This window comes from Nymphaea colorata, chromosome 5 (genome assembly GCF_008831285.2).
Source record: "Nymphaea colorata isolate Beijing-Zhang1983 chromosome 5, ASM883128v2, whole genome shotgun sequence".
NCBI lineage: Eukaryota > Viridiplantae > Streptophyta > Magnoliopsida > Nymphaeales > Nymphaeaceae > Nymphaea > Nymphaea colorata.
In genome coordinates this window covers 26,543,833-26,615,454 of record NC_045142.1, presented here as the reverse complement: position 1 = coordinate 26,615,454, position 71,622 = coordinate 26,543,833, and the positions used below count along the sequence as shown (strand labels likewise).

Here is a 71,622-nt window from a genome sequence, read left to right as displayed (position 1 = left end):
TTCGTACGTGTGTCTCCTCCTCCGCGGTCATTTGATTATTTCTCTCTTCCTGGATGGAGGCGTGTTGCTTGATCTTATCTCCTATTGACATTTGCATCAATCTCTGGTGAGTAAGCAACAATAGATCTCAACGATTTCAGCCTCCACTGCATCCTCTGTTTTCCTGAGTCGTGCTTTTCTACCCACTAACTAGTTTTGGTAATGAAAATAGGGCTTGGGCTCCACACAATTAGGACACTCGCAGGCTTCACCAACAAGCCTAAGATATCTTGACCGGATTCTTCTGGTACAAGCAAGCCAATACGACTTAAGATTAAAAATCTCACGTAAAATCGTTTTCGTTTTTCAAGTTGCCACCGTATGAATGTGTAGTTTGTGGATGTTGCTTGCACGTTTACAATTTTAATGGTGCGAATCTAATGTGTGCTTTTTGTGGCTAGTTCATCCTTCAGTTGGTTCTTTGGGCATTATTTCAATCTAATGTGTGTCTTGTAAGTCTCTGATTCTTTCCCTACACCATTATGCCCCAATCCATCCTTTTCATCTTTCTGTTTGTCCCAATTTAGTCTTCATTGAAGCTTCTCTTTCTGCATCTGCTCCAGTCTCTTGGTTGTCTTGCACTGATTAATTAAATGAACTGGTTTTGAATTATGGTGCGCATCTCTCTTTCTAGTAATTGCCGTCTTTGCCCTCTTAAAATGATTTTTGCTGAGCCTAATAGATCTTTTCATCCTTCTGTATTATCGGATTTGCAACATATTATTACATCGTTTTGGTCCTTCATCTTCTTCATTACTTCTGTCATTGAAATCTCTGTCGTAATTCTTATGTCTCTATTGGTTACTCAGCCACATCTATTTCTAGCAATCGATAGAACATCTGCCGTGCTTATTGCTGCTTACTCTTTAAAAGATCAAAGAACTAGAGTTTTCTTCTTTATCAATTCACAAGCAGCCATTGCAGATGTCGAATATCTCCTGCAATAATGGATTCCCTATCTCCGTCAAGTTGGTCAAATGGAGACAAAAATTAAGTTTCCAGAAGGGAAATCTTTCGTAAACATATCAGCCACTGTTATAGGTTACCGGTCATGGTGAAAGGAAGCTTGTAAATCTTATTGAATGCATTATTACTTTGAGAAGACAGGAAATTTGCTGCCAACCGCTGCTCCAAGTTTTGTGAGTAGAGGTACAAGATGGAGATGGAGGCTTTGGCACACTCATGCTCCTCCATTTTTAGCCTTGCTCATTCATTTTTATATTGGACATATGAGTTATGATTGCCATAAGAGTTACATGTAAGTCTTTTAATGTACGATTGTGGTCATAGTATGTGTAGACATGCATGTACCATATGAAATAAAAAAATGACTTGAGGTTGTGGAAGGAGGGAACCTGCATGAGGTACCCATGTGGTAGCTAATGCAAGGTATCTTAACAAATAGTGTATGGGGCGGTTTCAAGAATCGGGTTACGGGCAGTGGCCGAGCCAAAAATTTTTGGCTGTGGGGCACTAGTACATAGTATGTGGAAATGTTTTCAAATTAAAATATATGTTATTTTAAACATAAAACAAAATAATCATAGTCATGAACAAACTTACAATTGGTCCCAACAATCAAATCATATTATAGTTATGGACAAAATTACAATTGGCCAATGACATCAAAAAAGTCAATTAAATGACTATAGTTATGAACAAATTTACAATTAGCATAAAAAAATACATCAAATGACTGTAGTTGTAAACAAATTTAGAATTGGCCTCAAAAGCAAGTCAAAAAACTGTAGTAATGAACAAAATTACATGTAGCCTCGTCTGTCTTTCATATTTTGAAAACGATGCATGATTTCTTCATCATTGATACTGTTAAATGTGTTTCTCTCAATGCAAGTGTCTAAAACATCATTAACCTATTCATCTCCCATCTTGTTACCAAGCCCAGTTTTGATAATGTTCATCGTTGAAAATGCTCTCTCAACACTTGCAGTTGCAATTGGTAAAGTTAGTGCCCAATTTAATTAACAAATACACCAGAGGAAATGTTATGTGTTTTCCAGTTGTTACCATCATTTCAGATAGCTCAGTCAAAGATTGCAAATTTGAAAACTCTTAAGTGGTTTTCATGTCTTCAACATACACATCTAATTGACTTTCAAGTCTATAGAAGTCTGCTCCATTGAAGTCTTTAGGATAGAACTCGGCAAGACGAATCAACTTATGTTTGTCAAAAGCATAAACGTTATTATTTCGACTTAAACATACCACTGAAAGAAGAAACTTTGTATTTGCCTCATTGAAACGATTGTTCAACTCTTGAAGTTGCATATCAATAACAACATAAAATACTTCAACACGATAATGATAAAAAAAATGTAATCCTTTCATGTATATGTCTGGGTTGTTTTTGAAGTGTATAGATCTCTGAACTAGGCATAGATAGTCAGATATATCAAATTTATTGCAAAATATAGAAATTTCACTCATAAAAGAGTCCCAACCATTATCTCTCAAATCTTGAAGGCATGTTTTTGATACAATAACTAAATTCATAGCATTTACAATATCTTGATCTTTTCATTGAATTGCTTGTGAAAGTGTGTCAATTATCCATAAAACTTTATACATCAAATGCAAGCCAAATATAAATTCAAAATTTTGCAATGTATGTATCAATTCAAGTGCCTCCTATTTTCCTTTACTTATATTTTCGGCAATAAAATCTAATGCCTTAATCATAGAAGGATACATGTTGACTAAATTGACTAAAGCATTATAATGAGAACTCCAACGAGTATCACCAGGTCGTTTGAGACTCATGTCTTGATTTAGTTCTCGTCCTATTTGAAGTTCACTTAACTCAAGTGCTTCATCAATTCTTATGCATTCTGCTTCCTGAATAAGCTCAGTCCTTTTGCAAGAAGTAGAGAAAAATTTTGACAATCTAGATAATATTCCAAAAAAGAGCCCAGTTATTGGATGATGTTCAGCAACAACAACTAGTGCCAATTGGAGTTGATGTGCAAAACAATAAATATAATATGCAGACTCATTCTCATTTAATGTCAGAGTCTTTAGTCTATTAAATGTTATTTTCATATTGCTTGCTTCATCATAACCTTGTCAACGCAAACTTACTATGCTCAATCCATGCTTGCAAAATGTTTTTTCTACCGCTGCTTTTAATGATATGACACTTGTCTCAAAAACATGTACAAAGGCAAAAAGTCGCTCAACTACTTGACTATCTTCATTAACAAATCGTAATATAATAGCCATTTGTTTTTTAGTCAATATATCTCGAGAATCATCAAGCAATAGGAAAAAAAAGTACCTCCAAGCTCCTTCATAATAGCATTTGTAGTTTCTATTGCACATGCTCTTGCAATATCTTTTTGTATATCGGGAGATGTCAGCTTGTTATTCTCTGGAGCATTCTTCAATACAACTTTATCAATTTGGTTACTAATCTTTGCAAACGATTTCAATATCTCGATAAAATTTCCTCTATTGAAAGAGGGTTTACTTTCATCCATTGTAACAAAAGACGCGTTTTTTTGAAAAAAAACGCGTATAATACACAAAAAATAAGTCAGTCGTATAAAACGGCAATTAGACGCATCTTTTAAAAAAAATGCTAGAAAATAAAAAACGTGAAAACACGTGTTTTTTTCGTATTTTTTTATTAATTTTTATTTTTAATAATTTTTAGGATTTATTAAATGTTTTAATTTTTAAAGAAATTGGCTGAGATTTTCTCGAGATATATAACTTCATCGTATTATACTTGAGAAATTCCTCGCCGTATAATGTCCATACACGATATATGTGACAATTCATCATGCCCTCAAGATGGTGATCCTTGCCATAACAGTATTCTTATTACATTGATAGATGCTCAAAGAAGAGTTTGATATTCATTCTTTTGTTGGTCGCTTTGCTTCTGAAGCATTGTATTGATGCATGAGGCTAGTACACAACAAATATGATGTTGTGACATGAGATAACTGAGATAAGCCAAAAGCTTGCACTTATGGTGATATTTTAACCAATGATGCAATTGTTAAAAGACGTCTATTCTTGATATAAAGTATTAATGTTCTTTATATACTAATTATTTTTTTATTTTATTTTTAATTAATAGGCATGGATAAGTTTGTGGTGAGAATGCCTATATTTGATAAACATTTTTCAAAATGAGAAGAAATCAAATCAAGTAAAGAAGGATAATCAAGTGAGAAGCAAAATGACATAGAATTTGACGAAGCAGAGTTGCCTGTAGATCCTGCGCTTCATCCTCCTATGTCAACTTATCATCCAAATGTTCGGGAAAGTATTCTCAGAGCTTTTCTTCTGTGAGACCCTTGTCAGCCTCGTAATTGTGATTTTCAGCCCAACCATCAAAGCCAAAAGTTTAATCCAAAATGGTTTGATGAGTATAAGAATTGGTTGGAATAGAGTCCAAGCAAAAATAGAGCATATTGTCAATATTGCTACATTTTCAGGCCAGAACATACTGACAGATTCGTTACAGAGGCATTTGTATCTGATGGATTTAACAATTGGAAAGAGAAGAAGAGATTTGATTTACATAGTGGGGGCCCTAACAATCATCATAATGTAGCACGACTGAAGTGTACAAGCCTAATGCAACAAAGAAAGTATATTAATGCAATGCTTCAGAAGCAAAGTGACCAACAAAAGAATGAATATCAAACTCATTTTTGAGCATCTGTCAATGTAATAAGAATACTGTTAAGGCAAAGATTACCATTTTGAGGTCATGATGAAAGTGAACCCTCTTTCAATAGAGGAAATTTTATCGAGATATTGAAATCGTTTGTAAAGATTAGTAACCAAATTGATAAAGTTGTATTGAAGAATGCTCCAGAGAATAACAACCTGACATCTCTCGATATGCAAAAAGATATTGCAAGAGCATGTGCAATATAAACTACAAATGCTATTATGAAGGAGTTTAGAGGTACGTTTTTTTCTCTATTGCTTGATGATTCTCGAGATATGTTGACTAAAAAACAAATGACTATTGTATTACGATTTGTTAATGAAAAGGGTCAAGTAGTTGAGCGATTTCTTGCCTTTGTACATGTTTTTGAGACAATTGCCATATCATTAAAAGCAGTGGTAGAAGAAACATTTTGCAAGCATGGATTGAGCACAACAAGTTTGCGTGGACAAGGTTATGATGAAACAAACAATATGAAAAGAGCATTTAATAGACTAAAGATTGATATTAAATGAGAATGAGTCTGCATATTATATTCATTGTTTTGCACATCAACTCCAATTGGCACTAGTTGTTGTTGCTGAACATCATCAAATAACTGGGTTTTTTTTTGAAATATTATCCAGATTGTCAAATTTTTTCTCTACTTCTTGCAAAAGGTTTGAGCTTATTCGATAAACATAATGCATGAGAATTGCTGAAGCACTTGAGGTAAGTGAACTTCAAACAAGATAAGAATTAAATCAAGACATGAGTCTCAAATGACCTGGTGATACTCGTTGGAGTTCTCATTATGATGCTTCAGTCAATTTAGTCAACATGTATCATTTTGTGATTAAGGCATTAGATTTTATTGCAGAAAATATAAGTAAAGAAAAATGGGAGGCACTTGAATTGATACATACATTGCAGAATTTTGAATTTATATTTGACTTGCATTTGATGTATAAAGTTTTGGGGATAGCTGACACACTTTCACAAGCACTCCAACGAAAATATCAAAATATTGTAAATGTTATGAATTTAGTTATTGTATCAAAAACATGCCTTCAAGATTTGGGAGACAATGGTTGAGTCTCTTTTATAGGTGAAATTTATATATTTTGCAATAAATTTGATATACCAATGCTTGATTTAGAGGAGATATATACACTTTAAGGACGACCCAGATGTGTACATGAAAGGATTACATTTTTTTATCATTATCGTGTTGAAGTATTTTATGTTGTTATTGATATGCAACTTCAAGAGTTGAACAGTCGTTTCAATGAGACAAATACAGAGCTTCTTCTTTCAGTGGCATGTTTAAGTCCAAAGAATAGCTTTTATGTTTTTGACAAACATAAGTTGATTCGTTTTGCCGAGTTCTATCCTAAAGACTTCAATGAAGCAAACTTGTATAGACTTGAAAGTCAATTAGATGTGTATGTTGAAGACATGAAAACCACTGAAGGGTTTTCAAATTTGAAATCTTTGACTGAGCTATCTGAAATGATGGTAACAATTAGAAAACACATAATATTTCCTCTGGTGTATTTGTTAATTAAATTGACACTAACTTTACTAGTTCAACTGCAAGTGTTGAGAGAGCATTTTCAGCTATGAAGGTTATCAAAACTAGACTTCGTAACAAGATGAGAGATGAATGAGTTAATGATGCTCTAGTCACTTACAATTAAGAGAAGCACATTTGACAGTATCAGTAATGAAGCAATCATGCATCGTTTTCAGAGTATGAGAAACAAACGAGGCCACATGTAATTTTGTTTATGACTATAGTTTTTTGACTTGCTTTTGAAGCCAATTCTAAATTTGTTTACAGCTATAGTCATTTGATTTATTTTTTGATGCTAATTGTAAATTTGTTCATAATTATAGTCATTTAATTGACTTTTTTATGTCATTAGCCAATTATAATTTTGTCCATAACTATAATGATATGATTTGCATGTTGGGACTAATTGTAAGTTTGTTCATGACTATGATTATTTGCTTTATTTTTAAGATAACATATATTTTAATTTGAAAATTTTTTCACATACTATATATTAGTGTCCCACAGCCAAAAATTTCTGGCTCCGCCATTGGATTTATCCTGCTCCAATGACATTCTAGAGGTGGATAGACCATGATACAAGGAATTTTCAAGGTAGAATATTTGATAGGTTTGTGCACACAAGGGACTGATGCGAAGGCTGAGACAAACATATCTATCTCATCTGTTGATGGCCCAAGGCCTGCATGGTTCTATATATACACAAGAGTACATTAATATATGACTTTATGAGCCCAACAATATGATTTTTTATTTTTAAAGTGTTAAACAATCTCATCGGCAAATCCAAGATTCATGGCATTTTTTTGTTTCTACATTTTTAGACATTTATGACTTTATAATGCATTTATATAATTAAAAATTTGCCAAAAAATCATTTTAAATTTGGCGTTTTGGAAGGAACTTTGATATTTTACATTTCAACACTTAGAGTTTGAAGATAATTCTCAACAAATACACTTTTACTTCTCTCTTCTTATGTAACAACACCTCATCTCTCTTGTTGAAGGCCTAAGTTTTGTGTTTAATCAGAGTGTTGGTGATGAATTTGAGCAGTTGGATGAAATAAAGAGCATATGAGGAAGAGTATGCTAACCAGAAGGCTGCCTAGCTGTATGAGATAAAATTACTTGCTCTCTTTCTATTCACTTTCCAAATTGACTTTCTTCAAAATAAATGTGGCAGGCCTAAAAAACGTAGAGACTGTTTGATAACCAATATGAAAGAATGTTGTTTTCTCTATATTTTTCCATTGAAGCATAAAAATCCCAATGTTTATGCTCAAACTCTTACTCAAGTATATTTGGGGTTACCGGTGCAAGGTTGAATAACTTTTATTAGAAATTCTAGCCTGCAGAAAATGAAGGATTGTAATAGGTGAAAAGAGAATCATTATATGTAACTCATATTTTTGTTCTGGTATAGAAACTTAATTTGACAATTATTTGTCTTTTATTTGCTATGCTTTTTGCCTCATAGTTGTGTCTTTCCAGTTTAGGAAAAGAGAGTTTCTACCTTTGAGATGTATTTCATTTGATGTCATGACCTTTTTGAAAAAAAAAAGTTTTCAATTTAAAAATATTTTAAAAGTACATTCTCACACAATGATATGCCTTCATTTTATTCTTATTACCTCCCGAGTAAACAGATAAAGTTTTAAGTTTTTGTTGTCAATCAATGGAATATGTTAAGTTTTTGTTGTCAAGCAAGGGAATATGACAACTCGCACAATCCTGAGTATGAATAGTGAGGAAGAACCCTATGAGGTTGATAAACTCAAGGTTAGGAAATGCAATTGACTCTAGTGATTAAGCATCTGCAAGGATTTAGCAAGAAATATCTGAGAGGGAAGCTACAGTGCCTTGTAAAATGTTGACAGGTAGCAAAATGAGAGTTGAGAGATGGGCTCGGGGCGTGTGTAGTTGCTCCTCTGAGTCGGTAATCAAAAGTACCGGGTATGCATATAGATGATTTATGTCTATCCTGCGAAGATGACGACTTATGAACTTTGTCTTGTGGAAAGCCCGTAAGGTGAAGCGGTGGGGACACGTGACAAAGCTACACTTAACCACCAAAGCGATGGAGTCTCGTAGTAGCCTTTGGGGTGGTGAGGTATTCCCTCAAAGGTGAAGGTGTCAGCCTGAAAAACAAAATCAAAAGGCAAAAAGCCAAATGCAAAAGAAAAAAGGGAAAAAAAAGAAAAAAAGCAAGAAAAATAGAGAAAAAAGCCAAAGATACCTTTCAAGAAATGAAAGGCATGAAGTTTGAACTTTTAGAAATTGAATGCGAGAATTTTTTTGCAGATGTGCAATTTTGGGGTCAATTTCTATTCCTCTTTTTGATTTTCTATGACGGAATGATTCCTTAATGTTTATATTTTGGAAATTGAGAGATATCCATTCTAGAGATTCAACAACATTGATGTGAAATGAATCATGATACTTGTATGGTATTATAGGTAAATGAAGGCCATATTATTTGCATGGCACAAACACTCAAATAAATTGATGATATGATTTTTGAAATATTTCAAATTACAGGCTTGACATCTCTTGTAATGTTTCTTGGATTTTTGGGCATAGGAGAAACCAACCCAATCCCCCTTCGCTCTTGAATAGGCTGCCTCTTTTTATTACCAAGCCATTAGTATGTTAATGGAATAGATGAAACCTTTCAAACCTAGCATACCCAAGCTGGGTGTGATGAATTCCCCATCATCTCCTATGTCATAATACAGGCACATCATTCAAGATAGAAAATTAAGCCAAAACCATTATTATGTCGTGACTAGGTATCTTCAACATGCTTTTCAACGATGCACCCCAGACTAACTTAGGCTTTAGTCTGTCATGGAAGACCACTGATCCCTTTCTAGAAATGTCTAAAGGAGAATGGTGGTCATATTTTTAATTAAAGAAAAAAACTCTTTCTTAAAGCATAAAGTGAAAAATCCGTGCATAACTGTATCAGTACAGAGATATCTTAGAAATGTTTGAGGGAAATTGACTACCATGGAGACATATTTTTTGCTAAATACTATTGAATACAATGGCATGACGTTCACTTATGGTTGTACTTTTTATCTGCTTGATTATTTAAAAAAATTCTTTTGCATGTTGTAGATACAGTGTTATTTATGCTGCAGCTAACCGAACAACCCATGTTTCTTGAACTGTAAGCTCAGTGCAGGTTGGATAATTGTGGTAAGGAGTCTACCATTGCTTTTCTTTTTCTGCTGTGCTAAATCATTTTCCTAATCTGTTTTGCAGATATAGCTTTCCTGGCAACCATGTAAATGTAACTGCATTTACATATTCTCTAAAACTGACTCTCAGTTTGGCTATTTGTTGCTGCATTTTGCATGCTATTGTTCTGTGTCTCATCACCTTTGCATTGTCCTTATTATCCCTTCCAAGACATCTCTTATGTTTGCATGAACCAAATGTTCAAGGCCATGAGACAACTTGAAAGACTAAAAGAGAACTGGGGACTGGAGAATTTGCCAACTCATGATGTTACAGAGATATTTCATTAGCTGCTTCTTGGTGCTTTTAATGGCTTGACTTCATTGAGTTGAAATTATTATGGAAATGTTCTTTTATGCACGGTCCTATTTTTGTGTTTTGCAGTTCATTAGATGATCTGAAAGTTCAAATGATGAGTGATCTTTGCCACCATATTCATGGGGAGTTGGACATGCTGCATTTTTCTGGTCCCCTGAGAGAGCTCTCACAATTTCTCCTGCAGTTGAACCCCTGGCAGTCCAATAACCTTAGACATTCTTACGCATTTCAACATATTGGCCATGCTAATTATTTTTTCGACACCACTGGGATACATACTAATCTAGGGTTGGACATTTGGCTTACATCGGACTGGAAGGAGTCCAAGGGGATAGCAGAACGGCCATGCTGATATCTAGGATCTCAGCTCTACTCTTTAGATTTTTTGAGCATGCAGGCTATAACTGCAGCTAAGTCAGCAGAAGGCATCAGATTAATTGCAGAAATCCTGAGGGAACAACTGCCTAGATTCTCTGAAATCATCAAATATTGATTTTCAAACTAGGAATTTCTGTTAGCAGGGTAATATTCTGACTAGCAGAGGTGTTATTCTTCAAGTAGACCCTGAGTTTCGACAATCCACTGGGCCACCACAGGATCTTAAGAAAACAGCCTTGATATTTATGCTTTCATTCTTGCCTAAACCCATGAATTTCCACGTGTGCTAATGTGTGGTTTTTTCAGTACACTTGGCTTGTCCATTATTTATCTGTAAGACATGATTCCTGGACGCTCTAGAACACATCAACTCCACAATCAAAATAGTTTTCAACTTGGCCAATCCCTTCTCATAAACCTTATGTGTTTCCTTCTATGATATTGATTGCTTGTTTAATTGATATTCAGTTTTTCTCCTCTCTTCAAAATACGAGAACATGTTTGTGCCATTTTAATTTCATTCATAATGTTGGCAACAATAATGTTCCAGAACTGATAACCATCTAAATATCGTATTTTCTCTTTGCAGGTTCCTATGTGCCAATACGGACAAATTGATGCATGGCGAGGAGCTGCATGACTTGGAGGATGGGATTCAAAATGTCTTAGGAAGTGCAAAAGATTTTAATAAGCCTGTAGTTAGATGGAGAAGTTTGGCAGTTCGTCAATTGAAACTTGTGCTGGCTACCTTGTTTTTCATGGAGAAACTGACTTGGGAAATCAATTACACTTCTTGGTACATCTTCTTGGACTTTCTTATTGTTTTATTTGGATTGTCAGCAATTTCTTCATGTTTCTTTCAAGCAATGGAAAATATTGTTAAGCAGACAAAGTCAGTGGTTGTTGTAGACCCTTATTCAAAGCTGAGTTGATTAAACAGTCAAAGATATGGAACCACACCATAGCTGATATTACTCTCCTGGCTTTTGGGACAAACTTTCCTCAGATATCACTGGCTATAATAGATGTTTTCCAGAACCTTGGTTGCAAATATGCTGGAGGTGGTATGCCTCTTGTTGTTTCCTGAACCAGTTTATTATGAATGTAAATGTTTGGGTATGATTTTGATGTTTCTGTTTAACTGTATCAAAATCTTATCCAAATCCTATTTCCATGGGTTCAGTAATCTACAATTCTACATCTGAATTGTTATATTTTTTACTTGTTTCACATCTCTCTTTCCCATTTCATTTTCAGATCGGAATGTCTTTTGTTTTCAGTATCCTAAGGACATTAGCAACTAAATTTATTCTTGTGTTTAATTGAGGCTTTTGCATCCCTTGTTGGTCCAACAGTGTTAGCTCCAACCCGAAACAGTCTTATTAGTAATAGAATAGGATGCAAGAATAAGGTGGGTTGGGTCTTAGGAGCAGGCGACCCATTTTTTCCCACGTACAAAAGGGGACTAACACTGTATTAGGAGGTTACAAAATTAATGAAATGGACCTCTCTCGTGCTGAGAGAGTTTTTGGCCCTAATTCAGAGGTGAATTAGGTTAAGGTGTTGTGTGTGATTTTCTTTATCGCAGCTCAGTTAGCCGGCAACTAACATTGGTATCTGAGCAGATGACCACCAAAGAAGCATTGGCTGCGGTGGAAGCTCTATGCAAGCAGGCAGAGGCAGATCGTCATGCAATCGCTGGGAGATTGGAAGGAGTTGAAAAGAGCAGCAAAGAACTGGGACAATGACTCAGCGATATCGAGAGAGAGATGTGATCCAGACAATAGGAAATGATGATGCTCTTGTGGGAAGTTATTAATAGGACGGTCGGCGAGACTGGAAGATCACGCCGTGGATAACCAGAATCTTCCATGCCTCATCATGCACCACCAAAAACAGGTATGCAACCTCTCAACGGTGCGTTTGTAGGCTCGCCGACGGGCCAGGGAAAGACGATGGGATATATGAAGTTTCCTAGGATGGAATTTCCCAAATTTAGTGGAGAGGATCCCATCCGTTGGCCTTTAGAGCGGAACAGTATCTCACTGCCAAAAAATTGCGCCAGACCAGTGGGTCTTGCGTGCTGCTGTTCACTGGGAAGGACCAGCGATACATTGATACAAATGGATCATCACGCAGCAAGGGAAGCCACCATCACCATGGTGGGTTTTTGTGGAGGTGCTCAAGGTAAGATTTGGATCCTCAGCTTACTTAGGTTATAATATTGGATTGTCTAGAACAGATCAGGGAACAACGCAGGAAGGGACTGTGCTTTCAATGAGACGAGAAATGGGGCCCATGACATGCTTGTAAAACTCTACATATGTACTTAGTAGATGAGGATACTTTTCAGGAGGAAGAAGAGAGCATAGAACAGGGGACTGTTGACAAAATAGAAGAATTAAGTCCAGAAATATCTCTTCATGCCCTAGAAGGAGACCACATTCCCCAAATGATGAGAGTAGATGGCTGAGTAAAGGGAAGGGCTGTCAGCATATTGGTGGACACGGGATCGACACATAACTTTGTTGGGGGAAGACTGCCAAGGTATGTGGCTGTAAAATAATTGAACAATTAGAATTTAAAGTGGTGGTTGGCAACGGCAGCTCCATGTGGTGTAAAGGACACTGCCCAAAGGAGGAGGTCGAGATCCAAGGGTCACGTTTCATGGTGGAATTGTTTTCCCTAGCTATGGGTGGAACTGATTTGGTTTTAGGAATTCAATGGTCGAAGCAGCTGGGAAAGGTTTGGTGAGATTTCACCTCCATGACAATGACCTTTAAGGCGGTAGGTGGAGAAAAATGCATACAGGCCCAGCCGACTACAATCTTGACGGGACAAGGGGACACACAGATGATGAAGGTTGGAAAAGGAGAGGGAGGGCTGCTTCTTCCCTTAATGTCTACTGAACCTAGCAGTCCACAGCAACAGATCACTTCCAAGTTAGAAGCCCCCTCCTTCTTACGTGCTGTTTTGGCTGAATATGCTGGTGTCTTTGAGTATCCAAAAGGGTTACCCCTAAGTTGTGAATTTGACCATCATATTGAGTTAGAATCTGGATCGAGACCAGTCAATTTGAAGCCTTATAGATACAACCACATTCAGGAGGGAGAGATTGAAAAAATTGATAAAAAGTATGTTGTCGAAAGGAGTGGTCCAGCCCAGCCGAAGCCCTTATTCTTCTCCAGCATTGTTGGTCCGAAAAAAGGATGGAACATGGAGATTTTTGTGTAGATTACAGGGCACTTAATGCAGTCACCATCAAAAACCAATATCCTATACCAGTTATAGAGGAATTTTGGACGAGTTACAAGGGGCAGAAGTATATTCCAAGCTAGACCTTTGGGCGGGGTATCATCAAATCAGGATGGCCAAGGAGGACGTTCCCAAGACAGCTTTCCAAACCCATGAAGGCTATTACGAATTTAAGGTAACGCCCTTCAGGTTAACAAATGCACCAACCACCTTTCAAGCCCTAATGAACCACATTTTCCATCCTTTCCTAAGGAGATTCGTGTTGGTATTTTTCGATGATATGTTGATTTGCAGCAAGAATAAGGAAGAACCTATAAAAATATGTTTTTATAGGTTTCTCTAATTTATAATTGTTCTCCTTATATGCATGTTTATCTGCTGATCTTATTAGTTTGTATTTTCCACCAACTCTTGCCCATCCGCTTGTAGAGATGTATGACAATCTTACAATAGTTATCTTTGAATTGTCAGATCAGTTAGGCACATGAAATCTCTCTCTCTCTCTCTCCATGTGTGTTCAACCATTAAAGAATTTAACAATGAATGTCACATGCCTCATCCCCCAACAACTTTGCATGAATGCATAAGTGCTTATTTTGTACATCATGTTTTGTTTTTGTTAGAATATGTTGCTGTGGGAACCGGATCCATTCCTGGACCCGGTTCTATGGGGCGCGGGTACCGAGGTGGGCTCGGTACCCTAGGCGGCTTCTCCTCTCTCCCTCTTTATATTGTCACTTGTGTTTAGTGTTGAATTAAGTGAAATATAATTTTATCTCTCCTAGGGTTGCGGTGAGCCCCTAGGTCAGAGCCTCCCCGTGGTTTTTCACCTCTTTCTGAGGTTTTCCACATAGATTGTGTGTTCGTTCTCCACTCTCTCTCTTTGTGGTTCGTGTTTCTACATGGTATCAGAGCAAGCGGAGTTGGAGAAGCGTTTTTTCCGAGGATCGTCAAGTTTTTTCGTCGCCCGACGCCGTTGAAGTTCCGGCGCCGCTGCTGCCCTTGTGACGTCGCCCTGCTCTGCCGCCGCTGTCCTTTGTTCCGCCGCCGCCGTCCTCTGTTCCGGCGCCGCTGCTGCCCTTGTGACGTCGCCCTGCTCTGCCGCCGCCGTCCTTTGTTCCGCCGCCGCCGTCCTCTGTTCCGCCGTCCTCTGTTGCGCCTCCGCGGTCCTCCGTTCGGCCCGTTCTTTGTTTCTGCCACCGTGGGTGGCCTCTGTGTTGCGCCGTCGCCTGCTTTCCGTTGCCGCTGCCTCATTCCCGCCGTCGTCGCCGCTGCCTCCTTCCCGTCGCCGTTGCCTCATTCCCGCTGCTGTGCCTCTTGTTGCTGTGTGCTTGTTTGTGATGGCAGAAGCGATGGGGACTCAAAAAGATGCCGTTCTTGACACGGGCAGCGCCTCCAAGACTGAGAACGTGCCGATCCAGGTCACCTCCATCCGTCTGACCAAGGACAATTACCTATCTTGGTCTGCCGCTCTCGAGATTGGGATTACTAGCCGTGGGCGTCTCTCTTACATCACTGGCGACAAACCTGCGCCCATCAAATCTGATCCTCAATGGGCGACGTGGGCGTTAGAGGACAGCCAAGTGAAGGTGTGGATTATCAGCTCCGTGTCATCCGATATCCAGCCCCTCATTCTGCGGAAGCCGACCTCTTTTGATATGTGGACTGTGCTTGCAAAGATGTATGGTCGCAAGAAGATACATTTGCGCACCTATCAGATTAAACGCAGTATTTACTCTCTGACACATGGTGATTTGTCTGTTGCTGCCTTCTATGCTGCCCTGAAGACCAAATGGGAGGAGCTAGATTATCATGTGATTGATGAGTGGACGTGCGGTTCAGATCATTCCCTCTACTGGGAAAAGGAATGGATGGACCGTACGTTTCTGTTTTTGGGAGGCCTGCGGGATGAATTTGAGTCTATTCGTAGCCAGATTCTTAATGGTGATGAGATTCCGGGGATAGAGGAAGTATATGCTCGTGTTGAGTCTGAAGAACAACGTCGCCAGGTGATGCATCTTGACACCGGTCATGGCCCTTCTGCCTTTGTCAGCCGTGCCTCAGGGACTGGGCAGCGTCCTGCCCGACATTGCACTCATTGCCACAAGTTGGGGCATTCGGTGGATTTCTGTTGGGATCTTCATCCCGAGAAGAGACTGGTCAGAGGTCGTCCTCCCTCTGGCAAGCGTAGCCCTTCTGTGTCTGATTCCAGTCAGAGCAATTCTTCTAGTGGTGCAAAGTCCAAGTTGTTCCCTGCTCAACTCAAGGAGCTACAGGCGTACATCAGCCGTCTATCTACTACCCCTGAGGAGTCCTCCACGTCTGAAGGGGCTCAGCTAGCCCAAGCTCTCGTTGCCTCGACTGATCAAGGTAACCCTTCTCTTGGTGATTGGATTGTTGATAGTGGAGCCACTCACCACATGACAGGGGACTCTAAACTCTTTCAAGAATATCAACTTTCCTCTGGCAAGCAACGCGTGTCTATGGCGGATGGGTCTTCTATCTCTGTGGCTGGGAAAGGGAGCTTGTCCCTGTTGAACAAATACCGTCTCCACAATGCCCTGCATGTTCCAAATATTCCTGTGAACTTACTCTCTGTCAGCAGTATTACTAAAGAATTAAACTGTAATCTGATTTTCTCTGCTGATCATTGTTCCCTGCAGGACTTGGTGATGGGGAGGAAGATTGGGATTGGTTCGGTTACTGATGGGCTCTACAGGCTGCCGGTACAAGTTGCTTCAGCATTGATTTCTGCCACGAGTGGTCACTTGTCTGGTGTGAACGATAGATCTACTGTTCTGCGATGGCACGAGCGTCTTGGACATCTCCCCTTCCAGTTAATAAAGAAGTTGTTTCCTCATTTGTTTGCTTCTGTCTCCATTGACTCCTTCGCTTGTGAAGTGTGTCAATTGGCTAAACATGTCAGGGCTTCGTACCCTATTTCTTTGAATAAAACCACTCATTCGTTTGCCTTAGTTCATTCCGATGTTTGGGGTCCTTCTGGAGTACCCACGTGTGGTGGTTGTCACTATTTTTTGACGCTTATTGATGATTACTCTAGATGTACGTTCGTGTACTTGTTGCGAGAACGTAGTGAGGTTCCAGCAGTTGTGAAAAACTTTGTTGCCTTTGTTGAGACTCAATTCCATACTACTGTTCAAGCTTTCCGTACGGATAATGCAAGGGAATATGTCTCCCAATCCCTTGATGAATTCTTGAAAGGCAAGGGTATTGTTCATGAAACCTCTTGTAGTTATACCCCTCCTCAAAATGGTATAGCTGAACGTAAAAATCGTCATCTATTGAATGTTACCCGGGCCATTATGTTCCAACGTCATGTCCCGAAGCGGTATTGGGGTGATGCACTTCTCACTAGTGCACATCTCATTAACCGTATGCCTACTAGGGTGTTGGATGGTCAGTCTCCTTATTCTACCCTGTGGCCCACTCAGAATCCGTGGCCTCTTACTCCTCGTGTCTTTGGGTGCAGTTGTTTTGTGCATAATCATAGCCCTACTCTCAAAAAACTTGATCCCCGGTCTATTAAAGGAGTTTTCTTGGGGTACTCTTCCACTCAGAAGGGGTATAAATGTGTGGATCCCACTACTTCCAAAGTGTATGTTTCGAGGGATGTCACATTTCATGAACATGAGTCGTATTTTTCGGTGAATCCTCTTCAGGGGGAGTGTCTTGGGAACAAAGGGGAAGAGTATTCCTCTAATCAGCTAATTCAGTTTATGGAGTTTTTGGATTACAAGGTTAGTCCCAGTGTGATTGACACGGTCACGGTCAGTAATGAGAAGGGCAGCCATATGGAAGGGGTCACGGTGGATGCTCAGCCCATTGTTGCCCGGGATCACTTGTTTGGCCTGGTTTATGTCAGAAAGGAGAAAGCTACAGTGGAAGATGTTGGTGATGAGGATAGAACCAATCCCAATGCTGTGATCTCCCCGGATGACCCAAGTCCATCGAATGAAGAGCTCCCCATTGCTGTGCGCAAAGGCACCAGGTCATGTACTTCTCACCCTATTCAGAGATTTGTTTCTTATGCTAAGCTCAGTACAAATTACAAATGTTTTATCACAACCTTATCCAAAGTTGTTATTCCCAGGTCGGTGGATGATGTTAAGGATGATCCCAAGTGGTTACATGCTATGACAGAGGAGATGGGTGCGTTAGCTAAGAACAAAACATGGGAAGTTGTTGATATCCCTAAAGGGACACACTTAGTTGGCTCTAAGTGGGTTTACAACGTGAAGTACAAACCTGATGGATCGATATAAAGCTCGTTTGGTTGCAAAGGGGTTCAGCCAGAAGTATGGGATCGACTATCTTGAGACCTTTGCCCCTGTTGCAAAGTTGAAGACCGTGAGGGTTATTCTTGCTCTTGCTGTGCACAGGAAGTGGCGTATGGACCAGCTTGATGTTAAAAATGCGTTCTTGAACGGCCATCTGGAGGAAGAAGTCTATATGAGCATGCCTTCCGGGTATGTTCAAGAGGGAAAATGTTGTCACCTCAAGAAAGCTTTGTATGGCTTGAAGCAGTCGCCTAGAGCTTGGTTTGAGAGACTAAGGATCGTTATGAAGTCTACTGGGTACAAGCAAGGAAATGGAGATCATACCCTATTCATAAAGCAGAGAGATGGTCTGGTGAGTCTTCTCCTTGTCTACGTTGATGATATGATTGTCACTGGCAGTGATGAAGAAGAAAACAAAAAGATGAAGGAGAGATTAGCTAAAGAATTCGACCTCAAGGATCTGGGTAAGCTGAGATACTTTCTGGGGATAGAGATTGCTCGATCAGAGACATGGCTGGTTATGAATCAAAGGAAGTACACTCTTGACTTACTAAAGGAGACAGGCAAACTTGGTTGTAGGCCCTATCTTACTCCTATAGAGTCGGGAACTAAGATAAGTATCAAGACGGGCACTATTCTGGATGAGGAAGGAAAAGGGCGATATCAGAGGCTAGTAGGTAAGCTTATCTATCTTACTCTAACTCGCCCTGATATCACGTATGCGGTAAATGTGCTAAGTCAATTTATGCATGCTCCCACGGATTGTCACTGGAAGAGTGCAGAAAGAGTGTTGGGATATCTAAAGAATGACCCAGGAAAAGGACTGTTGTATACTCGACAAGACAAACTTACTATTGAGGGCTACTCAGATGCAGATTGGGCAGGTTGCACTGACACAAGGAGGTCTACTACAGGGTATTGTATCTTTCTTGGAGGTAACCTAGTTGTTTGGAGAAGTAAGAGGCAAGAAGTATGTTCGAGGTCTAGTGCTGAGGCTGAGTACAGGGCTGTTGCAATGGGGGTTACAGAGATGCTGTGGCTGAAGATTCTTTTGACTGATATTGGTGTGGAACTGGGAGATAAAATGAAGATGTACTGTGACAACAAGTCTGCGATTAATCTTGCCAATAATCCAGTTCTACATGACAGGACCAAACATGTGGAGATTGACCGTCATTTTATCCGGGAACGCATTGACTCAAAGGAGCTGATTCTGCCATATATGAAGTCTGAAGATCAAGTTGCAGACGTCCTAACTAAAGGGCTTTGTACTTCTTCATTCGAAAAGAATGTTAGCAAGCTTGGCATGTTTGACATGTATGCCAAGCTTGAGGGGGAGTGTTAGAATATGTTGCTGTGGGAACCGGATCCATTCCTGGACCCGGTTCTATGGGGCGCGGGTACCGAGGCGGGCTCGGTACCCTAGGCGGCTTCTCCTTTCTCCCTCTTTATATTGTCACTTGTGTTTAGTGTTGAATTAAGTGAAATATAATTTTCTCTCTCCTAGGGTTGCGGTGAGCCCCTAGGTCAGAGCCTCCCCGTGGTTTTTCACCTCTTTCTGAGGTTTTCCACGTAGATTGTGTGTTCGTTCTCCACTCTCTCTCTTTGTGGTTCGTGTTTCTACAGTTTTTATATATATATATATATATATATATATATATATATACATATAGTTTATGATCAAGCCGGCAAATTTAGAATCCAAGCAGTTGAGAATATATCCATCATGTAGTTGTGTTGGTTGAGTACTTTTAACTCACTTTTATCACTTCTTTGAGCATAGCCATCAGATCACATGAAAGGAAGTGTTTTTTTCCTGCCTACATTAGCATCTTTTGTGAAAATAATATTTCATTAGAATGTTTTTGTTTATGTGCGTGATAAGTATGTCGGAATGTTTTGTCTGTGTTTGAATGTTGAACTTTAGATTTAACCACTGTTAAATATTAGACACTGGAAGATCTTGTCTTTTCATGTCATTGATGAATTTACAATGGGCAATAGCTTTACAGATTACCACAATTATGGTGTGCCTTAAACTTTTTTCCCTCTGAAATATTTCACACTTTGATGCAGAATGTTGGCAGTCACTCGGGTTCAAGCTGTAACAAAATATGTTTTCCTTGTGCACATGTGAAAATCTAGTTATAAAGGAAAAGGAAGAGGTTGAAGAACAGGAGAAAGTGCAGTAAAGTAGAAGAGATCATATTTTCTCTATATGATGTTGTATGCACTAATAGAAGCAAATTCTTGTTCTTTCTCGGAATGATACGTTCCTCATACTATTCAAGTTTTTTGTCCGTGAAGTTGATTGCAACAGCTACCCCTTTCTTAGCTGCAAAGAGGAGACTTCCCTTAAGACTATGCTGAAGGCTGCTTTTATAATTTGCCATAAGCACAACTTTTCATTTTCCTGCTATTTTCTTTCTACTGTGAGCATCTTTGTCCCTTTGGCCCTGTTGAATTTTATTGGTATAGTATATTACCACTCTCATCATGACCAGTGACCACATTAACTATGCCGACACAGAGGATGCCAGATACTATGGCTGTTTGGCCGTCATCTTGACCAAAAGATAAACAACAGATATTATGAATCGCAGATGTGGACCAAATTACTGGCAAATTCAGTGGATATAGACTTGCCTTCTATCATTTTTTGTTATTTTATCAAGCCTTTTAAGATTTTTCTTAATTTATATATTATTTATTCTTTGAGAAGAGTAGATAATATTTATTTTACATCCCAACTGATTGAATCATTGAATCAAGCCAATTCACCGAGTGGGCACCCTAACCAATTCGGTTCAAAGTGAATTTTTTATAGCATTAAGTCTTTTGTCGACAGGAAATTAAGTGCTCATTGGCACACTTGATGCTGAAGACATAACATTGGCGACTCTGGACTTTGAGCTTGGTGTTCAGCATCTATGTTTTCACTTACCTCGGTTCTTAATAAGCTGGGGATTGGACAACTGTTCTTGTGAATTTGGCTTGGAACTTGACCAATGAATGTTAAACTTATTAATGCCGTTAGACTGATCTGTTCTCATGTCTTCTGTTTTTTCACTTGAGTAGGATTAAAAGTCTTCTTTATTGCCATGTATTTCTGTAACCTACTTTTGTAGCAATAATGTGTTGTACTAGAGTGTAATAATGGTAAATTTGTCTGTTGTTGCAAGTTTCCAGACTGAATTTAGGATGATGAGATGCTGGAAGTTGTACTTCCTAGGAGATAAGGGGATTCCCCTTGGAAGTTTAATTTACTTTATTTACAATTATGTAGTTTATATGCATAGTTGCTTTTCTACTAACTAGGTGTGCACATGTATAGATCCTGTTCATGAATGTTCATTCATGCCAGTGCAGCACAAAATTCACGGGCTGCACCACTGATTACATGTCATTGGTAAACATTTGTTTTCATGAAAATCCATTTATTTTATTTCTTCCTCTCTCTCTCTCTCTCTCTCACACACACACACGCCATAAATGAGGGCTGGCAAAAGAAAAAGGACTTGGAAAGCCCCTTTTTTGTCAGACCTGATCCCTTTCTCTCTCAAACCCTCGACCGCCCCAGGGTTCTGCACAACCTGCAACGATTTCCCTTTCTTGTTTTATTTTATTTTTTGTGAATATCAATTGACGACGGGTTAAGTCGTTGTAAGAAATTTTTCTCACGACGGCCTCTTCCATCGTCGAAGGGCAGGACCTTCTGCCGGCGAGACCTTAGTCGACGAGGCAGAGGTTGTCGCCATTGCTTGCGTCTCTGGCGACCCTGGTGGCAGGTAGAACCGTCGTCAAAAATCAGGACTGGTGTAGTGGTATATCATTATATTGATAAGATCTGGTAGCGAGGTCATTGTGTACTTCATATTGTTCCGCAAATGATGCAGCGAATAGAATTTTCGATCTTAAACTTAGTAATCAACTGAGCTTAAGATGAAGAAGAAACAAAATGAGAAGAAGAAGATTTAATTAATCAAAGTGAGTGAAAATAAGTAATAAATAAGACCAATAAATGAACATAATAGCAATTTTTCCAGAAGAGAGTCCCATCTGTGTATAGCTAATGATACACCATTAAGCAAACAGAATTAAATCTAGAAAAATTTAGATAATATTGATCATATATGCAGCGATAGTGCTATAATTTTCTTTCTAATAGGCACTAATTCTGAAAAATCTTATATATTATATGTATATGTGTGTGTGTGTGTGTGTGCGTGTGTGTGTGTGTGTGTTTTAAAATAACATGATTGTTCACTATTAAGCAAATGATTTAGGGACAACGATGCATGATGAATAAGCAAATAGTCGAGGTAATCCAATATGTGTAAATGAGTAAATTTTGAGCAACAGTTCGGCCAACCATCCACACAAGCCAACCTGCTCCTCTGCCACTACTTGCATGTTGTGAAAATGTATGTTCAGCTCCTGCAGCAAGGTAATTCGATCTCTTAACTCACACGCCTTATGCTTTAACTAGGTGGCGTTGAATATATCTTTCACTTTATAGGTGAGCAAGAAGAGTTTTTTGGACTACCACCCAAAATTTTACATAATAATTTTTTTTTAAAAAATCACTTTGGCCCCTAGAAAACTTTTGAAAATTATTGGTGGCCCTTGTGAAAATTTGTTAGAAATTTTACTTGGCATGTTGCTAGATTGTTGGGCCCCCAAAATAAAATCTTGGCTCCTCCCCTTGGACAGGTTGAAGACGCTGACACGTCTTGACAGATCCCATCTGAATGGAGGTTATGTCGGTGCAGAGAGGGAAAAAGTGGGGTATTAATTCTTGTTCAGCAGTATCATGGAAACATCATTTCTAGAGAGAGAGAGAGAAGATTTAATTATGCCAAGGGAGAAAAAATATCACATTTCCCCACTTGAGAGGCCATCCATCTCATAAATATAAAGGGGGGTGGGCTGGGCAGCGGGCAGCCAACAGCCCCAAGCTTGAAAGACGAAAGTACCAAGACATTACGCTTTAAACGCCAAGCAAGGCCAATCGAACCTGAGACGTGTTGGGACCCGCTTTACAACACATAAGCCGAGATAAAGAGAGAGAATTAGAAGTTACCTATCATGGAGAGAATAAATGAAGATCGATCACGCCTCTAGTTAGTTGGCTCTATCATTCACCATCTTCATTGCTTCTATGTCCCGAAAATATGTCAAACGCGTGGAGCTTTCATGGAATATAGAGGACGATGTTATTTATTCTATCCTCGCCTACCGCAATGGTCGTCTCTTCCATTTTATACTGATTAAGGTGGGGGAGAAGAGAATAAATTGTCAAACACCAATCTCAATTCCAATGAGTTTCTTCGCCGTCGGAGAAATTGAAAGAAAGCAACGGACATTTTGTACTGTCAAACCTTTTTCATTGTCTCAATCAAGCCTTTGTTCTCTTTCTTCCTCTTTCACAGGCGAAGGCCAAGTTTTTTATCAGGTCCTCTGGTTGTTGGGTCTCTGTCCATGCTTTGCATGGTGATTGGTGGAACATACGAAAACACCCTAAAATTTGTTCTGCACAAACAAAATGGCGGCATAATTTTATTTGTCCTTCATTTAATTAGAATATTCCATTGCCCCACCAATTACATTTTGAGACTTTGTCTATAGTACTTCATGCTACATCAAACTATACAGTATTTTGGTTTACTATATTCTTATGTCAAATGTTTAGTTTGCATGGATAGTAATACTTGAACGGGCCAGTGACCAGAATTTGATTAATAGACAGTTCAATAGAATAGCTTTTCTCGTGTGTCCTTTGATTTATAGATCGGATCTCATCAATATTGAAAGATTAATTGGCGACAGTTTAAGATATTAAGGGGCCATTGGAACAAAGGAACGGTTTGTGAGTGTTTGATGAATGTGTATAGATTCATGGAACACTAAAATTCAATGTTTCATGAATCTGCCTCGATTTTAGGTTAGATTCATAGGATACTCACCAGCTATTTATTTATCTAAACACCCTCTTACGGGTCTCATGAGTCGTGAAAATTGAGATATTAATGGCTTTCATGAGTCGAAAGAGTTGAAATAGATAGAGCAAACCATATAGCCTCTAGATCATGCATACAGGTTTCATATTATCATAAGAATCAGACTTTTGATTGTGTTTTTCCCATCTGAAAACTATTTGTTCTATTGTTCTACCATTGCAGGACGTTTGATTGCATTAAACAAGCATCTCACCATTAGGCCGACCCGGCCCGGGTCGGTGCCCCCAGGTTCCTTATCTCTGTGCTATTGAAATAATAAATATGGATACTTGTCAAATTGGTTGGAGTCTTGGAGACCTGAGCTTGTATATTTTCTGTCCTTATGGGAGTTTTCTACTTTCGGTCTGTGAGTCAATTGAAGAAGCTTCCTTGTCAGGGCCATAATTTGACAATTGATGTATATGATGTTTCCATGATACTAAAATTTTGCATATTATAACTTAAAAAAAAATCAGTTTATCTCCTATAAAACTTTTGAAAAATTGTTGGTGGCCCTTGTAAAAAAAAAAAAAAAACAGAAATTTTAATTTAGGATGTTACTAGATTCTTGGGCCCCGAAATAAAATCTTGGCTACGCCCTTGCTTGGAAGCCTCTTTGTGACATCTTTGTAAGTGAGTGAGTCCTATGAAAGTGAATGAGACCCAAAGAAGGCACGTTACATGAAAGGTACACCCCAACAATCAGGGGCGGGCTGACAGTCCAATCTCTAGATTTGGGTAGGGCCAAATTGAATTCAAATTCAAAAAATACATGGTGTAATTAAAAAATTATATTTTTTGCAATGTATTTTTTTTTCATTGGCCAAGATAAGATGAGGCCATGAAGCCCCCCCTCCCAAGAATGTTCTACGTTGACAACTGGGGCATCATTCTTTTTCTTCTTCTTTCAGAGGTGAAGGCTCAGTTCCTTATCAAGTCTTTGGTTGTTGGGTCTCTGTCCCGTGCTTTCGATAGTGATGGTTGGAACACACACAAACGCAGAAAAATTTGTTCTGCACAAACAAACGAGCGGCATTTTATATGTCCTTAATTTAAGTACAATATGTCATTGCCCCACCGCTTACAGTACCATGTATTGTTTGAGTTCGGACACAAGGACAAAAGTAAGACTCTGTCTAGAACACCTCGTACCATGACAAAATATACGGCACTTTTGTTTATTATATTTTTACGTAAAATTTTTAGTTTGGACGAATAGTCACGTTTGAACTCAGTGACCCGAGTTTGAAGAATAAACAGTTCAAAATAATAACTTTTCTCGTGTGTCCTTTTGAGTTATAGAACATAGAATCTCAACCACATTGAAAAATTAATTGGTGAACATTTTGAGATACTTAAAGGGTTGTTTTATGTTCCACTAATTTGTCCCATAATTGAGTCATGTAACACTCTGAACAAGTGTTCTATGAATCTTAAGAAACATTCACGTGTTGTTCTAATGTCAAACGGGCCCTTAAGGGCCGCCCTTGGTCCCTCCCTATAGTTGCTGTGATATAATAAATACGCACATTTGTCAAATTGTTTGGCAACCTGAGTTTGTATACTTTTTGTTCTTATCGAAGTTTTCTAATTATGGACTTTGAGTCAATTGAAGAAGCTTCCTTGACAAAGCCATAAATTGACACTTGAAATACATATCACACTACTTATTCCACAAAAGATTCTTGAACTTTTATAGTAAACATACTTTATCTTAAAAAAAAAAAGAGCTACTTTTGTCCTTTCATTATTTATTAAAGACATCTTAATTTCGCGTGACACCATTCAATAGTTGACACATTACATTATTTTTTCCATACTAAATGAAAAAAAAAGTAAGCAGAGAATATATATATATATGTATAGATTGGTAGAAACCAGGTGAGGGATAAAAACCAAACCATTTAAAGATGATATTTAAACGTGTTTTTTTTTTGAAATCTAATCTTAAGGATATGTTGATGCAAAATATGTATTAAATTGATCATTTTTTGAATTTTAATAGTGTTTTTATAATAAGTAAAACTAAATAGCTCTTATACCATCAACATTTTAATAATATAAAAAACAACTTGATTTTTAAAGCATGTTTTATATCAAAATAGTTTTAAAAATTAAGGATCTAGCTGAGGTGTTTTTATAAGGTGGCTCGATACATCAAGCTCCCCCGTTGGCCCAGTTGCCATTCTTCTATCCTTAGGCTGACTGATATAAATGCTGCCATTATATATATATATATATATATCCTTTTTAATTTTTTTTTTTAAATTTTTAATATACAAAATATATAAATAAAAAGATACAACCTGCCCTGATTTGATGTGCCAACTAAAACTATAATGGCCTTGTACACTTCCTCTCTGATCTCTATTAGTAGAATTATCATTTCAGTATTCAAACTCGAAGTCAATTCAACTGTTCTTTAATATTTTCTGTAATCGGCCTTTGAAAGCCTTGCACACTTTGACCAATAAACGGAAAAATAAGCAAATCGCCGTACCCGTAGATCAAAATCAAGCGAGAACATCCTCACCTTCGACTATGGCTGGTTTGACTTTGAGTCCTTTGGGCAGTCAAAGAGTTTACTAAGAACAAGCAAAATGAATTGCGACTCGATCTCTTGGTCACATGGTCCTTGGTCTCACGGTCAAGGAAACTTTTACATTTTCCTTGGGCTGCGTAAGCTTGCTTGTATGAGTTGATGCCCACACAGTTTCTCGAATTAGCAACCTACCATCTATCAGCCACTAGCTTAAACCGACGTACTTCTAGTCCCTTGGAGGCATTAGATGAGACTATCTTTCTCACCATTCAAACACGCCCTTGAGACAACAAATAAGAGGAGCGATATGGAGGGATGAAGCTCAAAAAAAATTATGCATTTATTAATTTTAGAGAGGCAACTGCTTTTTCTTGGAAAATTTCTTGCAACATCCAAAATCTAAAGAGAATCTGATGCTCTATTCAATCAGCTCCCTTTAAAAAACAAAGCAAGTTTGAACTTTATTTATCCCTCTCTCTCTCTCTCTCTCACACACACACACACACAGAAGCACACACACACACAGGCACATCACTAGGTTTCCCTTCGAAACAAAGCAAATTTGAACTTTATCAAACCGCATGCATGCTCACAGACACCTCCACATACACATGCAAATCTCGCATAGGCAAACATCTCCACACACATGCAAATCTGATATAGGCAGACATTGCTTTTGTGGTTGTTTATGGTTAACATATCCATCCTTTAACTATTAATTGCATGCATTTCTTAGATAAGTTGTCCTACTTGTTACTTTAACAATGAATAGCCAACTTATATCATAGTTATGCAGCAAAAATAATTGGAATTCCATCTTCATGAAAAAAAATATGTGTATACTTTGTTATTCTATTTAACTCGTACGTGTTTCTTTTTCTTTTGAGAGTACTCAAGTCATTGATTAAGGGAAAAAAAAACTGTTTTTAAGTGATAAAATTAAGTTCAAGATGAATATATCGCCAACCAAACCATAAAGTGAAAACCCTGGAAAAGCCTCAACTTGTCGATCTGGCTGCCACGTAAAATTGAGGAATATGGTGTACTTTTCTGAAAAAAGAAAAAGGGAGAAAAAGGCATTTTGAGGCCTCAACTTTTGGGGATGATGAAAGCATCTATGAACGTGCGGAGTATTTTTACTAAAGGGTATGAGGCAAAAAGTAAAAAGTAAAATCATTATCGAGAGAATGATGAGTGGTGTCATCTTCTTTTTCTCCTCCCCCTGTGTAAATTGGGAAAAGTTGAAGAATGCACATGATTGAAAAAGTTTTGGTCCCCCTTTCTCTTCTAAAAATAAAAAACAATAAAATTTGAAGGTGCATTTAATCCCAAAAGGAGGAAAAAAGAAAATGGGTGAGGGGCCTTTGGAATCAGGTGAAGCCTTTTTCAGCATAAATTATTGCACAAAAAGCACCAATGTGGAAAAAGCCTTTTCCTGTTCATGGCGACTTGGTAGCAAGCACCTCCACACATGCACATGAATTTCTTTGAAGTGCATGGATGCGAAAAATGCCCTTTTTCGATATTTTATTTATAAATGACAAAAAGTGACTTTGTAAACACACACACACATGCATGCACACACGCAGGAGCGAGAGAGAGAGAGAAAAAAAAAAGGTGAGTGGTTGAATATAAAATGAGGCTACGAGTATAGGCTTTAGGGTTTCTTTTGGCAATCTATAAGATTAGATTGTGTTTTCTTCTACACCAACAATGCCCTTTGTCTTACTTTTTGAATGTCACATGTTGGGGGTTCCTTGGATGCCATTCATCTTTTTGTGTGGTAGATGCCATACATTGGCTTTTTGAATTGATTTTTTTTTATTAATATATAATTTTTCACAAGGTTTTGTTGCGCTTTCCCAGATGCCACATATTGCATGATTGAACATAATGGCAATGATAACTAAGGTGCGTAGCTTATGTAATGTGGAGCAAGGGTTTTGTCATTTCCACTGTACTATATCTTATTTTAAAACCTGTGTTTTTTAGTTGCCTCAGTACTATATATATATAAGAGTAAATGCACGATGATTCTGATTATTCAGAGTCATTCAGCCATCTTGTCTAACCATCTATTGCAGATAGATTATTGAAAAAAACAAGAAGAAAAAAATATGAACTAATACTATATATGATAAAAATGTCAAAAATCCTTTTTCTCTGTGTTTCCTTTTAACCATCCATCATGTTGAATCAAACAGCTTTGGTTATATAGATATGTGACTCTAAAAAAATAGAGTCACCATTCAATTTTTCTATACATTTAATTTGAATATTACCTCGAAAGTTCCTATTTGATTGAACATGGTCAAACTTAGAAAACTTGAAAACCTAAAATCCAATCCATATCATTTATCATGACAAGGATTACCTAACTAATAGTTTTGTTTGGAATAACCTAACTACATTTAAGTTCATGTTTGACAAAATGTACAAAACTCAAAAAACCCAAACCATGTTTTGACAACTTACACCTTTACGGTATGTTTGATAGGATGGAAAAGAGTTTTTTAGGTCTACTTTCTAGGGAGAGTTTATTTCCACTACACAGCATCAGCATATTGAGTCACCACTGCAGGAAAAAGTTTTTCCTCGTAATTTTTTCACTCTTTTAGTTTGTTGGCAACTTAAAATGTGATTTTGATGAGTAGGATACATCATAGTTTTGATAAGTATGATATTTTTTTTTTTTCCATTCAATGGAAAACGACCTATATTTGGTGAATTTTTATGGCATTTGACCAATTCTTTTCTAATCTAAATCCTTCCAACAACCCTTCTTTGATTGTTGTAAGAAAAGGCGTGGCACAAAACTCCTTTCATACTTTGAATTCATTCTTCGCAATATTGACCAATAATTGACCAAAAGACAATTAGATCAGAATTATAAGGCTAGTTTTTGCTTGCCATTCATCTTCTATTTATGTTTGCTTCGAGATCTGAGGCGATTTGAGGATCTCAAAACCAAGGATAAGTTTTCGGTCCCTTAGGTGTTGTTTGATTACTATGCATCGGAAGAAACTTACCATTTTTGTACGGCTTTTCATACTCAAATTAAACACATGAAAAATTACCCAGCCAAATTCAATGGATTAAGGTAATTTTATCCTGAAAAAAAGTCGGATCTAGAGAAGTCCAACTTTTTTACCATGTATTTTTTTTCCACGACGGCTCAAAATTTCACTATGCCGTCAAATGGCACCTTAATGTGGATATGAGATCCATGGTGAAATTCATTGTTTCTTTGAATCGTAGGTCTCAGGTTTCATAAAAACATTTGATATGATATTCGAGGCTATCAAACATGCTCTTCAAATTCATACAACTCAAAGAGTTCAATTTATAGGACTGGGGTTGCAACATGGGGCATCAACTTCTTGTGGCACACCAACATGGGTGAGTCTATATAAACTTTTCACATTTATCAAAAACTAATTATGTTTTGGCAAACTATTCACAAAGGCATCCAGCTGTGTGTGTGAGAAGTCGGATAGAGGCAGTAGCAGAGCCACATATATAGGCTGGTGTATGCAGTTGTCCATACTAAATCTTTAATTTTCTTTGATTTTTACATCAAGGTCTTCAAATATTTACTTTGTTATATATGTAAGTGTCCCGAAGACTGTGAATCAATGACCTTCCAACAAATTTTTGGCTCCGCCACTGGATGGAAGGATGACTGGAAGAATTCAATTCCTCTATGCTTTGGTCATCATCTCTATCTTAATGTGTATAAAATTTGTTTCTGTTTAGTAAGAATTACTTTCTTAATGCTTCTTTGAGGAGTGTGGCATGACTCAATTATCATTGACCATGTCTTCAGCAATTTTAATTATACGAGGAAAAAACGAGTTTGATTTGGATCGGGATCTAAGATCCAGTCGCGTAAGGTTCGATCCGAAGCCCGCGGAGTTTTTGAACGTTGGGGAGTTCTTTCCTCCTCCTCCTCCGCGGGAGCGCGTTGCTGACTTCTGGATGGCGACATCGCTTTTCATTCTCTCCTCCTCTCCGAAATAAAAATTGGAAAATGGAAAAGAGAGAGAAAAGATGGGGAGAGGAAAAGAGGAAGGAATGGGGACAAAAAGGGGAGCAGAAGGAAATTTCTGAGAGTCTTCCTTCGACGATCCTTCCTGCAAATTTCTTCTCTAAAAGGTAAAAATTTTCTCTCTTTCCCTCACCACCCCTCCCTTTTTTCCTCATATTTTGCTGTGTGGGCGTTATTCGTTTAGTCGTTCGAGTCCGTAAATTCAAATTCCTGTATTTTATTCCTCGTTGGATCTTCTTAGAAATTCGTATCCACAAGATCTCAGTCACTCTAATTCCGTGTCTTTCTGATTTAGTTTTGTGCCGCGGCATGTAAAAAATAAGAGCAGAATAAATGGCGATTCGATTCCGGCGCTAAAAATTATTCTCCTAGGGTTTCCACCTTCTTCTTCTTTCTTCACCTCCTCTTCCTTCTTCTTAATCCTTTTACGGGTTACTCGGCTCCCCCATGACCCTCATCCTGGTGTAAACTTCGAGGAACTTTCTGTTTCAACATTTATTAATTGGATCTCCTTCCGTCACTGCTTCTGTATTCTGGTTGGAATACTTGAGCAAATAGTTGTATAAATAGATGTTTCTGACTTCCATTTTTAGTCATTCTGGTATTGAGGTTATCTTCGCGTTCTGTAACTGTTAAAGAGCTACTTAGTGTCTCCTCGTCTGTTTCTCCTGATTGTTTTGAGGTCGAAGCCTGTACTTTGATCTTGGTATTAGTGGGCAGCGTTGAATTTTCTAGTTCGTCGTCAGTTGTGGGGGTTGGCGTGGTTTACGGCTGAGTTCTTGATCAGTTTGTGGTCCTTTTTTCCATAGTGGTGACGTCTTTCTGGTTTAAACCGTTTATGTCAGTGTTTGTTTCATGCATGTTGGAGTTTCGAAGTCTAGGACAATTACCTATCAAGAGTAGTTGCCTTCTGGTGTAGAATTCGATTAGGGATTGGCTTTTATACTTTCTATACCTGTTTTTTCTAGCATTGAGAGTGTAAGGTACGTCCATTTTGCTTGTTGCAGATGTGATGCCTTGCAAACTATTGAAAGTATCAGGTCCCTGAATAACTTCCGCTGTCCTTGGGTTTATTCCTCTGTCTTGGGTTCATCTTGGTTACAATCTCATTGTCTTGCAAAAATAAGTTTGGATCTTGCACATCTGTGCTTCATTTTATGGGGTTTGAGTTTTTATCGGTAGTTTTTGTCCAGATGCCCTATTCGGCTTCTGCTGAGGGATAGTTTGTGGGCTGCCCTGATTTTTCTCAACCTAGTACTTGTGGAAGCATGGAAATTGCTTTTAAACCACAACCCACCATCTCTACCTTAGTCTTGTAATTAGTTGTCTCTAGCTTTATTGGGTTCATATCTTCAGCCTTTCTGCCACAAATTATTCTTTGGTGGGAAAAAGGAAAATCTCAAACTTTTGCTTCTCTGATATCTGAAATGGTTGACAAGCGGATCCTTGATACAGAGGAGGATGGGTCTCTATGTCCTGCTTGTTGCTCCAAACGTCCACGACTTCATGCTCCCTCACTGTATGTGTAGTAGATATTTGCTCTGTTTTTTCTGTTCAGTTATTTGTGATGCTTAGGTACAGGCTTTGAAATTTGAATGTCTCCTCTTGTTTGCAGTGCTCTAAGTGAAACAGACCAGAGAATACTAGAGAACTTTTTCCGCAAATTGGTGAGTGTGGCTGTTTACTTCATGCATGTGAGGGTACTTCTCCTAACAGGTTAATTTATAGCAGTTCATATTGACATACGTTAACCTTTCTGGAACTTAGGTTCAAGTACACATGTTAAGAGTCTATCTTAACCCCAAACCTGATGTTCACATATTCAGTCCACTTTTTCTTTAATTTTCCCCTGTAACTGTCAGGAAAAATTCCCCTAGCTGAGTAAGTTTTTTGAAGGTCCTTGTTATCCTTGTAACAGACCTTGTTGCTACAAGAAAACTGCATCAAATTCTTCTCTCTTTTTCCCATTTCTTTTCCAGAAAGTCCTTTCTTAGGTATAGTAATTGCCTATCCTCAAGTTTCATCGTCTTATTTCCAACAGTTATTTTCTGTCAGAGGTATACCCTCAAATTTTCGGTCTTTTGAGCAAGTTTCTATTAAATATGTTTTCAGGTGCGAGAAGAGGTGGAACGTAAGTTGGTGCTCTATAACCACAAGATTTACAGGTGAGATTAAAAGATCTGTCGTGTCAATTTGTCCACCAATCCATCCCTGTAGGCAGTTCTTGGATAGTTTACTTCCTCCATAGTCTTGCTTTTTCTCTTTCTCCTGATAGAAAAGAAAAAGTTTTGACTATTCACTGCACTTAATATTTAATGTGATGCTCACTCAGCACCCCTACTTTGCTCATGACACCTGCTTTGGATTTCATTCTTGAAGTTTACCAAGTGTTATACAGAATGCTTTATGTTTGAGGGTCCCTAAGGCATCCATCACTGAATTGGTTATGAATTCTCTTTAATTTTTCTGGTCATTAGTTGAATTATATGAAGGCTGCTTTGAATTATTGGTGACTTGTGAGTGCTCATCCAGTGATTGGACATTTCCATCTGTGGATGCAGCAGCTGCATGTGGTTTTGCAGTTTCACGTACACGGAGGCATATGCGTGATATTCCGTTTTTTTTTTTGGGGGGTGGGGGGTGGAGGAGATTCAGCATTATTGTTTTTGTGATACTAATTGTAACCGTTTCTTTTCAATTTGTTCTAGGTTTCCAGAAAGGCAGATTGAGGGGTCTGAAAGGAGAAGATTCCGGTTGCATTTTAATGATAAATTGTGTCATCCAATATTCACGGGTAGCAGAATCAAAATGGATGGTGGAAAAGCCATTCAAATTGTCATTCTTGACTCGTCTGGAATGGTTGTCAATTCTGGTCCTTTATCTTCACTCAAGGTTGAAATCCTTATCCTCCGGGGCGAATTTGCAAGTGATGATCAGGAAGATTGGACTGAGGAAGACTTCATTACTAGTGTAGTACGTGAAAGGGAAGGAAAAAGACCCCTGTTGATAGGAGATACTATAATTTCTCTGAGAAATGGGGTTGGCAGTGTTGCAGATCTCAATATCACTGACAATTCGTGCTGGATGCCTAGCCGCAAATTCCGGCTGGGTGCCAGAGTCCTGCATGACAGTCGTACTGTGGAAAGAATAAGGGAAGCAAAAACTGAAGCCTTTCCTGTTAAAGATCATCGTGGAGAATGTAAGTGAAATTCTCCTCCCAACCATTTTAAAGTTCAAAAATTTCATACTGATTAATGAAGCAACCTAGTGAGCTAGAATCTAATCAACCTGCTATGGGCCAAAATCTCAGTTGCATCAAATGACGTGGTACTAATTTAATATTTGTGAAACAGTGAACCTTTGATTGGAAACTAATTATATCATAATGATGAACCAAGAGTTTTACATACCAGTCCATATGGGTAGATCAAGAATGGAGCTGTAATATTGATGACATCATTCTGTTGTTGCATTCTCATTAATTTGCTTGCTCCTCTTGTGCTTGCTAGCAAGATATTTGGTTCTTCCTAATATGCTTATTATGTTCATTAGGAAGTTTTAGGTGATCTATTATGTTCATTAGGAAGTTTTCTGCTGTTTAAAGGACTTCATTGAGCTTTTTTTTTCTTATCAATTAGAGGGACTATCCTTGACCACTCCAAGTTATCCTATAAGGTTCTTTTCTAGATGTGCCATAAATAATGGTATCTGCATGTGGTTAGCTCTTTACTCTAACACATAAAATTAAAACCTTTCCTGTATTGCTTTACAAATGAGTTGCTGTCACTAAGGAATCTATCCAGCAGGATATTGACTTCTTTAATTCTGAAAAATATGAAGATTTCATGCAATTTTCTTGTAAAAATATCAGCGTCATCTTACTATGTGATGCTAGTGATAATACTATTATGATTATTGCCTCCAAGCACAAGGACCTTGAATACTTATTAAGATTTTCCACGACAAAAATGCAGCCTATAGGAAGCACTATCCTCCGATACTAAAAGATGAGGTTTGGCGTCTGGAGAACATCATGAAAGGTGGCATCTTCCATCAAAGGCTGGCAGATAAGGGGATTAACACTGTTGAAGAATTCCTGAGGCACTTGGTTGTGTACCCTGAGGGACTACGAAATGTAAGTGCCTAATCACAGTTTCTTTTCCTGGTCTAGCTATTTCTGTTTTGGATTGATCTTTTGGTTCTTTCTATTGCTTGACCACATTAAATTGCAGGTACTTTTAATGTCAAACAAGCAGTGGGATTCAACTGCTGCACATGCAAGAACATGCAATGTTAACAACGATATTTTCTTGTCCATTGCTGTTGGGACTGATCAGCAAGTTGTGCTTCTGTTCAACTCCATCTATGAAGTCATGGGAATTTTATCTGATGGACAACTCCAATCCATACATGACCTTGACATTGGTCAACAGGTATTTACTGCTCTATAAAGTTACTTTCTACCTGAATGAATCCAAGTCACTTCTCTTTTTTTGTTTTTGTTGAAATAGTGTCATTTTCTTTAGTGCACCATTACTGTTTCATTATTTTGAGCAGTATGTTTTGTAAAGGACATTCATGTTTGTCTGGATGGAGTTCGAGGCTTTCATCCATAACTGGACCATATTATTTTTGTTATTCACTTCCAAGCCCCACACATTATCAACTCATCACCCTTTTGTATTTAATTGTTTTCCTCTGGCAGGAAATTGTGGACAACATTAAAAAAGAAGTATATAGAAATTGGCGAAGTATAACTGAGCCACAGAAGAGGGGGATGCTTGATGCTGCTCCTCGTGCTGAAGAAGCTAATCACAGCTTTCAAAATCAGAGCTTTCAAACGACAACAGTTGGACCATATCAAGGTATAGGATTTCACAGTCAACAAGCTTGGTTGCATGGTTAAGGTTCATGACTTTTTCTTGAGTTTTTTATGTTCAAAGTCAAATTCAAAGGCCAGTTTGGAGCCGAGTGGATCAGAGACATCTATATCATGGTATTTTCTTGCACAATAAAAAAAAAACTGTAACATTTATTTTCTGTTTTCAACTTAAGAAAAAAACTACCAAAAAAGAAAGTTTCAGTATGCTGTTTAGTATTCTCAAGCTGAGTTGCATTGATTTTTTTGCAAAACTAAGCAACAAACAGGTGGAACTTCTCATTGAATCAGGCAACTTAAATTCATTTTGCATGTGTCCTGTTCTGACTTAATCCAGCATTTTTTTACACATCGTTTGGAATTTTTGGGTCAGGTTGAATCATCTGAAATCCTTGGGAGGGTCAAATTTTACTCTACATGTTCTGAGCCTATTTTTCAATCCATGTGAACTTGTAGATCAGTTGGATGAAAAAGCAAGCGTCAGCAGCACATCCAGTTCAGTTGATATGGAAATTCTTGCAACCAGGCCAGTCTATGACCCACTTCAACAATGCAATTTCATGTATGAGAGAGGCTCTAATGAAGAGAGCGTAGAGCACGAGGATAACTTGGATGGGCCTCAATGCTCACCCTTTTCCGCCTCCCAACCGTGTCATAACTTGGTGCCTGAAGGCCTGCTGATTCCCTCACATGACCGGCCCTTGATAAGTGACTGGGGCCAAGAGAATTGGCATTTCCATGGCAGACATGTGGACTCTTGGCGGCATCTGTCAACAGATTTTGCTCCCTGTATGTCCAAGAGCTATAAAGCTGCTTTGGGCTGGCTGAAGTTGAGAGCTGTTCTCATTTGGGTAGTTATTGTTAAAAGGGATGCAGCTGTTAAAAGGAGGGTGGCTGCTAAAAAATGGGAGAGGGTCTTCAAATTTTTGCAATGTTGACTTTTCCTGCGTATCTTAGCAAGTCTTATACAACTTGTAGCTTTCAGATGGCATAATTTGTGAATATGTACAGGGAGATGCCTATCTCAAAAAATATGTACAGTTAGATTTTAATTGAAGCCTCTGACAGAAATTGGAATGAATAAACTTTGTAGAGATGGCAATCCTCGTGGTCGTTTGGATGGAACAAGGGAGACAGAGAGATCTGGTCCAATATGCCTTCAATTGTAGAAAGAAAAGACAATTGGTTAGGTTTATGCAAGTTATATATATATTGAAAGAGAGAGAGAGAGAGAGAGAACCGATCATCTTGTTATTGTGATTGCAGACAACTATCAGTTGATCTCGCCGTTTCATAATCTTGCGACCTAAGTATGAGGATGGATTAAAGCAAAATACATATTTAGTGCTCATGTTTTGAAAGTTCGTTTTCAACCTTGATCACTTTGTTCAAGCCTTCTTATTTAAGACATTTGATAAATCAAAGTTAAGCGGAAAAGATAATAATCCGAAGATGTAATTGCTCTATTATGCAGGCAATCATAATTATAACCATCGGTAGTCAATTAGTAGTGGTTTGTTCTTTTGTTTTCCTTTCTTTCTTTTTCTCTTTCGTGCTCTGAAGCTGGACTTGGCCCTTACCATTATTGGGGAACTTGTCTTTAATCTTCCTCAATATTTTCTTCCTGTTTTTCTAATTTTTGGATGTTGTGATCCCACATAATTTGCTTGGCCATGGGAATAGCTGCAGTTAGCAGTTTCTTACTGGCCTATACCAGGAGGCTATCCCTTGCATTGAGCTATTTACCGAACCTAGAAAATTAAATGGGTTTGAAATTGGTTCCAATGCATCAAATGCTAATTGAAGTGCAACCAGTATTGCCTGGATCTAAAGAACTACAAAAACCAATGCAAATCCATCTTATCTTAGAAAGATTTGCAAAATTTGGATCCTGAAATGTAAAGTAAAAGGCATTCCTTGATCCAGATCCAACTTGCATTGGGTGTTATCTTGTACATTTTGGTGAGAAAGGGAGTTTGGATTGCTAAACCGATCCAGCCAATTATCAATTTGTCAAACTAACGGACCCGATTTTGAGTTCTGAAAATATTGCAGTAATCAGGATCCTAGATCCCGAACCGTCAAACCCACAAACTTCCTACCTAATACGGTCAAAGGATCCAAAAGGAATACGGGTCAGGTCCTCCGACATGGACATTTGGGTCACCTAACCGACCAGTCAGACGGAAGAATGCCCTTATGGGCCCAATTTTCCCGTTTCAAAGATCCAAATACTGGTTTCCCCTAGAGAGAATGGATCAGATCAGGTAGCTTGATCCAAGATGTATATGAGAAGGGAGGCATTGGGCATACGTTTCTTGTACGCCAGATGAGGCTGCGGTTGCAAGGCAAAATTGGATTCTCTCTCTCTCTTTGGTTCTTTATTACTTGTTGGATGACGAAGAATGCATAAGAACACGATGGTTGTTATCGATCGGTGAGAGGCGGCCGAAGACGGTCTGCAAATCGAGAGGCCATCTGGCCGGAAAAAATGGCGGTTACACATGCGGACCTCACACCAAGTCGCCGGAAAACAGACCTCGGAAGCAAATTCGGCACCACCCTCATGGTGGTCTGTGTCCTCTGCGGCCTCTCCTCCTTCGTTTTCTGCCTCACTGCTGAATCCATGAAAAGCGAGGTAACTACTCTCTCTCTCTCTCTCTCTCTCTCTATACACACACATACAGAGCAACGGGTTTCCTGCACCCACTTTTCTCGTTTTAGTCCCTTGCGTATGCGTCGGAGGTGCCTTTCACAGTCATAAAACTAACTTTAGATTAGGCATTTCTTAAGAAAATATATGGCTTCTAAAGAGATGCCGAGAAATGAGATTGCTTCAAAATTGAACAACTGAGATCTTAACTTTTCTATTCAAGACGAATCCAACGCAATGCACCCAGTTTATTATGTAGGCCATAAGAAGCATCTCCCACGGTTCTGATCAAATGAAAGACACTGCCTTCTGTATTTCTTTCAAGTGTGTGTGCACATTGCTCTCTCTCTCTCTCTCTCTCTACATATATGTTTCTTCTGATCTCTTTATCGGTGATCTCTTTAGCTACAGAAAGAAAAACGAGTATTCCTTTTGGCAAGAGGTATTTCATATTAGTATCATCTACAAGTTCGTCTTCTTCCTCACCGCCGTTTGCCGACATTTGCCATCGCTAAACCTAAACTTGCGGATTCTTTTCGTCTTATTTCACTTCTGCATGTTCTGCGTTTGATAGGTCTGTCTTGTATGTATTCTACAATAATTTTTTTGTTTGTTTGGCAATTTGATCCTGTCGGTTGTCATGCTTTGATTTGTTTGTACTGATCTTCCCTCCTTGCTTGGTATGTTTAGTCAACTCGCCTATAGAAGTTTTTAGAACCATCGTCCCCACTTTTCCTCAAAACCGTAGTTTCTCTCTTTTCTTTCAAGGACATTGAATCCAATGCTGTAATCACTATTTTTTTCTCAAAACTATTTAAATTGAGTATTTTACTCATGGTAGGCGTGGCTTAAATCCCGTTTGCTTCACTTGCTCCTCCATCAAAATGTACTATGTGCATTAATGATTTTCTCAGACGTGGGGGACAAGAACTAAGAATTTTTTGTGAAGGGAGTGAATTATAGTTGAAGGCATTGAAATATCATTTTTTAAAATTTTTATATAAGATAAAATAGATTTTTTTAAATGTATATGTATTTTTTTTTTAATTTTTAAAAGGGCCAAGGCGCTGCCAAACCCCGTGGCTCCACCCCTAGATTTTTCCAAAAAAAAAAAAATTTTCTGTCCTTGATGTTAGATGACCGAACTTCTCAGATGTTATAAAGATCAAAACAGACCAACACTGCGAGCCAGAAAATTTGGCTGGAGGGGCACTTGGATTATCAGATAAGTGGAGATTCAAACCATAGTAAAGAAGACGCACATGCAACTAAAACTTTAAAAAACACATTTTTAACAGTTTTTTTTTTATTGTTTAGTTTATTCATTTTTTCATGTTTTTTAATGCCAAACCGTTTTTTTTCGTTTTCTAATTTTTCTTTTAATTCATATTTGTTTTTAAAAATTTTTAAAGCTCACTTTATTATACTAAAAAAAACCTTACCACCATTTAAAACGGGAGAAAGTTTGTTGTGACTATGATTGAAACAGTAATTAGGCAATCACACTAGACCACTTTAATATGTGATGGTTGGTGAAGGTGCTGCCTTGAGCTGCTGGGTATGTGCATCATCAAGGCATTAAGATCTGAACAAAAAGATTCCTATGATAGCGTCAGAAACCTGGTTTAAGCATTAAACAAGTTCTTCGAAACTGGTTGTGATGACAATGTCAAGTCGTTGATGCAATCTGAAAGTGGACGTCCAATGATAATTAGGCTTTTTTTTTTCGTTTCAATCGCATCTAATATTGGAATAGCACTTTTTTGGTAGTATGTCAAACGTCAAAGACGTCTCCATTTTCAATAGTTTCTTGAAACTTCAATGAGTGAATGATGTTGAAGTTTTGAATCATTTGGAAGTAATGAAACTGTCCTTTCAAGTTTGATTACTCTAAAAAACTTCAACTGCTTTCTCTCTCTCTCTCTCTCTCTCTCTCTTTCTATATATATACGACACTGATCCGTAAAACTCTTTGTGATCAAATTCTTTATGGAATTGATATGACGAAGGACTGGAAAGTTTTTTTACTTTTTTTTCTTTCTTTTCAGGTTTCTAGTTTGGTTAGCGACTTTGTTTTAGGGTTACCAACTTGAGTAGGTAATATAAGTATGTGAATTATAAATCAAATAACAAATACAATCTTTAAGAGGTCGTTTAGTAGCAAAGAGAATCAGGGAGTGTCTGATGAATCTGTCTCAAATGTTAGGGTAGGTTCATGAAACAGTAGTAGTTTTAGTGTTTCATGAATATACCATAATATTTGGAGCAGATCACTCTCCGAATGTTCTTCCCACCAAAAGACTTGTAAGTGGAGTTTGCTAAGTGTTTGTTTTGTTCATATTTCACGAGCAATGCATCAAAATCGCTATATTCTAAAGGGCTTGACTGGCATCAAACATAAGATCTTCTTTAAGTAGAGTTTCAAATCCAAAAAGATCATTGGAGAGTCGGACTTCAAAATGAACAAGCACAATTTTTTGACAAAAGAAAAGAAAAGTTAGGTTGCCAAGGAACCCTTGACCATAAGGTGTTGTGCACCTTGTGGGCTACCAAACTGCTATCCTAACACAAACTCTTAGTTTATGTGTGTAATGCTTGTTCGATTGATGAACTCAATGACCTCAGCACGCGCCACGTTCCCCTATTTTGCGGACAAATGGGAATTATGACTTTTCAATTTTCCATGTAGAGCTTGATATAGGCCAATGCATATGTGTGTGAATTGAATCCACACATACACACACAACATTTGCTTTTTTTTTTTTTTTTTTGTATTTTACTTGGTAGAAACCATCTAAAGAGACTTCTTCTAGACTAAGGCATAAAACGCTTGTGTCATTTCGCCACCTCCCTACTTTTGACTTCTACCTTATTCTTGTGAGGAGAAAGCATCCAGTTTGAGTTTTCCCTACTTTTGACTTCTACCTTATTCTTGTGAGGAGAAAGCATCCAGTTTGAGTTTGAACCCGCAAGTAGCATCAGGGGCGTTGGTACAATGGGTGGGGTGGAGGTTGGTAGGTGGTCAGGTTGAATCCCTAAGTTGCAAACTTCTTGTAAAAAGGATGCACAAATATGCAGACACCTTATTCAAAGCACTAAAAGTAAGTCAATACCTTAAAAGATTGGGGGAACGGTGAGAGTTTTGACCTTTTTATTAGACAGTAAGAAGTGTGTCTAACTAATTTGCACAACACAGTCATACACCCTGGGTGTTATCGTTTGCTCTGACTCATTTAAAGAATCTTTTGTCTTACGTCAGTAAGTTGGTAAGAGTGATGGGAGGGGTTTATAATATAATATAGGCAAAAGATTTTTTTAAAAAAAAGCAAAATTTTAGTTGTTTATAGGTAAGAAAGTGGTTGTGCATGAGTTATCAAACACGAAAGAATGGGCTTTCTTTGCTGACGTACACACACATATGTTTTCTAATTGTGTAAGTTAGCTATAGAGAATCGCCAGATTTTTAAACTATTGGTTATGTCGGTTTTGGGGAGTATGGGATTTGAGAAATGGGAATTTCCGTCCCATGTTTGCGAGTTAACCAAAAATTGTCCTTCAATTGTAGTGAAAAGCCACGAATTGGATGGATTTTCCAAAACATAGTTCTTTTCCACTTTCACTCAATGTGCACCCATTTTGCAGGTTTTTTGTGAACTCCCAAAGAAGAGATTCCCAATAAAGGCACTTGATGTTGTTGCTTTTTGGAAATGGAGGCACTGCAAAGGGAATCTGATATCCGTGGCCTTTATCCTTTTTGGCAACCCCACATGATAAAAGGAGAGAGGAGAGATTACTTTCTTATCTAAAGAAAAATCTTCAAATTGTAGAATTTCTCAGGCTCTAAAATTGTGAATTTATCAAAACAACGTAGCCCCATAACATTAACCTTGCCAATGCTTTCTATTTATCTCTCTCTCTCTCTGTGTGTGTGTGTCATGGTTGGTAGCCTGCCCTTTTGGATATGGGGCCAAAGAAAACGACAGGATGAATTGATATCTACCAAACACAGTACTGCTTAGATTATTTTGATTAATTGAAAAAATATAGAACTTCCTATTGCTTCTATTGCAACCAAAAGCAAATTTTTAACTCTGCAAGAGTACTCTAGAAAATGCTTCTTCGATTAATAGCAAAATCAAGTCTGCATGATCAAAACTCGATGGTCGAAAACAGGAGCCATTGATAGTCATTAGATGCAGATGTTGAAAATTCTACTGATGTTATAATACAGGCTACAGCATGTGGTGAAGGCCCCTGTTTTTTAACTCGATTGAATGTTGTTCTTGTCCGAAGGTGACATGGGTACAAATGGCACTTGGGCAGGGGCGGAAGGTGGTCTGCCTCTACAGTGGGAGTGGCAGGACTCCATTCGTCTGTTCACTAGTCTCACTGCTGCTGCTCGCCATTGCCATGGGTCTGGAGCATGGATACTTGCTGACGGCCATTACCAAGACCTCCGATTCCAACCCCGGGCGACCACCATTGCTGGTGTGGATGTCATACTCATCAACAGCAAAGAGCATGAAATGGCAGGCATTGCTTTTCTTCATGGGTACCTGGTATGTTCTCTTCTTTTGCCTCTTAGATAATGGAGCTTGTCATGCTTATACACGAGTGAAAAATATCATACCACGTTATGAAATTTTCAAATCACAAAATCAGTGTTTGAATCAAATCGGCAACCTGCCGAAACAATAAGAAATCTCTTTTAAAATATATTTTTACATTGACACTCACAATTGACATCCCGCCACCCCATTCTTTATGTAAAATTCTTGAGAGGTTATGGTGCAGGATCTGCTTTGCAGTAGGGGAAGTCATTCTTGTGATCGGCATTGCTGTGGAGTCCGGGCACCTACACGGCTGGGCAAGGGCTAGAACGGACTGCCTGGTGATGAGGACGGGACTCTTTGCAGCTGCCGGAGTCTTCGGGTTAACGGCCATGTTCATTGTGTGTGCCCTGTATCTCACAGCACTGCAAGCACAGAAACTTTACGAGATCGAAGAAAGCGTGCGCCGCGAAATTCTGGAGGCCTCGAATGTATATGCGTCGCAGCCGCAGGAATCGGTCGCCGTTACTGTGCCACAAGATTCTCGATCTTACGAAGCTGACTGGTCCATGCAAACATGCCAAGATCATAGGAAGCCTTCAAATTCTACTTAAAAAGCCGTCTCGTGCGTTTTGTGATATCCTTCCTCTCTTCCCTTTTTCTGTTTTTTGTGAATATGATGTAATTGTTATACTGTTTAAGAAACAATCTAATTGTACCAAAACTATGGGCGGCTAAGATTCTTGTTAAAGAAGAAGAACAATAATCAATTATACCAGTATCTTTTCTCTACATTCTGGTAACTAATTTCATGCACCTTCCTTCATCGATAGAGAGAGAGAGAGAGAGAGAGAGAGAGAAGATTTCATCTTATATTTTCCTTCTCAGCACTGCTTTGAGAAAGCAGAAAGCAGGATGCATGTTGAGAAGCGAAAGGGAGGGAAAATCAGAGCACAAACAAATACAAAGAGGACTCTCGCCAAACAATTCAAGGCCATTCCCAGATGGCAGCAACATTATCCTACAAACCAAGACCAAGATCCTGCAGCGAGCCATGTGGTTGCTGTTTGATAATTTTTGTCACTACTGTCTTAATTTGCTCTACCTTCCACTTCTCCCCAATTTCGCGGTGGATCTTTTCTGGTCAGGTCCAGCAGAAGCTTGCCGTTGCAGCTGATTTCCACCACCATCAGATGGTCGTCGAGGTTGTTTTGGTCCACTCGCTTGATTCACATTCCTAAATTGAAAATAAGAATCATAGTTAAAAAGAAAAAATGACAACGGTAGTTGGAAGAATTCTGTGATTTCCCTCGGGGTTGACTGTGAAAGAGAATTACCGGACGTCCGAGCTTTTAGTATGAATCTTAGACTGAGTCTTCTTCATCTTTGAGCCAATGTTGTGTGTTTTGTTATTGTTGTTGGGAACATTCAATTGCCATAGCATGTCTGCTTCAGAAGAATCGCTGGTTGCAACCTCAATGTCGTCCATGTCGTCCAGGGACATCGAGTCAAACCTCTTCAGCGTATTATTTTCATGGGGTTCTTTATGGTTCATTGGGAACTGATCACACTGCTCGGGATAAACTTTTCTCATATCAGCAACGCATCTCCCATAGAACATTTCTGGGACTGAATTGTTGTCATTGTTATCCCAATATCTCAACATAGCAGCATCTCCTGATTCTTGCTTGACCTTGTTAACCCAATCTTCGCCTGGTTTCTGTACATCGCCCTTTGGAAGAATATTGTCTGGCCACGGGGGCGAGCATGAGTCTATGGAGATTTCTTGCTGAAAAAATGAAAAAACAATTGTAAGCCTTCGTGCTTGGGGTTCAGGATGACAAATAAGTAAGGTCCACAAAAATAAGGAAACTAGAAACTGAATGAAGGCACTATAAACTATGTAATTTAGTTTTGATTCATATTTTTTTCAAAAGCTTCGCATATAGAACCATACGAATGTGATCTACATCCTAATGGTACATGGTAAGAACACAACTCAGAAAGGATAAGAATAAATACCGCTACATTTCTAACATCCTCCATTGGTTGCCTGTAACTGCTATGACCACCCTGCATTAGTGATGGCATGCTATGTTTCCTCATTTGTCTATCAGGACTAGTCATTGTGCTCCTGTGTTGATCTGACTCTGCCTCTTTCCTTGCAAGTGCTGCCTTAAGAGAAGCAATCTGACAATGAAATGAGGGAACACTATGTTTTTACTTCAAACGAGTCTTCAAAGCAGCAGACAGAAGCAAGACATGACAGAGAAGAGAATTGTAACCTGTTCCCTTAGCTCTCTGACTTCTTTGCCATCTTTGTTGACACGAGCGGCACCAAGCTCAATAGTCGAGACACGCTCAGCAAATTTGAGAGTACTGATTGTCTCTCCAAATGCATCTACTTCTGGGCTAATATGAACAAACATAAGAGTCTTTGCTTGCCCTCCTAAAATAAGAAAATTGTACAACATTCAGAATCATATATAAGAATAAAAAGCAAAAGTAACATATTAGTCAAGTGAAATGGACATGGATACTCATCCTACCAAGTGAATCTTGCAACAACTGTGTGAGTTTGCTGTTCCGATAAGGGACATGAGAATTCTTTTGTGCAAGGGCAGCAATTACATCACCCAGTGCTGAAAGGGACTTGTTTATGTGTTGAGCTTCCTTCAATCTCTCTCCTATAACTTCAGATTTGTCAACCCTTTCACTTCCAGCTAAGTCAACAAGATGCAGAGAACCACGGAGCACAGTCCCAGAAATTTTATCTCTTCCTTGAACATGCACTGTCAGACAACTGCAAACCCATTTATTCTTGAATTACTACCAAACGTGAAGATGCTCTTTGGGGAATGGCCAAGAGTTTGAACATTCTAATCTAACAATGCTCACTTGGGAAGCGGTCATTACAAACAGAATTGGATTTAATTAGTCCCGAATCTCTTTTTCAGGAAAGGCAAAAATTGCAAATGCTTCCCTGTTTCAGGAACTTAAAGTTTCACTTTTCAATCCCAAAATCCTCAATGGAGGATAGATGGAAGCAATTCATTGAAACAACATGGACTAGAAATCTATTTCACTACTCATGATAAAATTCAAATATTGCTAATCAATCACGCTTTCTCTTGTACAATCAAAACTCTATTCTACCTGTGAGATCGGCTACTGCGATCATTCATGGCTGTTGCTGAAACTGCACGATTCTTTTGTCCAATGTTCATCAGCTCAATCACATCAGTAGTTGATTTAACGGGCACCAGGTTTGCATCTGGTACGTTAAACCCATTTTGCTGAGAGCTGTTACGAATTTCTAATGTATTCACAAGTGAAGGATACTGGAAATGTAGGTTTGGTCATATGAACTACAAAGACAAATGAAAGTGTGTACAAGGAACAAATGCTAAAAGGATATCTTCTGTTTCCATCTGAAGCAAGCAAATCTCTAACTTGTTCATTGTAAATTTCCATCATCTGGACCGAAATTTCGTAGGTGAAAGTATCTTTTCTTTGTTCTGAGATATGAAACAGATCACTCAATGCACGATAATTTACTCCTTGGCCTTCAGCTGTTATTTGCTTAGGTCCCATCTGAAAAATGACAGTGAAATAAGATGGTTAGTAGCAGCACTTCCTCCAGAAATCTGGAAAAAGCTTCAGCGAGTCAATGAGGAGCTTTTACCATGGTGTAAGTTTTTCCTGATCCGGTTTGTCCATATGCAAATATGCAAACATTATAGCCATCCAAAATAGATCGAACCAATGGTTGTGTATCAAAGAACACCTCCTCTGCAGATAGCAACCAAATAAGTCATCAAAAAGTTACGGAACCACCTTAAAAAAAATTCAGAGCTTATGCTCATCCAACCTTGGGAAGCAGAAGGGCCAAACACCTTATTGAAGGTAAATGACTTGCGTGAACCTTTGTCCTGTTTCAAAGGGTTAGAGATTGTAATATTTCCATCACCAATATGCTCCACTGTATTTAGCCCACTTTGTTGACCAGGTAAGAAGGGTCTCACTCGGCAGTATACTCTAATGCTACCTAGAACAATAACAAGTCATATTACACCATAATGTTATATGTGCATAGAAGGTATCTGAAAGCAAACAAGGACCAGTTATAAATTAGATGATACAAGGGCAAGCCTTCTGGAAGTATGGCTGAACTGATGACACCGTTAATTTACCTTTGAGGTCTTGCACTTGATTGTAAAGTTGTCGATTTTCCTCAACAACTTTATGGTAGCTAGCAGCAGCATCTGTGAGACTTTTTAGATGCCTTCCTGTTTTATTATGAAGATTCATTAACATGCATGCTTAAAGAAGCACCAGATAAGCTCAATGTACTTTTAGAATATAGGGCATGATAAAAAATTACCAAGAACATAGAATTCTTCACAGTATCTTGCTTGCATAGTCTGGATACCTTCCTTAGTTACCTGGAGTGTGTTCTTCAATTCCTGAATATTAGAATGATTGATAGACATTGCCCACAATTAATCAAGATATGGGAACAATTTATATAAGGGAAAAATCTGTTAAAGGAAATCAAGTCAACACCTTAATCTCTTGTTTTTGTTGATCAAACAAGATCTTTTGCTTGAGCAGATGGCGTTCATTCTCTTCCTTCCTTGATGAAGTGGGAGAAAAGCACTCATCTTTCCTTTCCTCCTGGCCTGATGTAGTGCCTACATCTTCCAAATTTTCTTCTCTAGCTTCGCCTGCTGTATCTTCCTGCATCACACAATGCAAGTTTGCTACCTACAAATATTTGTGGAAAACATGGGCACTATTTTTGAAGCATGTCACATAATAGGATGCATATCATTACAACAAAGTGTCATGTGCTGAGATCCTAACATGTTTTTGAACATGATAAAAGCAGCCCAAAAAATAAAGGTATGCGAATATACCACTGCCTCACCAAAAGCAGATGACAGGGCAGCTAGATTATCCTTAGAAAGTGATTTCTTGTCATCAGATATAGGCAGATCCCTAACTGCTGTTTTTATCTGTTTGTCAAAACAAAAAAAAAATGTATTAACATATCCAGAGTGTAATGACATATTTTCTGAGTGTCAAAGGCAGTATATTTATAGGAAGCAAAGATCCAACTCCCAAGAAGTTAGTATTAAGAGGGCAGAACAAACTCATGTTCTGGCAATAAAGATAGTATGACCAGACAAAAGAAAAGCTGACTTTTCAAGTTTTAACTGTAGGAACAGGAATAGAAGATTTTACCTGCTCACTTTCGCTTGACAGTCTACGCTCAAACTCTTCCATAACTTTAGTTAACATGGATTCCACAATCTGCAGGTACACGAGGGTGAACATTATACCAAATATTAAAAAACAAACTAATGACACTCAAATCCTACCTTATGAGCTAACATATGGAACTATTTAACCAACCTAAGCAAAAAGAAACACAAGAACAGAACCAAACATACTATAGGGACTTCCTCAGGCTTTTTGTCTGACAGAAGAGCACGAACAAGAATATCCAAGGAATGATTTGCACCTCCCTGTATCAAGATTGCTCAGACTCAAGAAATTATTACCCATATGTATGCATGAAAGCTAGTAATGAACAGGTCCATACTAGGCATGTATTTCCAATTACTGACATACCATTTTAATTGGTCCCAGAGAAAGATCCATTGGAAAGCCATCAGAATATCTCCCAACAGACTGCCCACTGGGTTCCACTTGGGCTGTGTTCCTGAAAGGGGAGTTCATGAAAGGCTCTGAATTTTTCCCTACTCTTACCACACATCTTCCATTTGTGGGGGGTTTCAAATTGCTGCCAAATTTAAATGATCCATTTGCTCCTGTTTCTCTCCACTCATGGTATGACTTGAGAGCAAGAATGCAGTTGACAACCTTTGTACAGCTCCCACCCTGAAAGTTGAAAATGAAAATGAGGACATAAAGTTGTGTGAAGATTATTTCTTAAGATTAATTCCCAGGCATATTTAATGACATACTTAATTTCAAATTGCATTATTTCCACGTAAAACTTCCAAAAAATAAAACAAGATCAGGAAATGGCATATTTCCATCATATTCATAAAACATGGAAAAGCAAGAAGAGAAGCATGTGAAAGCTCCTGAACTGAGTACTTGTTAACATGAATTACAAAAGTGTAACAGCTCACAAGCATAAGAAAAAATTAGAGTAATTTTGTAGTGAGATTCATTGATGATAATAGCAGCTTCAAATTCTTCAAAATGAAATGAGAAAAATGAAAATTAAAAAAAAAAATGCAGATGCAAAAGGAAAGAGATTTACAATAGAGAAGAGCATATACACTTAAGTAGATCAGCTTAAATGTGTTCAGCTAAAACAACATCACGCTGTCTAACACCATAAAAGATCTCTAAAGTAATGTCAAATTTCAGAACTCTGCCGTGGCCATATTGGAAGACATTGTTGTACCATTTTTGCGTAATACATGCATGTAAACCTCTATATGCATGATCAGCATATAACTATGAAGAAATATTTTAATCAGCAGCTGTTAAGAGCATACCTTTTCTAGATCACATGCCTCAAATGCAGGAAGCCCCATCTCTTCAATGAAATCCAGAAAGTTCCTGACGTTCTCAAAATATTGATATGCTGATAAAGCTGCCCCGTCAGGCAACTGAACTGAATCAACTGGTGTCTCGACCACCTAAATATAGGAATGCCAGGAAAGCCAATAAACTTTAGAGTACAAGGAAGAAATATTGAATTGGGGGAAGGTTTAATGTTTTTGTGGATAACAAGTTTCTTTCATGTGTTTCCCACCTTTGAAACAGCGCCGGCGTGAACTTTATTAAGGGCATTGCAAAGAATTGACCCACTTCTCAACCCAAGAAGAAATTCTTCCTCTGTTGGCTCATTTGGTAAATCCCTTGATGCAACCACACCTACCATCTTTCTTAGCCATCCAGCAGCTTCATACCTTCTTGTCACTGGAAATATGTAGTTAAACAAAACATTTAGAAGATCCAAACCCAAGCATTTAAATGATCCTTGGAAAACAAACTTTTAACTACACGAAAGATAACTGAAAAAAAAAAAAACTCAAATAAGCTGCAATCGAACGGTCAAAATGTCTGATAGTTCGATAAGGCGCAACAGCTAAAAGTGTTCCATCCGGTAAAGCCACGCGAAACAAAATTGCTTGAGCTGGAAACGATATTCAAGACGCATTCAGTTGTATATTCTGCCGGCATGTGGAAAAATTGACATAACACAAAACCGGTAAGGGACAAATATGAACTCGACTGCCTCATTTTCCTTTCTTGTTTTTAAATTGCTTCGCCACCAATGACTTGGTGGACGAGGGAACCATAGCACAAACTTTTGGGTACATTAAAGGCAAGCTGCGTTTCAACAATTTACGGAACTCAGACATGTTTCCTGATATTTGGAGTTAGAACAAGAAAATTTGGAAGTAAATCAATAAAAAATAATGCTTCTTCCTCCTTGGTTTAACAGTTCAAGACTACGACATCGTTTGGAACAGAAACAAGATGAGTACAAAGAACAATTGTCCAGAGACAAGTTCAGCTTCAGCGGAACTATTGATACAGCTCATTCCTTGGTTCGATAATTCGTTCAGGAATCATTAAGGTAATATTTCACAAGAGAAAGCATGGAAAAACAAAAAAATTGTACCTGTCTCCTCTGCCTTTCTGGAAGCAAGATTGACACCATTGAGCCTGACGGTATGCTGTTGAAGAACCTCCTCTACGACAGAAGCACAGAACGACTTCCCGTTGTCGGAATTTGCAGCGGGTGTGCTCATCGGGAAGGCAAGGACACTTTCTGATGCCATTAGTTCAGTTCAGAACAATCTTAGAAGACCAAATACACAAAATCTCACGCCACTGCGAGTTCCATTGGAAGTCAAGAGATTTTAACGCGATGCGTGGTTGCCCTTCATGAGCAAAAGAAAAGCAGAATGGATGAGAAAGAGAGAAAGCATACATCCGGAAGAAAGGTGTAAGAAAAAAATGGCCGTAAAAAGAATCGGAAAACACGCTGAAACAACGGAAACTTCCAATATCAGCGTCCAGAGCACCGCGAAAACCGTACTATTTTGCAGCGATGTCTCTTGAATTTCTAACATGCCGAAAAGCCTAACGTCCAAAACACGCTAGAAACGAAGTTTCCCACTATCTAAAGCTCCGAAAATGGGAAAGCGAGATCACGCCTGAGAACGTACGTTGTGCATCATTAGACAGAAGAAAAGAGACGACGCCAGGTAAGAAGAATCTCCCGGCAAGTACGGAACTCGATATCGATACCAGGAAAAAAAAAATGGGAAGGTCTCCGAGCGAAATCAGAAAATCAATAAACAAAGCGGCAAGGATTTACAGAGAGAAGAACAAGACGGCGATCGATCAGGGAACTCCACGAACCTAAAAAACAGGGATGTCACGACTAGAATTCTGGTTTAGGCAATGGCGGACGGATCAGTCGGCCTCGCAGATCTAGCGGACAGAAGAATTCAGGGTTCCCTGGAAGCAAGAAGGAGAAGGAAGAAGCACGTCCCTCCCGGCTCCTTCCTTTCTTCTCCTTCCTTCGTTTTCCTCACTCCGACATAACGACGTCCGCGCTTCGCTCTATATGGCTTTTGAAAAGCGGTTTCCGAGCCTGTTCCGAAGCTGCAGCTTCGGGTCCGAACCTGGAAGCCAACTTCTTGCCATGAAATTACGTCAATGCCATCCCAGTTAGTAGGGAACGTCGCGTCGTTTCGAGGGGGTACTTTCGTTAATAAGAGTCCCGTTTATAAGATTACTAAAATGCCATCACATTCTGCCGCGAACACTCGTAAAAGGTCGAAAATGCTCTTAAATTTTGCCGGGAAGGCTGATTATTGACTTAGTTAAGGGCGTTAAAGTAAATTTCCCCCAACCGTCGTTAACCGTTGGCCACTCAACCCCTTACTTTTCCTCTTCCGAAACTACCCTTACAGCCCATAACGTCGTTCCCCGGAAAAGACGGCCATGTCTTCTGATGCAATCACGGACCCGGGGTTAGACAAAAATGAATTTCTTCCTTTTCTAAGTCTTTTCAAATCTTCCTTCTTCTCTTCTCCAAGAAAAGAAAAAGAAACGAAGAAGGAAAAAAAAAAAAAAAAAAAAGACAAATGAAATTTGCTAACTGGAAGCCTTCTTAAATCTGAAATTTTGAAATGAAACTTTAGAATTCAAAAACTTTTGCCAATTACTAGCAGTAAAATGGTTTTATAGAAACTTTATGCAAGTAATTCTAAGAAGGTGTTTGATAAGAAAACATGTGTCTATACCAAGTGCTTCAAAAACACAATGTGGTGTGTGTGCGTGAGCTAAAGCTACTTGAATTAGGGTCAGAACTCGAATGAGCGAAAGCTACCGACTAAAATGTTGCATTACCATTGTTTGCAGTTTAAAGGAGTAATACCTATGAAAGTAAAACTGGTGAGGGGGACTTCCATCGTCACGTCACGAGCAAAGTCTACGAAGCACGCAGTTGCAAAGCGTAGGGTTTTGCTCATGACGTTGGAAAATTAAAAGCGAATGAATGAATTGTATTAAGGATGGCTTCGCTTTGACTTTGCATCGATTCACCAGCTCGACCAGTTACCCCAAGTGTGTATTTTAAAAAAATACAACACAATTATATCCAATATTTAAGTCTTAAATTGAAAGAAAAAAAAAAACTTATGTTATGCTTCTTGTAATAGTGTTTTTAAGTCATGTTAAAAGGTATATTTTGAGAACACAATACTATTAAGAAAGGAGAAGCATCTGACTGGCTGATACACTTGCATATCACTCTTTCTTTCGTTTGGTTTTTAGCCTGGAGCGATCCAGTCGAGTAGGCTTCAAGCAAGGTCCCTGCTCCCCTGGGATTCGATCTGCACCAACGGTCAGGTGAGTGCACGGACAAATTGCAGAGCCGGGGTATTATCGTCATTTGACTTGTTGCCGGGCTTTCCGACTCTGACGCCTTCGCAGAAGGGTCTGCCGGGACGTTGGGACTTTGGCATCAGAATGACCAGAATACCCCTAAAACCGTTGGGGACTTCGGCTCGGAACCACGGCCACTATGATGCAGCCACATCATGCAAAATAGGGGCGGGGCGAGTGCTAAAAGATGATATGAAATTATGAAGGAAGAGACACATTTGGAGAAAGTGATTCATTAATTTAGAATAAGTAACTTTTTGGCTGATTTTGTTAGTTATTGTTGCTAACTGATGCAGCTCAAAAACCCAGAAGCAAAGGGAATAGAGAGTGTCTCTTTTCAAGCAATGAGATGAACTTCTCACTCACCCAAAAAGATAGTTGTATTGATTTAACTTCATAAAATGTGCTTTGAATTCCGTTCATCAATGTTTACTTGGTAGGCAGCCACTTTTCTCAGCCAGTTTTCATTTGAATAGAGAAAGAGGTTGTCTATGCATAAGTTAAAAAACACAATGGAAAACAACACTGATTTTATATGGTAGGAGAACAAGAGATTGGATGAAAGCTTGGGTTCTTTTGTCGAGTAGTGGATCTCTTCTTCTGCTCAACCAAAAGTGTCGACCATAGCTTTGTTGTATCATGGTGGCTCATATTTTTAGCATCCATTGTTGTCATGCCAATAACATATGGGTTCCACCTGTTGGAGACAAAAGTATGACATGTTTAAAGAGAAGGGGGATGATAGCTTTCCGGATTTGGAAAAGTGTGGCTAGCAACTGAGCTCAGTGGATGGTCCCAGCTTGAGCCATCATCAATGTTGAAGCAAGCCAAGTCGAGTCGAGTCGAGTCGGGTCAGGCCCAGCTTAAAGCAAGCTAAGTCTAGTCCAATCTAGTCGAGTCGAGAGGGCGACAAAGGAAAACCAACACGGAGCAACTTGTCTCCTTTTCCAGCCCTGCAAAGAGGACATATCGAGTTGAAAGTCATTCCACGGAAAAAGGTTGGTCACCAACATTTTATTCTTTTCCACGACCGTCTTCACAAAGAGGCCCGTTCATTTTCAGCCTATTTTCAATCCCCAGCACCATGATCAAGGAAACCAAAGCATTGATATTCACAAAATAAATGTGGACTTCCATTAACTTTTATAAGAAAAATAAAAATTCTACATCTTGTTTTAATATTTTTTTATTTTCTCTTATATTTTTTTTTTTTTCTCTTTTTCCACGACCAATTTTTCTTACCTGGATTTCAAAAAAGATAATTCCAAAATTGGGCTGTTTAACTTATTTATCATATATAATATTATTTGTTTTTTATAAATATTTAACTTAATCCAGTTGCTTAGATATTGGCTGGCCCGATTCCAAAGGGCGAACCCAACAGGTGGGACTCGTCCCAGTTCTTTGTCCTTCCCCATGGCTTGCCCAAATCAGACCGCTCGGACCCACCACGGGCCCAGCTGAGCCACGCAGGCCGGCAGGCTTCACACTCTCCCTTCGGACCTGCCGTCCTTTAAAATATATTTGTCGGGACCGGACCGGTCAGGTTCGGTCACCCTTTGCCTGAATATTTGGAAGTAATGGGCTTCTGCCCCTCTGCCGTGAGGGACAGTCCCTACAGTTAGCCTCCACTTTCCTGCTATTTCTTTAGGAGGCAACGCTGCTTTAGTTTGATCAAGGGGACCAAATGCCCTTTCCCATTTGGTCAGCTTGTCACACATTAATAGGCTTAAGTTATAAATGTAATATAAATATGAATGTGAAGTTGGCAAAAAGTGTATTGAGTTTCATCAATATCATTGCTTTCCAATAAAGATAGAAAGGAAGAAGAAAAGATCATCATGGCACATGTGAATGCCACTACTTCATCTCAACACCACTGACCTGTAAAAACATCTCAACAATTAATACTAGTTAATCAGTGGTCCTTTCTAACTAGTTTATATATATATATATATATGTATGTATGTTGCGTGGGCTGTTTCTCAAGACGATTTCTTAGAGTGTGGAGTTTGATCCCAATTTAATAGGTTCCTTTGTTTTTATTATTATTATTATTATTCAGTTAAAGTGTTACTTTAAACTCTTATTTTAAAGAGGCGAACATCCTTATAAGTTATAAACAGTGAGGTTTTTCCAGGGTATGATAAGACGAGCTTGAAAAAAACAGGAAAAAAATAGTAAATTTTTAAAACTTAAAAAAAATATATATAAAAATAAAATAAGTGAGAAACTAATAACACAAAAATCAAAAGATAAGTAGATTTACAAATAAAAAATAGAAAATGAAAAAATTTGTTTGACATTAAAAAAACTGAAAAAAGTGAAAAAAAAGTCAAAAGAACGTGTTAAATTGAGCATTAAAAACGCATTTTTTTGGTTTGAACGTTTTTTTCAAAAAAATGTGTTTTTTTTTTAGTTTTAAATGGCCATTTACTTTATCAGGTTTTTTTCACTTTTTAGTGAAAAAAAAAATGTTTTCTGTGACTATGCTTATAACTATACTCGTTCGAAATAGTAGAGACTCAATGAAGCCAAAGAATACCTTGGTCTTCAAAACTGCTTAAAATAATCAATATTGTGTTCTTGTGTATTCATATTCGAGATTGTGAGAGGGCATCTTTCTTAAGTAAGCATTTGATATTTGTGGACACCTAATACTTTTAACATTTTATTTAGTACTACTTGTATATATGTGTGTGTGTGTGCGCCATTGAATATCTTAAAAAATGAAACAATTGGTATCACATTAGACATCCATCGACTATAGTTTAATATTTGTTGTGACAATCATGAGTATATGTAACCTTAATCCATGTTTGGTAGTCTCGGATCTCTAATTTGAGACTACCGCAGATTTTAAAACCATAGATTGAAAGTCAGACCCTTCCTCTCTCCTACCACAAATCCGTGGTTTTCACAAGGTAACAGATTTGAGATTGCCAATTAAGAAATCCATTGCTCGTTCAAGTTGTGTATTTGACCTAACATGGATTTAAAATCAGTTTTGGATCTCAGATCCGAATCTATCAAACATAGTTTACATGTGTGCTATCCATAAATATGTCATACATCTGGGCACGGGCAGAAAAGATCTTTGAAAATTTATATGTAGAGCTGAAAATTTTTACTTTAATATATATATATATATAATTTAAAAAATTTTATTTTAGCAATGAAAAAAAAAAAGAAGTGAGATGCTTTTGGAACGTGAACCAATGACAAGAGCAATCATCAGATAGATGAGAAATAATGAGGGCTTCTTTGACCACGTTCTTTCATAAGAAGGATTAGATGGGTTGATCATTTGCAATGAGTAATTCTTGAGTTGGATGCGTGAATGCCCAGTCAGGAGCATGATTATCAAAGCTTGGCTCACGTGGAAATTACCTTGAAACGCTGGTACCAAAGAACTAGAAGAAAAAGATCTTTGTTATATATATATAAAGAGAGAGAGAGAGAGAGAGTGTGTGTGAATAGTGATTGGTTTTTTAAAGTCTTTCAGCCGTCTAATCCTTAGGGTTTGATTATTGATGATGAATGATTGAAAAAAAAAAAAACAAGTAACAAAGAGTGATGAGAAGTTTCATACCCTTTTTTTATGGGTAGTCATAATCATTATTCACCCACTAATAAATAAATAAATAAATAAATAAATATATATATATATATATATATATATATTGAAATCAATCGGCTACCTTTATGGTCAAATGATCTTATTTTATTTTGTCTCGCTAATGATCATGGCCAAGCATTTGGCTGTCACAAATGCATATTTTATGACAAATGCATATTTTATGACAGTTTTAAACTACAGTCATGTGGCTACATGGTAGCATGCTGATTTCAAATCTCTCCTTTTCCCCTATATATATATATATATATATATATATATATATATATATATATATATATATATTATATATATATATATATATATATATATATATATATATATATATATATATATATATATATATATATATATATATATATATATATATATATTAAACATGCACCAAGGGCCACATATACTCACTTTTGGCATCGCGAATAAGTGGTTTTGTGGTGTTCAGAATTGGCAATGATGGATGGACCAGAAAGTGTGGTACAAACTCTACTCTCTTCTTTAAAGAGAAGTATGACTTATCAATTAAACTATCAATGATGCTTTTAATTGTTTCAAGAAAGTACTCAAAGTAGATTGGCTTTTGGTGATTCAAAATTAAACTATCCCTTGTAAATGCATCGTTTAGATCACATTTACCCATTCGGTTTTTTATCAAATGTGTAAGACTTGGCTTATTATGGGCTGGTGTAGGTGAAGTCTCTTGTTGTCGGTTTGATTTATATGGATATTAATGTTTTTTCTGCGGATGTGTGGGCTACATATCGGTAATTTCACACACGAACCCCAAAACTTTTTGATTTTTATACTGATATTTCTTAACAATTTATCCTATTTACATGTTGGGGTCTCTTAAAATTTAAAATCTTATTCATAATACCCTTTAGCCAAAATTTTCTAGCGGTGGAAGTTTATCTTTTGAATGTCAAGTCAATTTTTCATTGGCCCCATACCATAGGGCTAGGGATGTCAGCAATCGGATTCGAATCGGATATATCCTTAATCATATCTGTTTTTTTGGATATTCATATATTTAGATTTAAATTCAGATTCAAATTTGAATAAAGAAAAGTCATATCTGAAATCCGATTTTACAATCCGAATTCGATCAGAATCTGACTTTTATATTTACTTCCGAATCTGAATCCAAATATTGAACCGGATTTTACCAATTTTCAAAATTTAATAACATTAGATACAAGATATTTGTCTAAAAATGAATCCAATCTGAATCTGTATCTGAACCCAATCAGATATTTACGTATATCAGAATCTGAATCCGATTGGACGTCATTTATTAAATCCAAATCCGATCCGATTTCTTAATTGGGTATTAAATTTTCTTTTCATATCTGATTTTTTAGGATCGGATGGGTCAGATATCCTATTCAAATCGGAGATATTTACATCCCTATCTAGGCCAAGGCAAAAAGGAGAAAAAAGAAGAAGGTGGTAGGAGGGATTCGGCTCTATTCCGGGTAGTGAGTTCATTATAGCTATAGCACAGAGCTTTTAGTGGGCCCTTTGAACTATTAAAAAAAAAATAGTGTGTCCTCTTTGTGCTGGCTTAAAGTGGTCAGTGTAACATGGGAGAAGTTATTTAATTGGCTACATTATCATATTTATCAAACACCTCCTTAATCCTTAATGTGTTGTCAAGCCATGCTTTCCATTAACTACGGAACTTCATTGTGTTGTTTGTGGTTAATCATGTTTCAATAATTTCACAAGGTCTTGTCCCTTCCTTTCATGAACTGGAAGGTCAATGGCAGAGGGGCGGAGCCAGAAATTTTCATGAGAAGGGCCGAATTAAAGTTTTTAAAGTTTAACAGGAGTTGAAATATCATTTCTCAAAATTTTTATATAGGATAAATGAAATTTTTTAAAATTTACATGTAATTTTAAAAAAAAAATTTGAGGGCGGGCTAGGATCCCCTTGGCTCCACTCCTGATGGCAGGTCCACTGATTTTCAATCTTTTGGTTTAATACTTTGACTACATACCGTAAATATAAGAGCTACTGATTAAAAGCTAACTACTCATAGAAAATGGTAACAAAAGAGTTACATAAATACGATTCGATGCTCATTTATACGCCTATATGGAGCAAAATGGTTTCCTGTATTTGAAAATGTCAGCCATGTTTGCAACATGAGCCATCTTGAGTGTGTTTGATAGCTGGAAACATTTTTCTTAATGTATTTTCTGCACAAAATTATTCTCACTAATCAAACAAATAAATGAAACTTGAAAAATTTTACCATTTCACAGAATCACAATGCAAATTTTCTTGTTTTCTCAAAATTTTAGCCCCCGCTTTTAAATTTTTAAGTCCGACTTGCATTTTGAGTGTGTTTGATAGCCGGAAACATTTTTTCTTTAATGTATTTTCTGCACAACAGTATTCTCACTAATCAAACAAATAAATGAAACTTGAAATCTTTTACCATTTCACAATGCAATTTTTATTGTTTTCTCAAAATTTTAGTCCCCACTTTTTAGGTCCGACTTGTTTCTCCAAGAAACATTTTTCCAAAAAAAAAAAAAGCACCGCAAAAATATAAAATTCAAGGCCCTCGAAACACCCAATATATATGAAATATGCATCTACCATATTAGATTGCCTAAGGTCGTTTTAAAGAGAATCGAACAAGCTTGTATCAAATTCTTGTGGAATGAGGAAGAAGGGTCTAGACACATGAATCTAGTCAAGTGGGAGCGGTTGTGTTTGCCCTTAGATGAAGGAGGAGTAGGTATAAAAAGGTTGGAGGATGTCAACAGAGCGATGCTAGTCAGCAGATGTTGTCGGTTGCTGACCAATAAAGACCCCTGGGCTAACATCTTCAAGGAGAAATATTTGAGCTCTCACAGTCTATGGACACTCAAGAGATCCCCTAATCCAAGTTGGGGCTGGAAAGGACTGCGTTGGGGTTGGAGTTGGGGTTGGAGTTGGCTTCAAAACAAAGTTGAGTAGAAAATTGGGAATGTATAACAAGTCAGATTCTAGAAGGATCGTTAGTCGGGGCAAGTTCTAATCAATAGGGTTGATGGGAATGGATATGTGCTGCTGAGCAATGAGCTTAATATCAGTATTCGTCAAGTAACTTGTGCTAACCAAGAGAGTTCGACCCTTGCCATGGCTGCGCACCTTGGTGTGTCTTCAACTAACATCAGGATTAGAGATGCTGAGGATAGTCTAGTTTGGAGTGATGATGGTAAGGCGAGCTTCAAGGCAGGTGAGATTATCAACAAATGTCGTATTCAGGGTGTTAAAGAGTCGTGGAGGAGGAAGATCTGGGCTAGCTACGCCCCAGCCAAGAGCTGCTGATATTCTTACATCGCTTGCGAAGGCAGATTGCCCACTCTTGATAGGATTCAGAAGACTCGGGTTCAATTTGCTAACCATTGTTTTTTTTGTTATTGTGCTGAGGAGACAAATGCTCATGTCTTAATGAACTATAAAATAGCAAAGGAAGTTTGGAAGTACATTGCCGCTAAGTTCGATAGAGTCAATTATCCCCGAGGTGATATTGCAGACGCGTTCAAGAGATGGATTCAAGCTAAGATAACAGGAAAGTGGCGACGTCGGTGTTGGAGGATGACCTTTTTAATTGTTTGCTGAAATTTGTGGTGACTCAGAAATAGATGTCTGCATGACAACCTTCAACCCCATGTTAGTAGGTTCAAAAAAGATGTTTGGAGGAGTTGTTTGGACAGCTTTTCCTCTGTTAAGTGGCCTGCTGAAATTGAACTCAAGCTGAGAATTTGGATGGAGACGGGTCTTGATAGTGTGGACTCCATTGTCTCTAATAGAAATGGCATGTTAATCAACATTGTTAGAGCGTCTACTAGGCATGGCCCGAAAATAGCTGGTCTTAGCTATGCGGACAATGGCCAGATGGGTTATGTGGTGATTATCAATGTTCGTGGTAGCATTCATGAAGGTGAAATGGAAGTCTTGGAACAGATTCCACAAGGATTATGGAGGTGACTATATTATTGTCTCCTCTATTAAAGATTGGGTCAAGAAAACGCGACAAAGGTTGGAAGGTAGAAGACCACTTACTAGCTGGAATATGTATCTTGACCAATTACAGAGGAGAATTTTTGTGGAGCAGGGTGCTGCGACAGTTGACATAGGACGGCTGATCATGGATCACGCCAATGCTACACATGATTATTTTGCTGACTTGAAAATGTATATGCATAGCTTGTAGGTTTGGTTGTCTTCTTTTTTGTTGGGTGAAGGGTTGGGTCGATCCTTTGTACTTATCGCTAAGGTCCTTTCGGACCTTCCCATGTATATAACCATTTTGTTAGAATAAAAGTAGGGGGCCTAACCCCCAAGCAAGTTTTTTACTTCAACTTCTCCCGTTCTCACTTGAATTCATTTTGGGTGAGCGAAGGCTAATCCCAAGTGAAAACTAAAGACCCCCTTTCTACTCATATAACATATTCTCAAATCCCAGGTTTAAGGCTGCTTTGTAGTGTCTTGGGGTAGGCGTAGATTTGGGCATCAAGTCGGTTCGGTCCGGTCCGCTTATAATAAAAAATTATTTTTTAAAATATAAAATAAAATATTTTGAATATAAAATATATTTTAATAATAAAAATATTAGTTAAAAGTTATTGGGCCAAATCAAGCCCCCGTCGGGCTGACCCAGGCCGACCCGATTGGGCAGAGGTCCAGGCCTGGGCCCGAGCTGGGTACTAGGTACCCACTGGTGGCCCGACCCGATGCCAAGTCTAGGTAGGCCTTCCATTATGCATTATTTGCATATCAATGTCTCCCTTTTATATAGGAAAGAGTATAAACACCCAAACCTTAATAAATCAGCTAAAAGGATGGTCAATAAATAATCTAAAACAGCTTGTGCTGGAAGCCATAAATTTTGGGTTGAGGTGCTCTAACTAAAAAACTCTCATTCTTTTAGGAGCTTAATATATAGAAATAAGCAAATATGCGAATATACCAATTTAAAAATAAAGAAATTTTAAGAGGTTGGTATGAGCAATTGTCCATGCTATGTGTGGCTTCACTACCGGCTTGTGTGACTATTGCCGTCAGCCTTTTTTGAAATGGGGAACAATAAGAACAAAGTGTGGTTTCTGGCAATTTAGTACATGAGGTTCAATTACATCTCCTTAAAAGGATCCACTTGATCCAAAATCAACAGATCAGTTAATCATATAATTATTTTATGAATATAACCCAAAGATTGAGATAGATGCACCTTTGGGTCATATTCATATTTTTCTTTTTGTATAATCTTGACGTCCCTTTCGTTTGATATAGCATGTCCTCTATAAGACAAAAATTATTTACAAAATAACAAATACAACAAGTAACAACAAATAAGCTGTCATTTTGTCAGCAATTCAATAAATGCCAAACATGAATTCCCAACAATTGAGGGTGCAGGCAAACAGTCGAACCTCGAATTTGAGTAGAGCCAAACTGAACTCGAATCTAAAAAAATACGTTACACAACTAAAATTTCTAAATTTTTTCAATATATTTTTTTTTCAATTAATTGGGGTGGAGCGGGGCCATGCCCTAGGTGCCCCGCCCCCCTTCCCTTAAGAAGCGAGTTCGTATCTAGGACTGCTCAAGGGCTGGGTTGAGGGTGGGCCTGGTTAAGCCTACCCAAATAACTTGCCTAATGCTGAAGACATAGGCTTGTGCTATATATTATAATTATATATAAAAGTCAAAGAGGGGGCGTGGAGTTTCAATGTGAACCTTTTATTTTACTTAAATCCTAACACGCACCAACCGGTAAAGGTCCATCCCAGCCGATGATAAATCTCGTCATCTCATGCGTCAGTGGGTTTGGACCCAAGTTGATAGATGAATGCGCACCCGCTTCTACTACTGGGTCACGTGTTGGAGTCTTAGTTGCAAGAGTCAAACCGCGGGTCCGGATTGAACCCTACTTTATAGACCCAAATCCATATGAAACTCTTTTCAACAAAGCCTTTTGACAAGAGGATCTGGATCATTTGGGGTTCCCTTCCCCAAAATCCAAATATTGGAAGCGCAACCAATCTGAAATCTACTAGGTCTTCCACATCGTTATCGCAAACAACACTAGAAAATGGGTCACATTATGTGAATGTTTAGTAAATTTATCTTAAGGTCTCCTTTGATGTACAATGATTTTATTGTCCATCGAGAGAAACTTGTTGTTTTTATACGGCTTTTCATTTTCAAATCAAACACAAGAAAAATTACCTTACCGAATTAGATGGATCAAAGTAATTTTACCCTGTAAAAAAGTTATCGAGTTTTTTTCATGGTAAATTTATCATTCAAAATTTTACCATGCCATCAAAGGAAGCTTAAGGATTGAGATAGATTGATAAATTTACCATGCCATCAAAAGAAGCTTAAAGATTGAGATAGATTGGTCGAACACTAAAACTACGAATCTAACTTAATCTTTACATCAATTTCATAAAAGATTTACAAAATATACTTACTACCAAAGGACACATTGAGACAACCTTTTTTTTTAATAGTTGTCTTTGCTAATTAACTCAAAGTAAGCTGAACCGAGCGGAAGCTGTGTCAGCTGAGTCAAGTAAAGTTCACACAAGGTAAGCTCTAGCAAGCAGTGGTGGAACCATAAACCTTTAATTCAGGAAATTTAGAGACCTCATATACGTAACAAAATTATTGAGGGGCAGTATATATAAATAAGTAACAAATGAGGGGTGCTAACATATAAATGAAACAGAATACTTGGGGCTAACCATTATGTAAGTAAATATATAGATTTTGTGGAGCTGTCTAAGCAGTTGCCCACACGAACCCACATGTAGCTCTGCTTTTAGGTCGAGTTCAAATTTGAGCTCGACAGTCGAGTTTGAGCATTTAGGTCAAGTTCAAGTTTGAGCTCGACGATCGAGTTTGATCATGCGTAAGTTTTAGGGGTCCATTTTTCCATAACTAGTCAATGACATGAGCCAGCTCCTTTCTTTCACAAAAGTTCAATTGTGGGATATATATATATATATAAACTTGACTTAGAAAAACAAACAAAAATAAAATATGTACGTGATGTAATTTTTTGTATTTAAATAAAAAAAAAAAGCCAAAGACACATTTATATAATAAATTTTTTTAAGATGATTCAGAGCCATTTGGGAAAGAGAATAGTGACAAACTGTTCTATCATCAATATGTCTTAAAAACTGGGTAAATTCACTGCCAAACAACCTTGCTTGGTAAGAAGAACATTATATTTTTTAAATGCACATTGATAAGTTTGACAACTACAAGTTCTTATTCTAAAAAACATGGTGTGATTCCTTTTTAGCATTTGATTGTTGTATTTAGAAATGGGAACATGATAAATATGTGACTTAAGAATACAATATTTTTTTTTTCCCTTTCTTTATCGGGTTTTTAGCCTTTTTCCTCAAAATCCGATCTAGTGTGATCGATTCGTCCAAGTTTTTATGATATACACACACACCAGACCCTTGTCTTGGTTATTCATCTTTTAAAAAAAAAAGTAAAGAATTTGACATGACGATCACGATTGAGCTATTTATTTCGTAATATACCTAAAACAAAACGTAGGTAATTGATCATATACCGGATGATTGAGAATCTGAATCGATAAAATATTCATACCTGGAACTGATAATGCCATCCCCGATTCGGATATAATTCATTCAAGGGGAGATCCAATCTTCATTTCACTAGTTCGGACAAATTGATTGCCGAAAAAAGAAGAAGAAGAAGAAGAAATGGATTATATCCGAATCGGAATCGGTTATGGACACACACTTTGCGAGTGCAGTCATCCGCTACGGGCACCACGTTGATACATCTTTACGGGTCGGTTAGCAATTGGATTTGGACTTGGAATGTGCTCGAGTTTGGATTAGGATGCAAATAGTGGCTCGAGTTTGGATTAGGATGCAAATAGGGCACCACCATAACATGAGATATTCACGTGGGGGTTACTAATTTCAGGCAGGAATCCAGACCCGGAGTTACCGAAATCAAAATGAGCTGAGTTGGAGGGATCTGTGCCCAATAAATTCTGATCCGAATGCCAGATAATCTTGTATTAAGGCTGAGAACTTATAGAAACACCATTGATTATGCAATTTAAGGGCTGATAACAACAGCACGAGCTTGCTATTTCAAGATCCAGACCCACGTGCAGGAATTTTTAGGGATCCAGACCCGATCCAAGTATCAGTCAGCAAGAATCCCGGTTCGGTCTTACGGCGGGCGACCCGACCCTTTGACAGGAAGGTTGCGGCCGTCTTCCTGTTTTCCGCGGGCGGTCGCTCGGACTCGGTTTGGGTCAAGTCAACTCGCCGAACCGGTCAAACACAGCCGAGTGGCTCGGGACGAGGTCCCACGCGTAAGGCTCAGGCAAGACCCTGGTGCTTCGCTGCGTCAGCACGCCTCGTTCCCTCGCCTCTTACATGAAAGCCGACGGATGTCAAAGATATTGCAACTATGCCCTTCGTCATGTCGTTGACGCATGGGATCCGTGTTGGATAGCTGTGTATCCAGACCCGGAAATCACCTCATCTAATTCGAAACTTTAAAAAAGATTTTTTTTTTCTTGTTTTTGTTTTTTGACGCCCAAAACTAAAGATCGTCAGATTTATTATTTACGAATTATAAATAAATGTATCATAAAAATTCGTAGGTGCTAATTATTTAGATGATAGACCCTCTCAATGTCAATCTCAATCTTTGACTTTTTTTTTTCCTATTTTTTGTTATATTAAAAGATAAAAAATAAGATAAATTTTCACTATAACATGTCGCGTGAATTTTCTTTTCTTTGTAGCCACCAAAAATGGATTTTTTCCATTTTACTTTTTCTTTCCTATTATTTCTGCCATTTTAAATATACCTCGCAGTATTACGGTCGGGTACGGATCAACACTTTTTGGATCTCATCCGACCCACATTTTGGAAAAGGCGGCCATTCAAACTTATTAACGGCTGCCTCGCCCCGTAAGGTAATGAAAGGATGAGGACATTATGGTAATTGCGAAGGTACAGGAGCTACAAATTCTTTTCGTTCTTACTGGCAGATTCGTGGATTGCTCACCCGCCTTCTCCCTCTCTCTTTATCTCTCTCCCTCGACCTTGCGCTGTGGAATTGCTTCCAAATAGGGTTGGGATCTTGTCCTTCTTCAGGTATCTGATCGTGGGGGGAGATCTCTTGGGCTGGGGATGAGTCGGGGGAAGAATTCGCTTAAAGGAGGGAGGAAAAGGCGGAGGGGCGAGAGCTCCGACGATTCCGATGAGGATTTCGTCGTGGACGAGGAGGAGGAGGAAGATGACGAGGAGGACGAGGATTACGATGAAGATGATTGTGAAGACTGCAGCGATGCTGGCGATGACGGCGAGGAGGAGGCGGAGAATGAGGAGGAAGATCGTGATTTCAGCGGTTCGGAAGATTCGGATGGTTCAGGTGCGAGAACCCGAAAAATCAAACAGAAAAAACCTGGAAGAAAATTGTCAGGCCGCAGAATCAAGAAAGCGAGAAGGAGAAGCAGAGTTTCGTGCGATGAAGAGGAGGAGGACGAAGATTTCTATCCTGGATCGGAGAATAGCACCGGGGATGAGGAGGAAGAGGAGGAGTTGGTTGTTGCGAGGAATTCTGTTAAAAGGAAGGTGGCAGGAGTAAGGAGAAGGAAAGGTAGAAGAACGATAGGTTCCGTCAAGAAGGTCCGGAAATCTGCCGTCGAGAGGACGAGGAAGCGACGTAGTAGGAGAGTTGCTTCGTCGGAAGAAGAGGAGGAGGAGGAGGAGGAGGAGGAGGAGGAAGAGGAGGAGGAGGAGGACGAGTACGAGTACGACGATGATTTTGAGGATGAAGAAGAGAATACTAGCAGGAAGAGGATAAGGTCAAGCCCTAAGGCCAAGAAGAAGAGATCGAGCCAGAGAAAGATGGCAGAAACTCCGTCCGATTTAGATTCTTTGTCAGATGCGGATTTCGTTGTGTCAGATGAAGAAACTGATATTCCGATGGAGGTACCGGATGTGATTTTAGCGACGCGCTCGAGACGCTCCCCTGGTCTAAAAGGGGATCAGGTTATGGGCGATTCGGGTCCGCGAGAACAAAATGGAAGGATTGTGAAGTTCGTTGTTGAGGCGGACAGAATTGGGTGTAAAGGCAAAGAGAAGCTTACAGATTTTTGTAAGCAAGTATGTGGGATTTGTCTATCGGAAGAACGGAAGGGCACTGTTCGTGGCAAGCTAAATTGTTGCGATCATTTTTTCTGCTTCATTTGTATAATGGAATGGTCAAAGGTCGAATCAAGGTGTCCGATGTGCAAACAGCGGTTCGAGACTATTGACAAATTATCAAACTCGGGGATTTGCCTAAGGAATGTAACGATAAATGTTCCATGCAGGAATCAGGTAGTTGCCTTTTTTTGGCTTGTTTTCAGTAGGTTTCAATCATTACGCTATTGATGCTTCTTTTGGTCTTGTACATTTGTGCTTCATCCGCTTCTAGTATCTTCAAGTTGCTGGGCTTCATAGTTTCCTACTTGTATGTTTTCCAGTCTTTGTGCGACATGCTTGAGCTGCCTTAGATGACTTTGCTAAACATCGTAAAATTTTGGTCAGATTAAACACTTAAACATGCGCTTTTAAACCACATCCTCTCATACTCTCTTTCTCCTAAACATGTACCGATGCAGCTATGTAGGTGCCATCGCTACGTTGTAAAGGACGCTGAATTTGAGAAGTGAGTTTTTCAGCTTATCACTGATCAGGAACATGACTCTGACTAACCGGAGAATCACTTGCACGACCTCACAAGCTTACGTATCTTTGCTGGTCAATTTTATCATGTAGGCATAAGTTCTGCTTCCAAACCATATGCTTCCCCTTATTTGCTTTCTCAGGGATCTTTTCACACATAGCATTTATGGTACCCCATCCATGTGGACGGGCCTGAATGAAGGTTCCTTTACTTTTTCACTAGAGAGCAGTCCATTCTGACGGTGGAACCTCAAATGATCACTCTTCAATTATAATCATGTTGTTCGTACTTCTTTCCGTACCACCATTTTTTGTTATTTCAAAATAGAAAATTTTGTTAAACCTGTTCTCTCAATTCCTGAAGTCAATCTCTGTTCCCTTATTTCTATCATCTCCTTACTTAACAATGATAAATATAAAAGGCAAGAATTATCGGAAATCATGGAAGGAAGATCATGCGATAAACTTGATGATACACATGATCAGCTAAGAAAAGAAAGAGATAAGAACAAAAGTAAAGGACAAGATCCTTTACCATTATCATCTGTAACAGATCCACCAAATGTGGATCCTAAATGTAACTCTCATTGACAAGTTATTTAATGGAACCACTCTCTAACGATGATATTGAAGAAAGTTAGAGAGTGAGAGAGTTCTCGTGGACGTAGGTCATTCAAGGCCGAACCACGTTAAATTTGTCTTTGTTTCCTTCACAAGTACTCTGTTTTTATTAAACACAACAGTTGTTCTCCTTCAGATGTAAAAATATGTGGAGGAACAACAGTCTCATATAACTTAAATTCCAGAAATTTGCAACCTTGACATGGTGCAATACAGGCAATTTATGTATATATAAAAAGAGAAAAAAGCTTAAGAAGTGCTAGAGCTATAAAACATAAATTATTTCTGGTCATCTCTATGTTCTAGAGTTGTGCTGTTTTGTTTTGTTGATGTCTTGATATTTCATTATTTTGACTCAGCTGGATCAATCATGTTTAACGAAGTTGAATGAGTTTTATTATTGACTCCACTGAGTCGTTTCAGCCGTGTACTTCTTCAGCATTTTTCTCCTTTATTGATTTGTATTATTAATGTAACTTGTGCTTATGTTAGGTTTACAGCAAAGCACATATTCTATTTTGTATATTAAAAAATATATTTGATGTAATAAATATGTACATCTTAATTTTGAAATTTTGCATTAACGACTATAAATTTGTCATTTACTTAAGGAACTAGAAGACTATGACCTATCTAAGTTGCTGAGTGGCTTGCACGAATCACAGAGTTGGCTATTAGCTGGTCTTAAATTGAGGCCTGATTGATTTGCACTGATCTGACATTACAAAGAAGAATCTAGCCCGTATATCATCTTTAACATGATTTAATTGCTATTTTCATGTTTTCAATTGTGTCTAACATAAAAGCTAAAGACAATGTTGTGTCAAGACAGAGAATATGAATGCCTAAGAGGAAGTTGTGTGAAAGCAGAGAGCTGCAAATTCTATGCTGTACATATCCTTGATCACTGCACATGTTCTAACCGTTCTTTTCAAGGAACTAGGTGTAGGTAACAAAGGGCAAACAAGTTGATTTCCAAGCCTTACAATCTAGATGCTACTTGTCTGAACATACCTTTTAAACCTTTTCAAACTGTGGTTATCATCATCTAAAAGAGAGGATAGTTTGTACTGGACACAGGTTAAGCATTCTTGAAGTGCAAATATCAAAAAGGAAAATGAATTTGTGATGGTTAAGCAATAGCAATAGTCGGCAATGATAAAAGGCAACTAGTCTGATGGATGTTAGTAATGTCCTACATAGATTCTAATGGCATTGGGATATTGCTGTTACTGTAGTAGGAACCAGTCAAAATAATGTTCTGATTTTGCCCTTATCGAGGCTGTCACATACTAAGATTTTCCCATTATTGAATGTTGTCAAGTACTACCATTATGATATGTAAAATATGTTTGCTATTTAGGAGGAATACATTGGTGACATTGTACTCAATCCCTCCTCAACAATGTATTGTGGAAACCAGGTTTTGTGACAGCCTGCTTTTTTAACCAGTTTTTAAAACTGGCCAACAAGGCAAAAACCTGGTCTACGTGTGGGATTCTCTTTTGAAAACAGCATTTTGTTAAAACTGGGTTTTCACAAACCCAATTTCGACTGTCAGCGAAGGTGTCACTAGTCACACCCTTGGTTTTTCTGGATTACTCTGTTAAGAAACCAAACCAATAAAATTTCTAGTCTCAAAAGAATGACATTTCATCAATCTGTATTTCTTTGTCAATATTGTTAAATAACAAGATACAAGAACAAGAAGCACTGCAACGAAGCGTCTTTTCTTTGTAGTATTTCCTGGTCAATTTAGTTGAAATTAATTGAATGAGCTGAATTGTTTGTTTGTTTTTTTTCTTTTTTTTGTATTTACCTGTGCTACTTTTGAAGACAATTTGTTTCTTTTCATTTTTTTCTCTTTTGGACTTTTACAGGTTTACCAACCTTCTGAAGAAGAGCTGAGGAGTTACCTTGATCCCTATGCCAATATAGTTTGTATGGAGTGCCACCAAGGTGGTGATGATAACCTCATGCTGCTTTGTGATATCTGTGATTCCTCTGCTCACACTTATTGTGTTGGTCTTGGGATGGTAGTTCCTGAAGGCAATTGGTACTGTGAAGGTTGTAAAGCTTCTGATCCAGAATCTTCCAATTTGCGGCCACTGCGCAGTTCTGTACAAGAGCAGTTTGTTGATTGCATTTCATATCCTGAAAATGCCATTCATATTGATGTTCCCTCACTTTTTGGCCCTAGTTCTCAATGTTTAAGGACTTCAGTTAGCCAACCTTCCTGCCACATAAATGATGCAGCTCCTAGGTTTCCTGTCTGTGGGGATTCTGCAACTACTTCGCCTACTTTAGGAGCAGGTGCCTCTACTGTCATGGGCAGACGCAGGTTACGGCGCCAGATACACTCAATGCTTACTAGTAATAGAATGAGTGAGATGCCTAATTTCATTGAAGTAAGTAATAGATTATTAAATAGAAATTATAATAGTAGTGCAATCAGACCTGAGGAGCAGGATCTTGGAGTGAAAGAGCAGCTTGGGAGATCAAAATGTGATAGATCTGATGGTTACCTTTTTAATGAGAGTGGCAGGTATGCGAGTTCCACTGTAATAGATAGCTTTGGAGAAAGTTCGTCTCAGCATCTGCAACACATAAGTTACTTGTCTCCAAGCGTGAGCGGATTGAGAACTACTGTTCAATGCCCAAATAGTTACACTTCTAATAATCTTTCTGATGAAAATATCTCCACTTGTGAGCCTAAAGTAGCTCATCCACGAGCAGTGTGGTACGAAGAAATGCAAGATCTGGAGGAACAACCTAGGATTGTGCTGAATGATGATGCAGACAGTTCGCAGGTGCATGATGCAAAAGAACAAGTTTGTGCATTGGTTAAACCTCATCTAAAAGCTTTGGTCAAAGAAGGCTATATAGGTATGTACTTCTCTGTTAAGCTGGTCTTTTCTTTTGTGGATGTATTGGTTTTACTATCATGACTAATGTGTGATATGTTTCTTTTTGTCTTAGTTGCCACATATTAGCATGTTTCTGAAGCATGTACTCTCAGAGTATGAAATTGTATATGTCAATTGCCTGTCTTCAATGCAAACATATTGCCATTTTCTTGAACTCCTGCTTCGTCACATGGATACTGCTTTTATGGAGCAGCACCCATACCATACGGGTACGGATATTGGTATAGGGATGCCCATGGGTATGTCCTGTGTATGGTCAACATACCAAGGATGATGGTATTCATCCTTTCTTTTTTTTTGATCTGTCAACATTGACTAACTCCATTTCTGTCCAAAAAAATAGGGTTTTCTTTGTTTTTTCTATTTATTTTTAGTATGGTTGTTACTTTTATACTTTATTCATTAGTTTCTTCTACATAATCTATACAATTTGAATCATGCATGTGGCTTTTTTATTGTTTGAATTCTTATTTTTGTTATATATATATATTTATATTTATTTAATACAGTAATATACATATCTATAATTATAAAATATATGTGGACGTGCCTCCGTACTCAAGTTTTTTGAAAATGGTCCGTACCAGTACTTATGTCACATAGGTGTGAAGTGATGTTGAACGACAGACACTTTTTGTTATTCCAAGTGCTTCAAATGCAAGATTTTAAGATGGACAAATTATTATGAATTCTCTTCTTAGATCAAATGTTGAAACTTATTCTATGTATTGTTAGTTTACTTCTTTGCTTACCATGTAAGAATTTTATTTGCCTGATCTGTTAGGTTGTCATGAATTGTGGCATATTGACTTTTACAATATGCCACAATTCACTTCACTTGTTTTAGGGTGAACCTTTCTTAGGAGGACCTAAATTCAAGTGATTGCCATTATGGGATTTTTATTAATTTTTCCTCTGTATGGGAGAAGAATTCGGAAGTAGATAACCGTTTTTTCAACTTTCAGAGAAAGGAAGTCCTGATTCAAAATCAAAGGGGATGTGTCAATTTTCCCACTTTGAAATGTTAAGGGTTGTCAGAAAAATTAGAAAAGCTCAGGATCGTTTTTGTGAATCTGAAATGATGCATGAATATTTGGGTAATTTTTGAAACTGCCTTGTCTTTGCTTTTTATTATTTCAATCCTAGTCGTAGTTGTGTTTCTACCCCTTAGTATGTGATGCCCCGTCATTGACCCTTTAGGGTGTTCAAGCACATATAGAATACTATGGGGCACGACATGCCATACACACACACACACACACA

General features: G+C 38.2%; 4 protein-coding genes across 10 annotated transcripts in view; 3 read left to right on the top strand and 1 right to left on the bottom strand.

Moving 5' to 3' along the window:
- Positions 1-30,361: 30,361 nt before the first annotated feature.
- LOC116254876 (calmodulin-binding protein 60 E-like) lies at positions 30,362-36,358 on the top strand. The gene is made up of 9 exons (XM_050078043.1): positions 30,362-30,492; positions 31,841-31,904; positions 32,001-32,052; positions 32,498-32,550; positions 33,094-33,584; positions 34,360-34,520; positions 34,618-34,818; positions 35,091-35,250; positions 35,721-36,358. Exons 5-9 carry the CDS (start codon positions 33,194-33,196, stop codon positions 36,200-36,202), a joined length of 1,395 nt encoding a protein of 464 aa, XP_049934000.1. The 5' UTR covers positions 30,362-30,492; positions 31,841-31,904; positions 32,001-32,052; positions 32,498-32,550; positions 33,094-33,193; the 3' UTR covers positions 36,203-36,358.
- A 1,237-nt stretch (positions 36,359-37,595) lies between these two features.
- Positions 37,596-43,261, top strand: LOC116254475 (protein MODIFYING WALL LIGNIN-1). Of its 2 annotated transcripts, none has more exons than XM_031629878.2 (3): positions 37,596-37,902; positions 42,241-42,476; positions 42,712-43,261. In XM_031629878.2, exons 1-3 carry the CDS (start codon positions 37,756-37,758, stop codon positions 43,079-43,081), a joined length of 753 nt encoding a protein of 250 aa, XP_031485738.1. In that variant the 5' UTR covers positions 37,596-37,755; the 3' UTR covers positions 43,082-43,261. The 2 variants fall into 2 exon arrangements, with proteins under 2 accessions (XP_031485738.1, XP_031485737.1); XM_031629877.2 differs by having other exon boundaries at positions 42,211-42,476.
- Positions 43,262-43,321: 60 nt separating this feature from the next.
- Positions 43,322-51,056, bottom strand: LOC116254474 (kinesin-like protein KIN-14I). 2 transcript variants are annotated; one of them, XM_031629875.1, is made up of 20 exons: positions 50,889-51,056; positions 50,143-50,404; positions 49,267-49,433; positions 49,007-49,150; positions 48,105-48,374; positions 47,924-47,998; positions 47,715-47,783; positions 47,387-47,485; positions 47,034-47,234; positions 46,852-46,933; positions 46,661-46,756; positions 46,339-46,515; positions 46,153-46,259; positions 45,886-46,061; positions 45,624-45,788; positions 45,017-45,270; positions 44,753-44,916; positions 44,490-44,657; positions 43,805-44,256; positions 43,322-43,704 (listed from the first exon to the last, which is right to left on the bottom strand). In XM_031629875.1, the coding sequence occupies exons 2-20, from the start codon at positions 50,300-50,302 to the stop codon at positions 43,569-43,571; spliced, it is 3,162 nt and encodes a 1,053-aa protein (XP_031485735.1). In that variant the 5' UTR covers positions 50,303-50,404; positions 50,889-51,056; the 3' UTR covers positions 43,322-43,568. The 2 variants fall into 2 exon arrangements, with proteins under 2 accessions (XP_031485735.1, XP_031485736.1); XM_031629876.1 differs by having other exon boundaries at positions 47,034-47,207.
- Positions 51,057-65,137: 14,081 nt separating this feature from the next.
- The window catches only part of LOC116254221 (uncharacterized), a 9,370-nt gene continuing 2,885 nt past the window's right edge, over positions 65,138-71,622 (top strand). For all 5 annotated transcript variants that reach the window (XR_004172651.2, XR_004172650.2, XR_004172652.2 and 2 more), the window contains exons 1-2: positions 65,138-66,463; positions 69,313-70,318. Coding sequence is in view for 2 of the 5 variants with exons in the window: in XM_031629439.2 (XP_031485299.1) it covers positions 65,270-66,463; positions 69,313-70,318 (2,200 nt within the window). In the remaining 3 variants the exon portion in view is untranslated. The remainder of the gene's footprint in view (positions 66,464-69,312; positions 70,319-71,622) is intronic.

Coding starts and splice junctions, on each gene's coding strand:
- LOC116254876 (XM_050078043.1), top strand. CDS start 33,194: ATGGATGGTGGAAAAGCCATTCAAATTGTCATTCTTGACTCGTCTGGA. Junction 34,521..34,617: donor ACCCTGAGGGACTACGAAAT/GTAAGTGCCTAA, acceptor ATTAAATTGCAG/GTACTTTTAATGTCAAACAA. Junction 35,251..35,720: donor AACAGTTGGACCATATCAAG/GTATAGGATTTC, acceptor GTGAACTTGTAG/ATCAGTTGGATGAAAAAGCA.
- LOC116254475 (XM_031629877.2), top strand. CDS start 37,756: ATGGCGGTTACACATGCGGACCTCACACCAAGTCGCCGGAAAACAGAC. Junction 37,903..42,210: donor CTGAATCCATGAAAAGCGAG/GTAACTACTCTC, acceptor TCTTGTCCGAAG/GTGACATGGGTACAAATGGC. Junction 42,477..42,711: donor CTTTTCTTCATGGGTACCTG/GTATGTTCTCTT, acceptor GTTATGGTGCAG/GATCTGCTTTGCAGTAGGGG.
- LOC116254474 (XM_031629875.1), bottom strand. CDS start 50,302: ATGGCATCAGAAAGTGTCCTTGCCTTCCCGATGAGCACACCCGCTGCA. Junction 49,434..50,142: donor CAGAAAGGCAGAGGAGACAG/GTACAATTTTTT, acceptor ACATATTTCCAG/TGACAAGAAGGTATGAAGCT. Junction 43,705..43,804: donor ACTAAAAGCTCGGACGTCCG/GTAATTCTCTTT, acceptor TTTTCAATTTAG/GAATGTGAATCAAGCGAGTG.